Below are 62952 nucleotides of genomic sequence, written 5' to 3' on the forward strand. Positions count from 1 at the left end.
TAACGGACAGACAACTTATTTTTATATATATAGATAATATATATATATATATATATATATATATATATATATATATATATATATATATATATATTATATATATATACTAGCTGTTGGGGTGGCGCTTCGCGCCACCCCAACACCTAGTGGGTGGGGGCGCTTCGCGCCCCCCCCAAGCCCCCCCGCGCGCGTAAGTCGTTACGCGCCATAATAGTTACGCGCCATTGTAGTTGTGTCCCTATGTCCCACCTGTGAATATAGATAGATATATATATATGGTTTTAACTACGTAAAACTTGCGAATATACAACATTCTTTGCTGTCCCATTGTCTTTGCATATAAATAGATTGTCAGGTTTACGACTCTTGAACATGCAACATATAATGGTCCATGGGAAAACAATCTGTATTCAGATCTATACCTCATGATTCTAATGATTGCCCTTGAGCTTTGTTGATGGTGATTGCTAATCGACCATTCCCTGTCCCGGTGTCCCGGTCGTCATTTACATCCCCCTGTTTCCCCCGGTGTCCCCGTTGTAGTTGTGTCCCTGTGTCCCGGTCGTCATTTATATTCCCTGTGTCCCGGGTCCCCGGTCGTCATTTGTATCCCGGTGTCCCGGTCTGTATATACATTCGTTTTTTAGTTTTGTTTTTCTCCTTTATTTTTTTCCTTTTTTTTCTTTTTAGCTTATTTAGATTTTTAGATTTTTTAGTTTTTTTATTAGTTTTTAGTTTTTTTTTCTTTTTAGTTTTTTTGTCCCCGGTCGTCATTTATATCCCCCTGTTTCCCCCGGTGTCCCCGTTGTAGTTGTGTCCCTGTGTCCCGGTCGTCATTTATATTCCCTGTGTCCCGTCGTCATTTGTATCCCGGTGTACCGGAGTTGTGTCCCTGTGTCCCGGTCGTCATTTATATTCCCTGTGTCCCGGGTCCCGGTCGTCATTTGTATCCCGGTTGTCCCGGTCTGTATATACATTCGTTTTTTAGTTTTGTTTTTCTCCTTTATTTTTTTCCTTTTTTTTCTTTTTTAGCTTATTTAGATTTTTAGATTTTTTAGTTTTTTTATTAGTTTTTAGTTTTTTTTTTCTTTTTAGTTTTTTTGTCCCGGTCGTCATTTATATCCCCCTGTTTCCCCCGGGTCGTCATTTATACTCCCTGTGTCCCGGTGCTTTGTTGATTGCTAATCGAACATTCCTTTTGTCCTGGTCGCTTTCTCTTTGAGTGTCGTCATTTATTTTTTCTTTTTTAGTTCTTTTAGTTTTTACCTTTTTTAGTTTTTTTTAGTTTTTAGTTTTTTTAGTTTTTTACCTTTTTTAGTTTTTTTAGTTTTTTTTTAGTTTTTTAGCTTTTTTATTTTTTTTATTAGTTTTTTAGTTTTTTTGTAGTTTTTGCCTTTTTTTTAGTTTTTTAGTTTTTTAGCTTTTTTATTAGTTTTTAGTTTTTTTTTGTAGTTTTTGCCTTTTTTTAGTTTTTTTAGTTTTTTAGCTTTTTTATTTTTTTATTAGTTTTTAGTTTTTTTTGTAGTTTTTGCCTTTTTTTTCTCTTTGAGTGTCGTCATTTATTAGTTGTTCCTTTTTTTTTTAGTTTTTTATTGGTTTTTACCTTTATTTTAGCTTATTTTTCAGTTTTTTTCCTTTTTTTAGTTTTTTTTATTTTTTATTTTTTTTAGTTTTTTACCTTTTTTTAGTTTTTTTAGTTTTTTAGCTTTTTTACTTTTTTTATTAGTTTTTAGTTTTTTTTTGTAGTTTTTGCCTTTTTTTAGTTTTTTCAGTTTTTTTTTTAGTTTTTATTGGTTTTTACCTTTATAGTTTTTTTAGTTTTTTAGCTTTTTTATTTTTTTTATTAGTTTTTTAGTTTTTTTTGTAGTTTTTGCCTTTTTTTAGTTTTTTCAGTTTTGACGTCACCTGATCCAGTTTTTTCAGGTGACGTCACCTGACACATCCATCCATCCATCCATCCATCCATCCATCCACAGACAACTTATTTTTATATATATAGATATATATATACTAGCTGTTGGGGTGGCGCTTCGCGCCACCCCAACACCTAGTTGGTGGGGGCGCTTCGCGCCCCCCCCAAGCCCCCCCGCGCGCGTAAGTCGTTACGCGCCATAATAGTTACGCGCCATTGTAGTTGTGTCCCTATGTCCCACCTGTGAATATAGATATATATATATATATGGTTTTAACTACGTAAAACTTGCGAATATACAACATTCTTTGCTGTCCCATTGTCTTTGCATATAAATAGATTGTCAGGTTATCCCCCTGTTTCCCCCGGTGTCCCCGTTGTAGTTGTGTCCCTGTGTCCCGGTCGTCATTTATATTCCCTGTGTCCCGGGTCCCGGTCATCATTTGTATCCCGGTGTCCCGGTCTGTATATACATTCGTTTTTAGTTTTGTTTTTCTCCTTTATTTTTTTCCTTTTTTTTCTTTTTTAGCTTATTTAGATTTTTAGATTTTTTAGTTTTTTTTATTAGTTTTTAGTTTTTATTTCTTTTTAGTTTTTTTGTCCCGGTCGTCATTTATATCCCCCTGTTTCCCCCGGTGTCCCCGTTGTAGTTGTGTCCCTGTGTCCCGGTCGTTATTTATATTCCCTGTGTCCCGGTCGTCATTTGTATCCCGGTGTACCGGTCTGTATATACATTCGTTTTTAGTTTTGTTTTTCTCCTTTATTTTTTTCCTTTTTTTTTCTTTTTTAGTTTATTTAGATTTTTAGATTTTTTAGTTTTTTTATTAGTTTTTAGTTTTTTTTCTTTTTAGTTTTTTTGTAGTTTTTACCTTCTTTTTAGTTTTGTTAATTTTTTTTTTTACTTGTGTCCTGGTCGTCATTTATACTCCCTGTGTCCCGGTGCTTTGTTGATTGCTAATCGAACATTCCTTTTGTCCTGGTCGCTTTCTCTTTGAGTGTCGTCATTTATTTTTTTTCTTTTTTAGTTCTTTTAGTTTTTACCTTTTTTAGTTTTTTTTTAGTTTTTAGTTTTTTTAGTTTTTTACCTTTTTTTTAGTTTTTTTAGTTTTTTAGCTTTTTTATTTTTTTTATTAGTTTTTAGTTTTTTTGTAGTTTTTGCCTTTTTTTTAGTTTTTTTAGTTTTTTAGCTTTTTTATTAGTTTTTAGTTTTTTTGTAGTTTTTGCCTTTTTTTAGTTTTTTTAGTTTTTTAGCTTTTTTATTTTTTTTATTAGTTTTTAGTTTTTTTTGTAGTTTTTGCCTTTTTTTAGTTTTTTCAGTTTTGACGTCACCTGATCAGTTTTTTCAGGTGACGTCACCTGATCCACGATCCACAGATCCACAGACAACTTATTTTTATATATATAGATAGTTTTTTTTTTTTTTACTTATGTCCTGGTCGTCATTTATACTCCCTGTGTCCCGGTGCTTTGTTGATTGCTAATCGAACATTCCTTTTGTCCTGGTCGCTTTCTCTTTGAGTGTCGTCATTTATTAGTTTTTTCCTTTTTTTTTTTAGTTTTTTATTGGTTTTTACCTTTATTTTAGCTTATTTTCAGTTTTTTTTCTTTTTTTTAGTTTTTTTTATTTTTTATTTTTTTTAGTTTTTTACCTTTTTTTAGTTTTTTAGTTTTTTTAGTTTTTTAGCTTTTTTACTTTTTTTATTAGTTTTTAGTTTTTTTTTGTAGTTTTTGCCTTTTTTAGTTTTTTCAGTTTTTTTTTTAGTTTTTTATTGGTTTTTACCTTTATAGTTTTTTAGTTTTTTAGCTTTTTTATTTTTTTTATTAGTTTTAGTTTTTTTTGTAGTTTTTGCCTTTTTTAGTTTTTTCAGTTTTGACGTCACCTAATCCAGTTTTTTCAGGTGACGTCACCTGACACATCCATCATCCATCCACAGACAGACAACTTATTTTTATATATATAGATATATATATATATATATATATATATATATATATATATATATATATATATATATATATATATATATATATATATATATATATATATGTATACTAGCTGTTGGGGTGGCGCTTCGTGCCACCCCAACACCTAGTTGGTGGGGGCGCTTTGCCCCCCCCCCCAAGCCCCCCCCCGCGCGTAAGTTGTTACGTGCCATATTAGTTACGCGCCATTGTAGTTGCGTCCCTATGTCCCACCTGTGAATATAGATACTACGTAAAACTTGCGAATATACAACATTCTTTTGCTGTCCCATTGTCTGTGCATATAAATAGATTGTCAGGTTTACCGACTCTTGAACATGCAACATATAATGGTCAATGGGAAACCAATCCGTATTCAGATCTATACCTCATGATTCTAATGATTGCCCTTGAGCTTTGTTGATGGTGATTGCTAATCGACCATTCCCTGAGTCGCCATCGTCATTTATATATCCCCCTGTGCACCCCTGCGTCCCCTTTGTAGTTATGTCCCTGTGTCCCGGTCGTCATTTATATTCCCTGTGTCCCAGTCGTCATTTGTGTCCCGGTGTCCAGTCTCTGATTTCTCTTTGAGTGTCCGGGCGTCATTTATATTCCTTGTGTCCCGGTGTCCCGGTCGTCATTATATCCCCCTGTGCCCCCCGGCGTCCCCGTTGTAGTTGTGTCATTTATATTCCCTGTGTCCCGGTCGTCATCCCGGTATACATTCGTTTTTGAATTGGTATATGATGAAATAAAGTTTTAATTTTTTCCCTTTTTTTTCCTTTTAGTTTTTTTTTTATTGGTTTGACCTTTTTTTTAGGTTTTTTAGTTTTTTTCTTTTTTCTTTTTAGTTTTTTTTTGAAGTTTTTATCTTTTTAGTTTTTTTATTTTTATTTATATTTTTTTAGTTTTCTTTTTCTCCTTTATTTTTAAGTTTTTTTCCTTTTTTTTAGTTTTTTTTTTCTTTTTAGTTCTTTTAGTTTTTACCTTTTTTAGTTTTTTTTAGTTTTTTAGATGAAATTTTTTTTAGTTTTATTCCTTTTTTTCTTTTCAGTTTTTTATTGGTTTTTACCTTTTTTTTAGCTTTTTTAGTTTTTTTTCGTTTTTTTCTTTTTACTTTTTTTTAGTTTTTATCTTTTTTATTTTTTTTTATTTTATTCTTAATTTTTTTTATTAGTTTTTAGTTTTGTAGTTTTTGCCTTTTTTAGTTTTTTCAGTTTTTTTTTTTTAGTTTTTAGATTTTTACCTTTTTTAGCCTAACCAGGATTTGAACCTGGGACCTTCATTCTCCGTTCTGACACCCTCTCTCACCGAGTGACTACTCCAGCATGTTCATTTTGGTGTTTTAAATGGTATATTATTAACCAAATTAATGTGTTTTACAATATACTAAGCATCGTCATAACAAAAATGACGACAACTAATTTCATGACGTCAGTCAACACAGAAATTGAGTTCTGAAATTAAGTCATGAAATTAGTTGCCGTCATTTTTGCTTTGACGGTGACGTCATTCAAGTTATATAAGACATATGTTCACGTAGAAATCTATTAATGTTTAAGTTTACAATGACTGATGAAGATGCTCAAAGAGTCTATGCCAAAAAACTTGCTGCTGATAGAGAAAGTCAGAAAAGAAAGCGTGCCGAGGAACTATCAGCAGCAAGTTTTTTGGCATAGACTCTTTGAGCATCTTCATCAGTCATTGTAAACTTAAACATTAATAGATTTCTACGTGAACATATGTCTTATATAACTTGAATGACGTCACCGTCAAAGCAAAAATGACGACAACTAATTTCATGACGTCAGCCGACACAGAAACATGACGTCACCTGATCCACAGATCCACAGACAGACAACTTATTTTTATATATATAGATAGATAAATATATATATATATATATATATATATATATATATATATATATATATATATATATATATATATATATATATATATATCCCGCCTGTGCCCCCGGCGTCCCTGTTGTAGTTGTGTCCCTGTGTCCCGGTCGTCATTTATATTCCCTGTGTCCCGGTCGTGATTTGTGTCCGGGTGTCCCAGTCTGTAATTTCTCTTTGAGGTTCCCGGTCGTCACTTATATTCCCTCTGTCTCGGTCTAATGACGTTACCGTCAAAGCAAAAATGACGACAACTAATTTCATGACGTCAGCCGACACAGAAACATGACGTCACCTGATCCACAGATGCAAAGATCCACAGACAGACAGACAACTTATTTTTATATATATAGAAGATATATATATATATATATATATATATATATATATATATATATATATATATATATATATATATATATATAAATAAGTTGTCTGTGAAATAAGTTGTCTGTGTGTCGACTGACGTCATGTTTGTCGACTGACGAAATTACAGACCGGGACATCGGGACACAAATGACGACCGGGACACTGGGACATAGGGAATATAAATGACGACCGGGACACTCAAAGAGGAAGCGACCGGGACAGAAGGAATGTTCGATTAGCAATCACAATCAACAAAGCACCGGGACACAAACGACGACCTGGACACAGGGAACATAAATGACGACCAGGACACTCAAAGAGAAATTACAGACCGGGACACCGGAACACAAATGACGACCGGGACGGAAATGACGACCGGGACACCGGGAATTTAAATGACGACCGTGACACTCAAAGAGAAATTACAGACTGGGACACCGGGACACGAATGACGACCGGGACACAGAGAAACAACTACAACGGGGACGCCGGGGGCACAAGGGGATATATAAATGACGACGGGGACACAGGGAATGTTTGATTAGCAATCACCATCAACAAAGCTCAAGGGCAATTATTAGAATAATGAGGTATAGATCTGAATACAGATTGTTTTTCCCATGGACAATTATATGTTGCATGTTCAAGAGTCGGTAAACCTGACAATTTATTTATATGCACAGACAATGGGACAGCCAAGAATGTTGTATATTCGCAAGTTTTACGTAGTTAAATATATATATATATATATATATATATATATATATATATATATATATATATATTATATATATATATATATATATATATATATATATATATATATATATATTCACCGGTGGGACACAGGGACACAACTAGAATGGCGCGTAACTAATATGGCGCGTAACGACTTACGCGCGCGGGGGGGGGGGGGGGGCTTTGGGGGTTTGGCGAAGCGCCCCCACCAACTAGGTGTTGACAGGTTAGACAAATTCGCTTTTTTTTTCATTGAAGTCAGCTACATATCTACCAAAAATTAAGTTTGAATGATCAACAGTTTTGTATTGAACATCCAAACTTCACTTTGCGATGAAGCCTATGTGAAAGCTTGTGTGATAGATGTATTGCTTCCGAAAAGGACCTGTCAAGATAAGTTTATAGAAAAGTTTGAAGTAAAACCATTTTGATAGTATTAGGACTACAGTCTAGCTTTAGAATTTGTATCATAGCTAGAAATTTACTGCTGTATGTAAAGAAATAATTGGATTTCCAGAGTTCGTATTCTGTCTAATCCGATCTCCACTTCAAGAAAATTTCTTACAAATTAAGATTTTATCATTGCTCATTATTGGTATAATAACTGGCTATACCAAAATGCTACCTGATAAATCAAGTCAATATTTTTGTGTGTTGTTCAATGAATTTGTGGGTACTAAAAAATGTTGAATTTTAAGCTTATGTTTTTAAGATAATTTCAATTATATCTTGAAAATTACTGCCGTTACAAATGGTATAAGACTATGAAAAGCTTTACAGATTAGTTTATTGTTGTCAGGCTCTAGCTCACTTTTGACCAGTGTTGCGATGGGTGGTACAATTGTACCAGATTCAGTACTTTTTTCTCTGACCTGTACATCTGTACAACTTTTTTTTAAAGTCAGAAAATCAGTACATTTACGTCGAACTGGTACAAATTCAGTACATTTTCTCCAAAACTAAAAAAAAGAACGATTTTTACTTGTAAACGGAACCTTTACCATTCATTGCTATGGCAAATACTCTCGCGACTTGTCTGTCTGCTTTTATTTAGAGGTTAACTCTATGGTAAATTTGGAGTCGTTACGGAAAACGGAAAGTTGCCGCGGATTTTCAAAAACTAAAAATGCTATCATCTTAACTCTAGTTGTGAGGTAAGCCTGCTGAAGTCTTCTTCAGATTTGCCATGTCAGCAACGCTAAGTATGTAGTGTAGTGGCTTATTCAGATGATTGTTATGTACGGTATTTGTGCAACAAGTCCTTCTTGCAACCCACATTGCTACAGGATCGATCTCTAACTTAGTGATCTAACAAAATGCACATTCAAACCTACAAGTTCAGACTGTTCAAAATATCTATCAGTTATAGTATGAATGACAATAGGTTTTATGTGAGCCATACCTGTATGCGATTAGCCCCCATGTTTCTTAAGCTGATCACTTGTGGAAAAGCAGATAGAAGAGGCTTAGAGTAGGAGTGACTAGGAGCGTAGTGAAGAGCATATCGGCTAGACATATGCCATGGTGAAATCTACCTTCATGAACCTTTCATGTTCAGCATACTTGGGTAGAGGTATACTTATTTGAATGTTTGTTGACTTTGAACTTTGCCATTTTCATGCACTTGCTGTGACTAAAGTTAACTATCAATTAGCCAAAGTAGGCAATTAGGGGCCTCTGAAAATAGTCTACCTGAATAGGTATTTTGGATCTTCATTCTACCATTTAGCCCAAAACTGCACTGTTTATATTTAAGTATGGTAACTGTTTAAATAAGCATACCTCTACTGTACCATTGCTAGTTTTGGAATAAAAAAAGCAGGAACCTTCATTGTATTTTTTTTTAACCTGTAGGCTACTCTACCAAAATCAGGATAATTACTGACATGGGTAGTACCTGAAAAAGTCAGTGACAAGTATCTCACAGCCTGAAATTCTGTGGAGGATAAGCGTTCCTTTATATCTATCATGGCCATGGGTAATTTTGTAGTAGCTTACCAGATGGTTACTCTTCTTAAAGAGATGACAGGCGCACACATCTTTGTCACCGTGTTTATTGGAATATCAGTACATATTTCGATCACCCATGCATTATTTACTGCTATCACATAACACAGTTTTTCAGGGAAATCTCTTTAGGAAATCCGTACTTCTGTGTTGTGTGATTGTAGAAGGGAATCTCTGGTTTTTTGTCAGCATCTGTTTACCTGATCAAGGGTAAATCTAACAAAAAAATCCCAAAGTAAAATTACTATCTAGCCTAGTATGCTTGTCATTCTTACCGTGAAAAAAGCTAGTTTTAATCCTCTTTTTTGATTTACCATACGTAGTAGAGAGTAGCTAGTAGATACATGGAATTATATGCTATATATCGTTTTTAAGGACAAAATGAAGCAATCAAAACTTCAACAGTTTTTCAAAAAGCCAGGACCTCCAGATGAGACAGATAAGAGACAAGAAAATCCAAACAAACCCACTGAAGAATTACACGAGGTGACAGAAGTACAAACTGGAATAAACCCTGATAGCCGAGCAAACTTGGGCAGTGACAAGAACAGCAAAAACTGTGACCAGGATATGATATCACTAGGTGAAGAAAGTGGCAGCAGTACTGAATCTGAAGAGTCTGACTCTGATGACGAATGTGTTGATGAGAGAATGAATGTCAAGGCAAAGCCAAAAAAGAAAAAGACACATTACAAGCACAAATTTAACAGTGACTGGCTTTCTGACAAAGACCTGCAGAAATGGATTCAGAAGGATGAGAAGGACAGTACGAGATTTATGTGCCTGGTTTGCAACAAAAGTTACATTGGAGGAAAAACCCATGCTCTTCGACATTCCAAATATAAATTCCATGTAAAGAACTTTGAGGCAAAGCAGCATACAACTGATCTAGCAAACTTGTGCTCCAGTAACGTTGAATTTAAGAAAAGTGTGATGTTGCAGAAGAGTGTTGAGAATGCAGAGCTGAAGCTCAGCGGCTTTATTGCTGAACACAACCTGCCATTTAGGGTTATGGAACATCTGCCAGGGCTCCTAAAAAATGTGTTCCCTGATTCTGTGATCGCAGGTAAGATTACGTGCGGCCGTGACAAAACACGGAATATCATTGTGAAAAAGTTGGCACCTGATGCAGACCAGGCTCTCTCAGAGAAATTGCAGAAATGCAAGTTTTCAATCTTGTTGGATGAATCGACAGACAAATCTGTTGTTAAATCTATGGCTGTTGTTGCTCGCTTCTGGTGTCCTCAGTTAAAACGTGTTTGCGATCGCTTATTAGGACTTGTCGAGGTGCCATCAGCAACAGCTCAGATAATGAAGGGAGAAGTAGATAAGCTACTCAGCGTCAGAAATATCCCAAAAGAGAACTGCATAGGTTTCGGATGGGATAATGCCTCTGTGAACATGGGGGAGGTAACGGGGCTGAAGGCTCTTGTGAAAACTGACAATCCGTATGTTATTGTTGTAGGCTGTGTGTGCCTTAGCCTTGCACTATGCGCGTCTAACGCCTCCGAAGAGATCCCACTAGAATTTGATGAGTTTGTCCGTGATGTATATAACTATATACAGCATTCACCAAAGCGTATTGCAGCATATGCAGAGTTTCAGGGGATAACAGATACGAAAAACCATAGACTGCTGAAAGTCTGTGACGTCCGTTGGCTGTCTCTCGAGTCCGTAGTTATGCGAATTTTAGAACAGTGGAGAGCTCTGAAAGTGTACTTTTACGAGGAATTCAAGGCCATCAAGTCGGCCTCTGCTGAAAAGGTCCTGAAAATGATGGAAAATGTGTACACGAAACTGTACTTGCAGTTCCTGGGCTTCATTTTGCCGCAAGTCAACAAGCTGAACATATTGTTTCAAGCTGAGGGGGCTGGGCTGCACTGCCTTTGCAACGAGGTCTCTACGGTATTTGGGACTATCCTAAGGAACTTCCTACGTCCGGAAGTAGTTGAAAACAAGCCGTTAGGGACCTATGATCCGTCCAACCGAGAGTATTTCTTGCCTCTCGAACGAATCTATGTGGGAGCAAACGTGGAAGCTGAGGTTATCGAGAAAAATATTCCTGCCCCAACAGTGCATGCGTTCAAACTAGTGTGTCTGAAGTTTTATGTGAAGTTGGCAAAGGAGTTTTATGTCCGCTTTTACTGCAACTCAACCTTTAAGGTTCTGCAGAAAATGAAAGTGATCGACCCGGTTGTGGCTGCCTCTGGCCGAGAGGATTTAGTACCAGTACTAGTCATGTTTCCTAACTTTGTCAACCGACAATCTCTAGAAGAATTGATCTCTCAGTGGCGATCAATCCCTGCTGAATCAAAGCATTTGCCACCCCAATACTTGAAAAGTCCAGAGGTGTTCTGGGGGAAACTGAACGAGCTTAAAAATGGTCTTGGCTCTTCAAAGTATGCAGAGCTTTGTACATTCATGTTTTCTGTCATGTCCCTTCCACACTCATCGGCCTGTTTCGAACGTATTTTCAGTGCAGTGTCGGTGGTTAAAACGAAGTCTCGAAACCGCCTTGCAGTTGACACCATTTACTCCTTGATTCGGACAAGGGAGCATATTCGCGACCATGGTACTTGTGTCTCCTGGAACCCTCAGGAAAAAAAGAAAGGGTCTGAAGAACAGGCAATTGTTGAAGTAGAAGATGATCAACAGGAGGAAATTGAGTCTCTGCTAAGAGATATTGAAGACGTGATGATCTCGTGATAATTCCTAAGAAGTTTTAGTTTTTAAAAGAAGTGAATATCTTGTTTTTCTGTTCATTCCTACTTTTGTATCCGATGATCTAACATAAAGAAAGATAAATAACGCCGTAAAATGGGCCGTAATTTTAATTTGAGCTCATTCCGAGCTCCACAACTCAACAACCCCTTTCTCGATTAGAGCCAGGCCCATAGACATAACATATGTCCTCTATGGACAAAGCATATTTGGAGTTTTTGTTTTGGTTATCTGCGGTTTCTTCCGCTTCACTCTGCTTAAAATTGCTATCCTTTTGGTTATCACTTAGGTTAGGCTACTGCCGCTTTCCGTAAGCGTTGTTCAAATTGGTTAAGTAAGACGAATAAGGGATTTTCGGAAGAGACATCTCTGGGTCCGTGGTTCGTGGATCCAGTGGAATTTCTTCGCGACTCAACCGCTTTTCCTTTGTGGCAGATATTGCGTGACTTTCCAGCTCTGAGTTACCTTCATTTGGCAGAACTAATTTACCTCAATAGGCACATTTTGGCTCTTTGGCTACTGAGCACGCTCTAGAGCCAAGCTCTATTCCAGAAAACACGAAGGTGCGGAAAAATAAGGTTAGAAAAGAAAATGGGAGCCATCGGGAAGAGAGAGAAAAATAAGCGAAAAGAACGATATTGTATAGGTACATTTTTTCCCGGGAAGTACATTTTTAGACCTATGTCTAGTACAATTCAAAAAATCAATATCGCAACACTGCTTTTGACTCCCAAATCAAAACTACTGTTCTTTATGCTTGGGTTTTGTGTTTTCAGTAAAGCACAATCCTAGAAACATAAACAAACAGAATTACTTGTTTTATTTGTACTGGTTCTATATATATTATATATATATATATATATATATATATATATATATATATATATATATATATATATATATATATATATATATATATACATATATATATATATATATATATATATATATATATATATCCAGATTATGTCCAGATAGAGTCCAGATTTGAATTTAAGATTGGAAGAGAAAAGAATATTATGATGATATTAGTATAGGCAGCAGGAATTAAATTGTGCTTCCCAAAAATGCTATTTCGCTGGGAATGTAAATCGTTCAAGGTTTTTCAATATTTTTTTTGTTTTTTTCAAAAAGATGGAATATAGTAAAATCGGGGGACAAATTTTATAATATGATTTTCCACATGAAACAGATGGATTGAGGTTACTACCTTTAAAGGGAGGTCTGGAATGTAGTACCCTATCATAAATCTTGTAAATCTCACTCCACGTCAATGGCTTAGAATCCTTGTCGTACGAATTATTAATTCGGCAGCGACTATCCTTCCAAACATCAAATAAATCCTGAAAAAAGAAAATTTCTTACAAAGAAGCAAAAAAACATTCTAGCTCTACTGCTACTACTACTAATTATAATAATAACAATGCATACGGCAACTGGTTTTGTATTAAATCAGGTGTTAAGGAGGGTTGTGTTCTATCCCCCTTTATATGGATCATTTTGATGGACTTCGTCTTAAGGAGCACAGGAAAAGTAATTGGAGATCATGGAATCAAATTGGGAGGAAGGACGCTCCTGGACTTAGATTATGCTGATGATTTAAGCATATTAGATGAAAGTGTGAGCAAAATGAATGGATTTTTAGAGGTTTTACGAGTTCAGGGTGCTAAAATAGGCTTGAAAATTAATGTTAAGAAGACTAAGTCACTAAGGCTAGGAATAAGTGAGGATGAACAGGTGACATTAGGTAACGAAAAGATTGATCATGTTGGGAGCTTCAGTTACCTTGGAAGTATTATTGTTAAAATGGTGGGAGCAGTGAAGATGTTAAAAGTAGAATGGCTAAGGCTCATGGTGTTTTTTCACAGTTAAAAAAAGTTTGGAAGAATAGAAAGATAAGTCTACAAGCCAAGATTAGATTATTGGAAGCTACAGTGATGACAGTGGTCAAATATGGCTCTGAAGTATGGGCACTCCGAAGAGCAGATAAAAATTTACTAGATGTTTTCCAGAGAAATTGCCTAAGGATTGTTCTGGGTACCCGGCTGACAGACCGTATTTCAAACAGTAGGCTGTACGAAAAATGTAGTTCAATCCCGGTTTCTGGGTCTATAATCAAAGAAAGGTTTAGATGGCTAGGCCACGGTCAACGGATGAAGGATGAAAGATTACCTAAGATTGTCCTTTTTTCCAACCGTCTGGGGCTACACGGAAAGCAGGTCGTCCTTGTCTGGGTTGGGAGGATGTCATAAATAAAGATTTAAGGGAAATGGGAACTTCCTGGCAGGGTGTAAAGAGGGAGGCTTTAAATAGATTAGTTTGGAGGAGGAGCGTGCGTAGCTGTGTTGGCCTCACGTGGATTGGTGCTGCAGTGAGTTAGTAGTAGTAGTAGTAGTAGTAGTAGTAGTAATAGTAGTAGTAGTAGTAGTAGTAGTAGTAGTAGTAGTAGTAGTAGTAGTAGTAGTAGTAGTAGTAGTACGGTATATATTGCCCTGGGTGACCTATCGTGCATGCTTCTGATGCACTGCTCTGTACCAAGATTTGTAACCTTGCTTGAATTAGGGGTTCCTATGAATCTCCTAACAAAGAAGTGCATGTACAATTTTATTTTAAAATATTTTCATAAGCTTATCAATGAAGTCAGAAATTGATTTTAATAAAACCAAATAAAAATTTAACAACGAATATTGTTAATTATGAAGAAGTTTGAAAATAATGGGTGAAGGATATTATATTTTGAAACTGACCATCAAACTAAGTGCTGATGGAATTAATGTAGAGATACGAGATTTTGCAATACCCGATTCTTCATTTTGATAAGGACTTGCAGTCAGAGCAAAAAGTATAAATAAGTAGGTTTTCGCGATACGGCAGTCGTGAACTTAGAATTACTTTAATCTCGAGTGGATTTTTGATCGTTTTGGTATAGCAAGTGCTACTTGATTTCCTCATATATTTTATGTGCTAGACCTATTCTTTTGACCTATCCTCTTACCTAACCTTTCGAGTCAATTCCTATACCGTTGTCTGCTTTGAAGTTAATAAAAGTAATTATGTTTATACTTTGACCCTCTAAAACATTATCTAAGCTTTTCATGTCTACCAGAAGGACGCCCATAAAATTTGTCAGGCTGACCCTAAGAAAACGCTACCCTAGTTTCAATCAACCTTAGGACCATACCCCATACCATCCAAGGGAGAGTTTAACAATCATTATACTACCACAATAAAATTTACTTTACTACATCTGGTGGCTTGCGGAAAAAATATATTGTATATATATATATATATATATATATATATATATATATATATATATATATATATATATATATATATATATATATATATATACATATATATATATATATATATATATATACATATATATATATATATATAAATATATAAATATATATATATATATATATATATATATATATATATATATATATATATATATATATATATATATGTATATATACCTATATATATACATATCTATCTATATATATAAAAATAAGTTGTCTGTCTGTGTGTCTGTCTGTGGATCAGGTGACGTCATGTTTCTGTGTTGACTGACGTCATGAAATTAGTTGTCGTCATTTTTGCTTTGACGGTGACGTCATTCAAGATATTTAAGACATATGTTCACGTAGAAATCTATTAATGTTTAAGTTTACAATGACTGATGAACTTACCATGGCAAAAGCCGATGAAGATGCTCAAAGAGTCTATGCCAAAAAACTTGCTGCTGATAGAGAAAGTCAGAAAAGAAAGCGTGCCGAGGAATCAAAAGAACAGCAAGGAAACAGGCTTGAGGCTCATAGAGAAAGAAAGAACAGAAAGCGTGCCGAGGAATCAAAAGAACAGCAAGGAAACAGGCTTGAGGCTGATAGAGAAAGAAAGAACAGAAAGCGTGCCGAGGAATCAAAAGAACAGCAAGGACACAGGCTTGAGGCTGATAGAGAAAAAAAGAACAGAAAGCGTGCCGAGGAACTACCAGAGCAACGCGGAAGCAGACTTGCTGCTAAAAGAGAAAGTGAAAAAAGAAGGCGTGCCGAGGAATTACAAGAACAGCAAGAAATCAGGCTTGCTGCTGATAGAGAAAGTAAGAAAAGAAAGCGTGCCGAGGAATCACAAGAACAGCAAGAAATCAGGCTTGCTGCTGATAGAGAAAGTAAGAAAAGAATGCGTGCCGAGGAATCAGAGCAACCTGAAAGTTATCGCCTGGCATTCAGGTACAACCCAGTCGATGATTATAGCTTGAGTAGATGTGTTCAAATCGGGACAATGTCTATTCACGTAGAAATCTATTAATGTTTAAGTTTACAGTGACTGATGAACTTACCATGGCAAAAGCCGATGAAGATGCTCAAAGAGTCTATGTCAAAAAACTTGCTGCTGATAGAGAAAGTCAGAAAAGAAAGCGTGCCGAGGAATCAAAAGAACAGCAAGGAAACAGGCTTGAGGCTGATAGAGAAAGAAAGAACAGAAAGCGTGCCGAGGAATCAAAAGAACAGCAAGGAAACAGGCTTGAGGCTGATAGAGAAAAAAAGAACAGAAAGCGTGCCGAGGAACTACCAGAGCAACGCGGAAGCAGACTTGCTGATAAAAGAGAAAGTGAAAAAAGAAGGCGTGCCGAGGAATTACAAGAACAGCAAGAAATCAGGCTTGCTGCTGATAGAGAAAGTAAGAAAAGAAAGCGTGCCGAGGAATCACATGAACAGCAAGAAATCAGGCTTGCTGCTGATAGAGAAAGTAAGAAAAGAAAGCGTGCCGAGGAATCAGAGCAACCTGAAAGTTATCGCCTGGCATTCAGGTACAACCCAGTTGATGATTATAGCTTGAGTAGATGTGTTCAAATCGGGACAATGTCTAAAATTTGTCCCTATTGCAAGGCCTTGAAATTCAATGGTGAAACAATGGGAATGTGTTGCGCCTCAGGAAAAGTTAAACTTCCTCTATTGGCTGCACCACCAGAGCCATTGAAGACGAATGAATGCTTGCCTGAAAAATTCTAATTTATGGGCACACGTAAAAATATTAAAATTAACTGCAAATATGCGTGTCCGATTGCAAAACGATGACTCTGGTCAAACATTTTCAGATCAATTGCTGACAATTGGAAACGGAAAGCTCCCAGTAGACTCAATTTCAGGACGTATACAACTACCTGCTGATTTCTGTAATTTAGTGACGTCCAAAAATGAATTGATTGAAAAAGTATTTCCGAATATTCTAAAAAATTATAAAAATAATAAATGGCTAAGTGAAAGAGCGATTATCGCACCCAAAAATATAGACGTCCACGAAATCAACAATATTGTTTTGACCAAGATTCGAGACCAGGCAGTCCTTTACAAGTCAGTCGACACAGTTTTGGAACCAAATGAAGCGGTTAATTATCCATCTGAATTTTAAGCCATGAGGCGAGAGGAAGGCCTAAATCCTCCATTATGGACTTACTCCACCCCTTTTGATGACTAATCCAATGGTGTTAGTTCCTTAATGTTTTGAATTACCAAGCATCATTGACATCCACCTCCTCCTCCTGAAAGCGATAGTATAGCAAATAGTGACAGGTCAAGAACACATAGAAATAGCTAAAGACCCCATACACAACAGCAGATCACCAAGCAATATTTTCACAGATTCAATTACTCTTATCGTGGCAAACCGAATTGCTATAAGGCAGATTGATGGCAAATACAATACGAAGGCCCAGTATCCAATACAAAACACCAGTTCTGGGCACAAGGCGACCCGAATTCAATAAGGCAGGGAACAAATAATGCTCAACCACCATTAAAAAATATTCCTGAAATTATACCAAAAAATCAGACGGTAAAGAGCACACTAGGTCAAAATAGTAACAGTGAAGAAAACTAGGGAAAACCCCCGAATATTTTGGACAAATAACAGTGGGGATTTAAATGAAGAAACCAGCCTGTGAGGGAGATCAGAGCTGTACCTTTTCTAAGATCCCTATATAGTTAAGAATAACTAGAATGACGAATAACGAATTATTGATTTTACATTGTTTTAAAATTTGGTGGTTTCAAAATTTACCGTGTTTACTTGATACACGTGCTTCAAAATCCTTAATTAGAGAGGAAGTTTTTGAGAGGTTTAATCCTAGTGCACAAAACCAAGTTAGCAAATTCAAGAATACCTTGACCTCTGTAACAGGTCACAAACATGCAATTTGGGGGGAATGTTTTTTAAAATTTCGCATTGGGAATAATGAAATAATAGTAACAGGAATAATATATAAGCAGCAACCATTCCTTTGTGTTCTAAGATTGGACGCTATAACAAAATAGGGAATCATGTGGGAGCCACTAAACAATAATATTAACATAACAAAGTCAAACGAAACTGATTGACGAGTTTTCGTAACAGTGGATAATAATAGTGACAACCCGGACAATAATTCAAGAATAAACGAGAAACAACAATAAAAGGAGAAGCGATGTCTCAGTGTTAGCGACGTCAGATAAAAAGGAGGGTAATAACAAAATAATCAATACCGTAATAGAAGGATAAACCCTAGAGGAGCATCCCTCAATTTTCGTTGAAAACGAAATCATAGAAATTGAGAAAGATATCGCATATTTGAAATTATCAAATCTAAGCAGCGATATGGTACAGCTAAATAAAGCCAAATTAGTAACACCAGAAATAAAGCCAAGTTAGGAACGTCAGAAAACATTTCTAATACAGATACAAAATGACTAAGCAGTCAAGAATTAAGCATAAATTTAAGAGCCAAGAGCAACACTTGTTGCGAAAGCAACACTTTGGTTTTGTTTGTTCGCTATCGATCAGTAATAACATGATCAATGGCTATTCCTCAGCGTAGAAAAAACAACAGCAAAATAGTAGCGAAAGAAGGGACTAAATTGACTTTGCAGACAGTTGAACTTTATCCTTTTCAATCGTAGACATTGTGACGGATGAAAACTCGGAACAGTATCTTATATAATCTAGTTGGTATTATAAAGCTATCCCTAACTTTTTCAGGATCAAAATATCATAGATGACATTTTATTAATTACTAGCTGTTGGGGTGGTGATTCGCGCCACCCCAACACCTAGTTGGTGGGGCGCTTCGCGCCCCCCAAGCCCCCCGCGGGCGTAAGTCGTCACGCGCCATATTAGTTACGCGCCATTGTAGTTGTGTTTCTGTGTCCCACCTGTGAATATAGATAGATTTATATATGTGTTTCAAACAACGTAAAAATTGCGAATATACAAAATTCTTGGCTTTCCCACAACTGGGAGCTTTCCGTTTCCAATTGCCAGCAATTGATCTGAAAATGTTTGACCAGAGTCATCGTTACACAGACAGACAGCTTATTTTTATATATATACTAGCTGTTGGGGTGGCGCTTCGCGCCACCCCAACACCTAGTTGGTGGGGCGCTTCGCGCCCCCCAAGCCCCCCCGCGCGCGTAAGTCGTTACGCGCCATATTAGTTACGCGCCATTTTAGTTGTGTCCCTGTGTCCCACCTGTGAATATAGATAGATTTATATATGTGTTTCAAACTACGTAAAAATTGCGAATATACAATATTTTTGGCTTTCCCACTACTGGGAGCTTTCCGTTTCCAATTGCCAGCAATTGATCTGAAAATGTTCGACCAGAGTCATCGTTTTGCAATCGGACACGCATATTTGTAGTTAATTTTAATATTTTTACGTGTGCCCATAAATTAGAATTTTTCAGGCAAGCATTCATTTCGTCTGCAGGAGTTAAACTACGTAAAAATTGCGAATATACAACATTCTTGGCTTTCCCATTGTCTGTGCATATACAAAGCCGTATGTACTAATAATGACGTCATATGCAAACGCTCTTTTTAAAAACAAACAAACATGCATACACACAACTCGTTTTTATATAGATAGATAGATAGATAGATACAATACAAATTAACTGCGTAAAACTTGCGAATATACAACATTTTTCGCTGTCCAATTGTCGCTGCATATAAATAGATTGTCAGGTTTACCGACCCTCGAACATGCAACGCACAACTGTCCATGGGAAAAACAATCAGTATTAAGATCTATACCACATTTTTCTAATGATTGACCTTGAGCTTTGTTAATGGTGATTGCAAATGCTAAACGAATTGGGAATTGCAATCTTTTAAATTGAAAAGGCAGATCCGTTGGAATCATGGGAATGCGAGGAATAAGAACAGCCTCACCCTCAAAAGGCCCTGTCAAGATTGTGGCCTCTATTAGGTTTTCCATTGTTTTTTTTACGGCAAGTCGCGTGCCATTGCAAAGCTTTGGTGGGTTGATATTTCTTAAAAGTATTATTGGTACCCCTATTTTTAGTTGTAGCACGTGTGGTGGAAACCCTGAAAGATCTATGGAATTTAAAAATTCAGATGGATAATTAACCGCTTCATTTGGTTCCAGAACTGTGTCGACTGACTTGTAAAGGACTGCCTGGTCTCGAATCTTGGTCAAAACAATATTGTTGATTTCGTGGACGTCTATATTTTTGGGTGCGAGAATCGCTCTTTCACTTAGCCATTTATTATTTTTATAATTTTTTAGAATATTCGGAAATACTTTTTCAATCAATTCATTTTTGGACGTCACTAAATTACAGAAATCAGCAGGTAGTTGTATACGTCCTGAAATTGAGTCTATCGTATCATAAATGTCTTTTGGTTCCGACGTTAACTTGGAAATGTTATTTTGTACATACGACAATAGATCATTCGTACTGTAACTTTTTTCACGATCCAATTCTACACATGTCGAAACAGCAGCGATACGGTTGGGTGAAGGCATTCCCAAATCCTGAAGAGGTTTGATTGCCATACGTACGCACAAATCTTCTATAATAACTAAAGTGTATTTATTAATTTCTGATGTAAAATCAAAAGTCATATCTTACGTCTCTAACTGTTTTCGATGGAGTATATCTTCGGACATTTTTGACTTATATTTTTCCCATAACTCTGTAGGAGCTGATGGAGAGCAAGTTGTTAAAATGATGCCAAACAATGCACGAATTTGACTTGGGGTTGACGTTTCGCACTAATGGGGAATATGGAACAACCCACTGGTTATCTACTTCGATGGTGGTACCGTTGCCATTGTAGGTTTTTCAGTCATTTTACAATTAGAAATTTCTCTTTCAACGGTCTTCTTACAATTAAAAATTTGTCTTTGAACGATATTCTTAAATACCTGTGTCCTGGTCGTCATTTATATTCCCTGTGTCCCGGTCGTCATTTGTGTCCCGGTATCCCAGTCTGTAATTTCTCTTTGAGTGTCCCGGTCGTTATTTATATTCCCTCTGTCCCGGTCGTCATTTGTGTCCCGGTCTGTAATTTCTCTTTGAGTGTTTTTTCTTTTTAGTATTTTTTAGTTTTTTACATTTTTTCTTTTTTCAGTTTTCTTTTTCTTCTTTATTTTTCAGCTTCACTATGAAATACATATCGCCGAACCTTTGTTTTTTTAACTAAAATCTGGTAGGCATTGTTGACCTTATCCAAGTCAAAATCCCAAACCCAATCATCATCGCTATCATTTTCAGTTTTGATATGTTTTGACTCTCGCTGTCCAGGTGGATCTTCATCTAACTGCGCGGTTTTGCGTTCTTTAGCCTCAAGCCTGTTTCCTTGCTATTCTTTTGATTCCTCGGCACGCTTTCTTTTCTGACTTTCTCTATCAGCAGCAAGTTTTTTGGCATAGACTCTTTGAGCATCTTCATCGGCTTTTGCCATTGTAAGTTCATCAGTCATTTTAAACTTAAACATTAATAGATTTCTACGTGAACAAATATGTCTTAAATATCTTTAATGACGTCACCGTCATAGCAAAAATGACGACAACTAACTTCATGACGTCAGCCGACACAGAAACATGACGTCACCTGATCCACAGACAGACACACAGACAGACAACTTATTTTTATATATATATATATATATATATATATATATATATATATATATATATATATATATATATATATATATATATATATATATATATATATATATATATATATATATTTTCTTTTTAGTTTTTTTGTAGTTTTTACCTTTTTTAGTTTTTTTCTTCTTTTGTATTAATGCTAAAGCCAAGGTTCAAACCTGGAGCCTCTCGGACCTAGAACCTGAAACATAACGCTTTACCAACTCAGCTACTTCGGCTTGAATACATTCGTTTTGAGCAGCTTCCTCGGGTGTTGCCATTGTAGGTTCTTCGGTCATTTTACAATTAGAAATTTCTCTTTCAACGGTCTTCTTACAATTAAAAATTTGTCTTTGAACGATATTCTTAAATACCTGTGTCCTGGTCGTCATTTATATTCCCTGTGTCCCGGTCGTCATTTGTGTCCCGGTATCCCAGTCTGTAATTTCTCTTTGAGCGTCCCAGTCGTTATCTATATTCCCTCTTTCCCGGTTGTCGTTTGTGTCCCGGTCTGTAATTTCTCTTTGAGTGTTTTTTCTTTTTAGTATTTTTTAGTTTTTTACATTTTTTCTTTTTCCAGTTTTCTTTTTCTTCTTTATTTTTCAGCGTGTCCTGGTCGTCATTTATATTCCCTGTGTCCCGGTCGTCATGTTTTTTACATTTTTTCTTTTTTCAGTTTTCTTTTTCTTCTTTATTTTTCAGCTTCACTATGAAATACATATCGCCGAACCTTCGTTTTTTAACTAAAATCTGGTAGGCATTGATGACCTTATCCAAGTCAAAATCCCAAACCCAATCATCATCGCTATCATTTTCAGTTTTGATATGTTTTGACTCTCGCTGTCCAGGTGGATCTTCATCTAACTGCGCGGTTTTGCGTTCTTTAGCCTCAAGCCTGTTTCCTTGCTGTTCTTTTATTCCTCGGCACGCTTTTTTTTCTGACTTTCTCTATCAGCAGCAAGTTTTTTGGCATAGACTCTTTGAGCATCTTCTTCGGCATTTGCCATTGTAAGTTCATCAGTCATTTTAAACTTAAAAATTAATAGATTTCTACGTGAACATATATGTCTTAAATATCTTTAATGACGTCACCGTCGTAGCAAAAATGACGACAACTAACTTCGTGACGTCAGTCGACACAGAAACATGACGTCACCTGATCCACAGACAGACAACTTATTTTTATATATATAGATTACGAAACTACCTCATTGTTTTACATTCTCGTTTGTGCTTGATTCTTCACTATTGGTTAAGTGATGAAGTTGTCAGCCTATCGAAATTTTTAAAACGGTATTTTCGAACAAGAATGCAATCAGCTATCACATGATCAAAGGCTATTCCTCAGCGTTGAAAAATAACAACTACAAAATAATATCGAACGAAGGAACTAAATTGACTATGCAGCCAGTTGAACTTTATCCTTTTCAACCGTAGACATCGTGATGGATGAAAACTTGGAACAATATTTTATATAATCTAGCTGGTATTTTAAAGCTATCCGTAACTTTTCAGGATTAAAATACCATAGGTGACACTAATTATTGCGAAACTACCTCATTGTTATGGGTTATCGTTTTTACCCCTTGTGTAAACACTTAATTCTGTCAGATTTAAAAAGATCGGATACAATGTGCACCAATTTATACAAATTTCTAGCCCAGAGTGAACAGATTCTCTTCACTTCCCCTTGAAAGTCCCTCTCCCGTGATAGACATCAGGTTCACCGGAAACAAATAAATGTAGTCCAACAGCCGATATTGCTTACATTTATTACACTGGATTATTACACTGGAACCAAATTGGTTTAACCATCAAATACACTGGAAACAAATCATAGGTACACCAACTAGCAAAAGTAGCAAACCACTCATTGTTGAAGATGATTATGAACAAACAGCCATTTCTAGCCCAAAGTTAATCGATTCTTGTTTATAAGTCCTTCTCCCGTGATAGGCATCAAGTTCACCGGAAACAAGTAAATGGGTACACAAACTAGCATAATTGCAAGCCTCTTTTCGCTAAAGTTGATGGTAGCCTAACAGCCAATTATTACTTACAAGTCCCCTACATGTCTCACCACTGGAACCGAATTGGTTTTACCATCAAATACACTGGAAACAAATAATAGATACACCAACTAGCAAAAGTTGCTAGCCCCTCATTGCCTAAGGTGATTATTACCTAACAGCCCAATATTGTCTACAAATCATCTATATGTTTCACAATTTGTATCGGCCTGGATTTCGTTTCAGTGTGTACCTCACTACTAAAGTTGTCAACCCCTTGAAACGTTCAAACTGGTATACCTCATGAAGGAATTTTTGTCCCGAAAAATAGATGTCATATACTTTGATCAACTCATCAAAAGCTATCGTTTGCCGTCAAAAAAAAAAATCTATCTGACTTAGTTTAAAAGTTGATTTTTTTTGCCGTAGGTCAACTTTTTAACGTCACCACTTAGAAAGGAGGCCGGGTAAATGCCGTATATATTTAAAGCTTATGGATTTTACACTTTCCGTTAAAACCGCAAAGGTTAGACCCTTACCAGTTTCCAGGAATAAGCTGAGATTGGACTCATAGGAAAAAAAAGCAAAAGAAAACAAAAACAAAAAAGACAGGACCAAAATCAAAGTGTTGCTCTCGCAACACAATTGCGAAATGACAAAAACGGATTTTTTTAAAACAGCTTAATTTAGAAAATTTACTAGAGAGTATAAGGATTCAAGTCAGAAATATTTGTGGAACAAAGCGTCACCACTTAGAAAGGAGCAAAGGATGAGCTCCAATTTCTTTAGCAATGAGAGAACTTTCAAAGTTTGTTAGGCACATCTAATACCATTTCTCTATCGTAATCCCAAGTCCGAAAAACCAAATGATAAACTCAGCTGAAATAACAAACAGGAATGGATAGAAACAATAGATGGCAGCACTTTCGAACCCGTGGGAAAATGCCTCATTTTGGGTTCTGTAAATTTTTCTATTTATCACTGTAAGAAGATATTTTGGCTGTGGGGCCGGGTAACTGCCACATATATTTAACACTTATAGATTTTAGCTCATCTTAAATCTGAAAGTGGTGCCTGCCTGCTTGCCTGCTAGAACGGAGGTTTCCACTCGAAAGCAGAAACATACTTTGATGAAACGAAAGCTTGCCTACACAACTTCAGATACTCCTCTCTGACATAGGCTATATAACTCACTTCACTTCGCACACAATAGACTATGGCTCGTGGACTAGCTAAAACCATCCTTTTTGGCCCTAGGCAAGAGTTCTGTGGAGCTTTCCAAAATGTAATGTCATATTCATCAATACGGCCTGAGATTCACACTTTTCGTTAAAACCGCAAAGGTTAGACCCTTATCAATTTCCAGTAATAAGCTGAGATCGAACACATTGGAAAAAAAGAAAAAACAAAACAAAAAAAAAAACACAGGACAAAACCAAAGTGTCGCTCTCGCAACACAATTTCGGAATGACAACAACTGATTTTTTACAACAGCTTAATTTAGAAAATTTACTAGAGAAAATAAAAATTTAAGTTGGAAATATTTGTGGAACTATGCATGAACTTTCACAAGATATAAAGCTGATTACGGCTTAACACGCCTGATTGCTCACAAAATAGTGGATCCTTTCAATTCATTCATGTAAGCTTTCTTTATTAAAATTGAAAAAGCCAGCACCATAGTGTTAGTAAATCGACTATTTCTAGAACACAGAATTTCCCTCAAAACTCTACTCTGCGATTATGGTCCATATTTTAGAGCTACAATATTAGACGAGATAACTGAGTATTTGGGAATAAAACATTGGTGTTTCTCTGCTTACATGGCATCCACCAGCGGAAAAATCGAGCATAAACTCCGAGAACTAGCATATATACTCGACACACACGCAAGATGGGGCCTGACAACTGGTACGACCATTTACCTTTTGTAATAAACTAAATAAAAAAAAGTTTTTTTTTTAAACTGAAAGTAAGGAGCGTTATTAAAACTTAAAACAAATATAACTTATTGAAAGGGACTGAAAGGATTTGTATGAAAGGGACTGACTCTTACTCTCAACTCCACTTTTTAGGAGGAAGGGTGATTCCTCCTATTTTCCAAAATAAGGCAAATTGTTTTTCCCTGTGCTTCTCCCTATTTTCTAAGATAAGGCAAATTTTCTCACGCTCGTAGCTTTTGATGGGTAAAATTAAACTTTTGATGGGTAAAAGTAAATTGGGTAAAATTTATGGCAATCTGTCATCCTTCATCCGCAGAACGTGGTTAGCCATCTCAACCTTTCTTTCATTGTAGCCCTAGAAAGTGGGATTGAACCACACCTTTCGCACAGCCTACTGTTTGAAATACGGTCAGTCAGCCGGGTTCCCAGAACAATTCGTAGATAATTTCTCAGGAAAATATCAAGTAAATTTTCGTCCACTTTTCGGAGTGCCCATGCTTCAAAGCTGAATTTTACCGCTGTTATCACTGTTGCTTCCAACATTCTAATCTTGATTTGCAGACTTATCTTCCTATTCTTCCAAACCTTTTTAACTGTGAAAAAACACCCCGAGCCTTAGCTATTCTACTTTTAACATCTTCACTCCTCCCACTGTCTTCACTAATAATACTACCAAGGTAAGTGAAGCTGCCCACCTGAACAATCTTTTTGTTACCCAACGTCACCTTTTCATCCTCACATATTCCTGGCCTTAGTGACTTGATCTTCTTAACATTAATTTTCAAACCTATTCTGGCAACCTCAACTCGCAAAACCTCTAAAAAATTCATTTATTTTGTTCAAGTTTTCATCTAATATACTTAAATCACCAGGATAATTTAAGTCCAGAAGACTCTTTTCTCCCCATTTGATTCCGTGGTCTCCAATTGCCTTTCCTGCGCTCCATAAGACGAATTCCATCTAAATGATCTATATAGAAGGGAATAGAGCACGACCCTGCTTAGCTCCTGATTTAAAACAACACCAGTTGCCAACCTCATTTCTACCTTAACCATAGAAGTGTTATTCTCTTGCATAGCAAAAATAAATTTAATGTATTTTTCTGTTATAATATATAAGAATAAGACCTTTGCTAAAGCTCTTCTATCAACAAAATCAAACGCTTGCTCATAATCAATAAAACTGGTGAGCAAAGGTGTTTGACAACGAAGGGACTTCTCAATTAATAACCTAAGAGCGAAAACTTGGTCAACACATCCTCTTCCTTTTCTAAAACTGTACTGTTCTTATCTTAGAACGTTGTCTACAGCTTCTTTCAGTCTAAAATATGTTTTGTTACTAGGTAATTTGCAACCTACAGAGACCAGACTAATGCCTCGATAACTAAGACGCTCAATCTTGTCAATTTCCTTACACAGCGGAAAATTTAAGTTTTCCTAAAATCATTAGATGCTTCCCCTTTTTCATAAATCATATTCATAATCCAGTAGCTTATTTCTAGCCTCAGAGCCACCAGATCTAAGAAACTCATTTATCACACTATGGCCATCTAATCATTTTAGTACTGTCGCTAATTCTTCATCACAAAAAAAAAAAAAAAAAATCTTCCTTCCTATCCAAGGTATCACAAACATTTTCATTTTCATCTGTATCTTTTCCTGTAGCTTAATCTGGTTTTACCATGCTCTCAAAATGTTCCCCCCATCTTTCTTAAACTCTCTCCTTATCGGTAATTGTGGCCCCATTCCTATCTTTTAACTGAGACTAGTCTGGAATGAATACTAATTAAAATTAAACTCGATGAAACTTGTATTTTTGAAATGAGCATTAACATGCGATTCTTTTGATGCAGCTACTGTTACAAAAAATTCCGTTTTTTAGAGTTTCGGTTACTATTGAGCCAGGTCGCTCCTTACTACACGTCGTTACAACAAACTGTTTGATACAGTATATTCACAACTTTTAGGTAAAAACACGTGTTTCCTTACAATATTCTAGAGATCCAAGAATTTGTATGAATTCAATAGAAAATCATACAGTACATTACGTCTTAAAAAGGGAATTATCATACGCTGGAAAAGAGCTATGAATCAAGTTATGCAGAATCTGGAAAATCCAAAGGTAACCCAGAAAGAAACATGCGACGAGAAAAACAGAAATAGGACACAATATACAGTCAAAAACCTTGTTTATGTACAAAAACCAATCTAGAGGAAATGAAAAAGTGAAAACCGAAACTACTACTACTAATAACTCACTGCAGCACCATGCCGCCTGAGGCCGACACAGCCACGCACGCTCCTCCTCCAACCTAATCTATTTAAAGCCTCCCTCTTTACACCCTCCCAGGAAGTTCCCATTTCCTTTAAATCTTTATTTATAACATTCTCTCAATCCAGACAAGGATGACCTGCTTTCATTGTAGCCCCAGATGGTTGGCCAAAAAGGACAATCTTCGTTAATCTGTCATCCTTCATCCGTAGAACGTGGCCTAGCCATCTCAATCTTTCTTTCATTATAGTCCCAGAAAGCGGGATTGAACCACACTTTTCGTACAATCTACTGTTTGAAATACGGTCAGTCAGCTGGGTAACCAAACGGGACGAAGAATACCGAAAAACAGAATGAAGAAATAGTACATCACAACCGAATAAAGGATTTTCTTAAAACCATAGAAATCTGAACGTCTTTCCTCAGAGGAAGAAGAAACAGAAAAAATTGCAACCATATACATAAGAAAACCTTGTCAATTTTTTTACCTCTTTAACCACTAAAACGGTTGGGAAGAATTGAAAGAATTTTTAGCCCGCTCTTGGCTAAAACCTGTCCATGCACAACGAGAGAAAACAATGAAGCTAAAGTTTCTATTTGACAGTAATGATAAAATTGACGTAGAAGAAAAACTCCTATGATAACCTAACTAAACAGATTCACTTGCCTAAAATGTGAACAAAAAACTTACTTATTATGAAGAACATGGTAATGTATAGGAGGACAGACCAAAAGAAGCAGAATAGATTTTTCCGAATATCATACATCAGTCACCAGCGGTGAAACAAACAGTTCTTTTACAAAAACAGACAGGTCTCAAAGAAAATGGGTCTGAGAGATGAACTGTGGAAAAAGGTTAAAAATCCGAAAACTCAGCCACAAGTCGCAAATGCAGAAATTAATACGTCAGCAAGTAAAAAGAATAAAAAGGTCTGATGACGCTACGAAACCGATATCAAATACAGAACCGACTTGTTCCAACTAAATTCAAAACCACAGAAAGACTTGTCAACATTATAGGGAAGAAAAAAAAAATATCTAATTATGAAAAGCCACAGCGAACTGAGATAGGAAAAGCATGTGATGCTCCAAACCGTTTAATAATCGATTAAATTAATAGAGTAGAAAAGGATTTAATTTTTGAATAAAACTGACAAAAGTATTAATAATCTTACAACTTTCTTCATTTTCAGATCGTGTATAAATATGTCCTTGGTAAGAATCGTATAGTGTAAAGCTAACAGCCCCTCAGAGATGAATGGAATTTGTTTCCGAATCAGACAAAGTCTGATCTAAGTGACTTTGCATATTTAGTAATTAATATTTTCCTCGTAACTTTTGACGAGTTGGGAAAAAAAACCTAACAAATTTTAATAAATTGTCTTAAAAAACTTAAAATAACTTAAAAATACTTATAAACACTTATAATAACTTTTCATAATAACTTACGCTAAACTTAATGGATTTTCAAACAGTTCGTGGTAACGAACTTTAGTAAGGAGCGACCCGGCTCAACAGTAATCAAAACTCCAAAAAATGGAATTTTGAACCAATAGCTACATTAAAAGAATTGCAATTTAATGCTGATTTTAAATATATAAGTTTCATCAAATTTAGCCCTACCTATCAAAAGTTAGGAGCCTGAGAAAATTTACCTCATTTTAGAAATAGGGGAAGCAACCCCTAAAAGCTATAGAACCTTAACGAATATCACACCATTAGATTCAGTGTATCAGAGAACCCTATTGTAGGGTTCTCCCTACTTTTCTTTTCTTTTTTTTCCCAGGAGTGATCTTATCGACCCAGTGGCCCTAGAATCTTGCGAGAGGGCTCATTCTAACGGAAATGACAAGTTCTAGTGCCCTTTTTAAGTTACCAAGAAATTGGAGGGCATCTAGGCCCCCTCCCACGCTAATTATTCTCCCAACGTCACCGGATCAAAATTCTGAGATAGCCATTTTATTCAGTGTAATTGGAAAATCTTATAACTATGTCTTTGGGGACGACTTGCTCCCCCACAGTCCCCGTGGGAGGGGCTACAAGCTACAAACTTTCACCAGTGCTTACACATAGCAATGGTTATTTGGAAGTGTACAGACGTTTTCAGGGGAATTTTTTGTTTTTTCGAAAGGGGAACGTTCCATGGAGGAATTGATCAAGGGGGAAGAAAATTTCCATGATGGGAGCGCAAGATTTTTTAGCATTATTTAAAAAAACGATGAAAAAATAAATATGAAAAAGTTTTTTCAACTGAAAGTAAGAAGCAGAATTAGAACCACTTAAAACGAATAGAAATTATTGCGCATATGACGGGCTCACCTCCTCCTAATACCTCACTCATTACGCTAAAGTATTTTTAGTAATTTCAACTATTTATTCTACACATTTTGTGATTCGGGGGTCATTCTTTAGAAATTGGGACTAAACTTAAGCTTTAGCCTCATATCCGTAATAAAAACATGAGAATACAGAAGTTCGTTATGTAAGCTAATTTATAAGTTACACATACCTTTTACTAATAAAAACATTCGTGAAAAACTAAAAGTTCTAGTTGCCATTCTAAGTAACCAAAAAACTTAAGGGCAACTAGGCCTTCTCTTCCGCTCTTTTTTTTCTCAAAATCATTCGATCAAAACTATGAGAAAGCCATTTAGCCAAAAAAAAAAAAAATACAAATTTCTTTTTAGTTATTCCTCTGCAAGAAGCCAAAATCAAAACATGCGTTGATTCAAAAACGTTCAGAAATTAAATAAAAAAGTTTTTTACTGTAAGTAGAGTTAAGAGAAAGAGTCAAACTTTAACGTAAAGAGCGGGGCGTTGATGAAGAAGCAGTCCCTTTCACATACGAATTAATTTCTGTTCGTTTTAAGTTTTAATATTTCTTCATAATTTTCGTTGAAAAAACTTGTTTTTTTGTTTAATACATATTTCGAATCAGCATCAGAAGACAATTCGATATCTGCATGGATATCCAGATTGCATATCTCCTACTAAGCCTTAACGTAATGAGAGGCTATAGTTGACTATAGTTTACAGTAAAAAAAAAAAACAAAAAAAAAACAAAAAAAAAAACACGAAGGACCGTAGACTGCTAAAATAAGGTCATTGAAATCTAGCAATTTATGTTTGAACTCAATCACTACTGGTGTCTTAGTGTTCAGTAGATACTATAAATCTATTGATCTATGAACTTACTGGGTAGCACCTTCAGTTGGATATGCTACTACTAGTAAATCATTTTCAACCTTTTACTTACTACTGGCTTAGTACCATCGTCATTCTATATTGGCATAGTTACGCCTATTCCTAAGAGCGGGAGGAAATACTTGTCATCTTGTAGTTCCTGGAGGCCAATTACTAGGGGTTCTATGATTGGGAAAGTGTTTGAGTTGTGTTTGAGGGATCTTCTTGAAATTCTTGACACTGGTTCTAATCAAGTTGGTTTCAAGAGAGGTTTGGGATCTGACCACGCCCATGCATCTTTCAGCAAAGTTATTGAAGAAGCGAGAATTTCTGGTCAACCGTTATACGTCCACTTGATTGATATCAAAGGGGCCTTTGATAACATTTCTCATGCATCTGCTCTGCTCACTTTAATCCATGCTGGATTGCCCCTAGCTGTCATACGAGTCCTTCGCTCTTGGTATTTTGATATAAAGACCCGTATCTGTCCGAGTTCGTCTTCATCTCAATCCAAATTAATTCAAGTGGGTAGAGGAATTAGACAAGGAGGAATTATTTCTCTTTATATATTCAATTCTTGTTTAGCTACTGCCCTTAATTCTCTTTCTTGCTCTATTGTTTCATTATCTCGAAATCTGTCTTACATTGCATATGCTGATGACATTATCCTTCTAAGCCCGTCCAAGTCTAGTCTTGTTTCTAATTTTAATATTTTAATTAATTGTTTAAAAGGTTTGGGCCTTTCTATCAGTTTGAAGAATGTCAATTTTTTGTTATAAATTGTTTAGAGGATAATGTCAGGGCGACTCTCGATTGCGGCAATGCTGTTATTTTTCAGTCGTCGCCAATAGTCACTTATTTCGGATTACCTTATGCTGCTTCGAAAAGAGATTTTAAACCATTTCTGGATCAGTATGTTCAGATGAAACTACGCAAGGCATTTGGTCTTTTAATTCGTTTTCGGTGTCTTTACCGTCGGAACGTCCTTGGTCGTATGTATAGCGCTGTTGCTCTGCCTCACGTATTGTTCCCGTCCCTCCTCTTCCGAAATTTCAGACCTTCTGATCTTTCGCCCATTAAAGTTTCTTATTTTAAATTTTGTAAATTTTTACTTGGTTTCCCCCTTTCTTTTAGTAACACTGAGATTGTTTTAAAGCTTAATGTGAAGGATCCTCTAGTCTGTATAAAGAAAAAATATAAAACATTCGAAGATAAGGCGAAAATTAACCTTTTAGGCCACAATTTATTTCCGTTTTTTTAGTAACAGTTCCGGCTCTTCATGATTTATGGGCTAAACTATTTAGCAAATGTTTTTGTATCCTTTTTTTAAGTATTTGATTAATATTTGATAGGTTTTGATTGTAAGTTTTATCATTTGTTTTTTTTCTTTATACTATATTGTAGCGTACTCCTCATTTTTTTAGGGAAATAAAAAAATAAATAAATAAATAAATTGCAGCACCAAGTCACCTGAAGCCAACACAACTGCGCATGCTCCTCCTCAGACTTAATCTATTCAAGCCCTCCGTCTTTACACCATCCCAGGAACTTACCATTTCCATTAAATCTTTATTTAAGACATCCTCCAACCCCAGCCGAGGACGACCTGCTTTCCGTGTAGCTCCAGACGGTTGGCCCAAAAAAACAATCTTTGGCAATCTGTCATCCTTCCTCCGCAGAACGTGGCCTAGCCATCTCAACCTTTCTTTCATTGTAGCCCTAGAAAGTGGGATTCGACCACACCTTTCGCACAGCCCACTGTTTGAAATACGGTCAGTCAGTATAATAATAATACTACCAAGGTAATGAAGCTGCCCACCTGATCAATCTTTTTGTTACCCAACATCACCTTTTCATCCTCACATATTCCTGGCCTTAGTGACTTGATCTTCTTAACATTAATTTTCAAACCTATTCTAGCACCCTCAACTCGCAAAACCTCTAAAAAATTCATTTATTTTGTTCAAGTTTTCATCTAATATGCTTAAATCACCAGGATAATTTAAGTGCAGAAAACTCTTTTCTCCCCTTTGATTCCGTGGTCTCCAATTGCCTTTCCTGCACTCCATAAGATGAATTCCATCTAAATGATCTATATAGAAGGGAATAGAACACGACCCTGCTTAGCTCCTAATTTAAAACAACACCAGTTGCCAACCTCATTTCCTACCTTAACCACAGAAGTGTTATTCTCTTGCATAGCAAAAATCACTTCAATGTATTTTTCTGTTATAATATATAAGAATAAGACCTTTGCTAAAGCTCTTCTATCAACACAATCAAACGCTTACTCATAATCAATAAAACTGGTAGCAAAGGTGTTTGACAACGAAGGGACTTCTCAATTAATAACCTAAGAGCGAAAACTTGGTCAACACATCCTCTTCCTTTTCTAAAACCGCACTGCTCTTAACTTAAAACTTTGTCTACAGCTTCTTTCAGTCTAAGATATGTTATGTTACTAGGTAATTTGCAACCTGCAGAGACCAGATGAATGCCTCGATAACTAAGACACTCAATGTTGTCAATTTCCTTACATAGCTGAAAATTTAAGTTTTCCTAAAATCATTAGATGCTTCCCCTTTTTCATAAATCTTATTCATAATCCAGTAGCTTATTTCTAGCTTTAGAGCCACCAGATCTAAGAAACTCATTTATCACACTATGACCATCTAACCATTTTAGTGCTGTCGCTAATTCTTTATAACAAAAAAAAAAAAAAAAAAAAAAAATCTTCCTTCCCATCCAAGGTATCATAAACATTTTCATTTTTATCTATATCTTTTCCTGTAGCTTAATCTGGGTTCACCATGCTTTCAAAATGTTCCCCCCATCTTCCTTGAACTCTCTCCTTATCGGTAATTGTGGCCCCATTCTTATCTTTTAACTAGTCTGAATGAATACTCCTCTGAATGAGGAGTATCTTTCAGTTTAAGAGTTTCAGATAAGTTTTCAGATAAGATTTCAGATAAAGTTCAGTTTCAGATAAGAACTAATTCTTATCTTTTAAATAGTCTGAATGAATACTCCTCCGAATCTAGTCTCTGAATGAGACTAGTCTTGAATGAATACTCCATCGCAATTTATTAACATGCCAGTATAACATTTTACTATTATTCCGTCTAGATGCATCTTCCAGACCTTAGTAATGTTATATGTGGCCTCTACTTTACATCTCCTTAGTTCATATTTTAATGCTTTTTCCAATTTCTTTACATTCTTTTTGTTTTCATATGATCTTAGATAATTCATGTACAAACCCCATCTACTTTCCATTTAGGTAATAAATAAAAAAAACAAGTTTTTTAAATGAAAGTAAGGAGCGACATTAAAAATTAGAACGAACAGAAATTACTCCGTATATGAAAAGGGCTTTTCCTCATCAACGCCCCGCTCTTTACGCTAAAGTTTTACTCTTTCTCTTCACTCTACATTTTAAAACACTAAAAAATGTTCCACCAGCATATCCTCCTCTTCTCAACCCCTGCCTCCAACCAAAACATCCTCCTGAAAACGCCTGTGCACTTTCCAACAACCATTACTATATGGAAGCACTGGTCAAAGTTTTGATCTTGTAACCCCTCCCACGGGGACTGCGGGGAGTAAGTCGTCTCCAAAGACATAGTTTTAAGGTTTCTCGACTACGCTGAATAAATGGCTATATCAGAATTTTGATCTGTTGACCTTGAGAAAATAATTAGCGTGGGAGGGGGCCTAGGCGCCCTCCAATTTTTTGGTCACTTAAAAAGGGCACTAGAACTTTTCATTTCCGTTAGAATGAGCCCTCTCGCAACATTTTAGGACAACTGGGTCGATACGATCATCCATGGGAAAAAAAAAAAAACAGACAAACCAATAAACACTCATCCGTGATCTGCCTTCTGGCAAAAAATACAAAATTCCACATTTTGTAGATAGGAGCTTGAACCCATTTGTTGAATTGGCAGAGGAGTATATACGTCAATGGAAGGAAGATCTGACACAATTTGGACGAAAAGCTTCACTATAAAAAAGCACAACTGACAAAACCATAACAAATTATTTCCAAAACGAATGGACGGTCAAATTCAGGACAATTTATAAACTGATATTCGTATTATTCCAATATTTTTTTTTTTCGTCAAAATCTTTGATGAAAAGTTGTGCCCGGAAAAGGCTAAAGAACTTAATTTTAGTTCTCTTTTTAAATAAAAAATAAAGTAGATGCTATTTTTGTAACAATAATTGAGTTGGAGCAAAATACAAACGCAAACGTTTAAAATAACAATTTTAATATTAGATTCAGCTAGGAGCACTTAAACAAGTATCTAAAGCATGTTTTCAGTTCCAACCTAAAAGTGTCGGTTTCATACGCATACTACTGCTGTCGCAAATACTACTTCTATTGCGTCTACTACTAAGCCAAAGGTTATGACGTAAATTTCAGGTAATATTGAGGGGAAAGTGAAACAAAATTCAAACACACGACACGGAAACAAGTTGTCAAAAGGGTGTATCAGCAGTATCATAGTGATGGCAAAGAACATCAAATTGAAAATCATAGGACTTGATGAGAGGGATGTTCCAATTACCTTTACCATTACTGCTTCTACTTCTGTTACTGCTACTACTGTCCTATTATTACTAAAATTAAGGCTAAGGGTGTGAACGTGAAAATTACCGGAAATATTGAGGAGGAAGCTAAGATTAGAAAAACAGTAATATATGTTTTGGATTAATAGTTTAATGAAGTCATGTTTTTTTTCCCGAAAGTCTTAATAATTTGAATTTATTAAAGTTAAAAAAGACAAAGTTGAAAATATGCTCTGTGTTCTGTATTGTGCAAATAATGTTCTGGTCAAAAGAAGGGATGGTTGGCATTAGTCCTACCCCTTTTTATGAGAATTTCTGCTAATTATGAGTTTGACTTGGTTATTTATTGTAATTTGTGCTCGTTTTGGGTTTGATTCATTCATTTATGAATCCACCACTGTTTCCTAAGAAAAAGAAATAACAATGGATATAAACTTTTTACTATTTTGAAGGGTTATATCCACATCGAATCTATGCATAAAATGACCCGTACAGAGCCCTCAGGATATTTAAACATATAGCCTTATCAAGTATATCATTCTGAATTGAAGACTGACAGGATTACTACAGAATCTCATAACTCATAAGCGCCAACGTCCACGTTAGTACTAAAAATCATTGATGCTCCGAGCTAAAGTTTGGGAACCGCAACTACCCAGGCAGCTACGAGTCAGATAGGCTTTCCACAGTTAGTTAGATACAATGTTAAAGAGCTCAAAATTTGATGCACATAGGAGATGGACACATTAATTCATAAGGGACTAATTGACAAAGTAACGGTAGGTAAAAGTAGAAGAGCGGCTAGGAATAATATCAAAAACTCTTTAAGCTTGGTAAAATAAATAAGGGTTTTATATAAGAAGTTAATGACTGATAGTACGGGAATAGATAGATAGGAAAGCAATCAGATTTGAATTAAGGAGCTGTAAAATGAAGGCTACAGACATCATTACTGGAAGACGCAGCCATACAGTAGAACGTTAAAACGTTTTTTTGTCATGTTTTAGATGTTTTTTTTTTATTTGGTATTTTTTTGTTATGTATTTGGTATTGTATTTGGTATTGTATTCCATATATTATAAAATTTCCATCTTTGAACTTCAATTAATAATAATCTACATCATTTATATGCGCAACTAGGTGCTGTAATCTTAAATAAACTAAAGGGTGATTATCACCTATATTTGTAGAATTCAGATGAAAATAGTGCATCAGTAAAAACTAAGCTTTCTAGAATTTTTTTAGAGAAGGCAAGTGTTATACTAAACAATGTAAGTATTTGAAAGACTAGGAAAACCTTATAAAAAATCCTTTTCTTTGCGTCAGTTTTTGGTTTCAGTAGCATTTGTTTTTCAGAATTTTACAAGTATACGGAAATAAAGAAATACCCCATTTAGTTTATTTGAGTGTAGGTAGCATAAACTGCGAATCAACAATTTTTACGTTTGAACTTTATTTTATAAATGCATGTCATAAGTTAATGTCAGCATCAAGAAATATGGTGAATTGTAACGTGGTGTACTAAAACATCTTCAAACTTCGTTTTATCTTTATTAATCACATTAAAAGAAGCTTATTTTTTTTAACTGGAACTAAGGAGTGACATTAAAACTAAAAACAAATGGAGATTATTCTGTATATGAAATGGGTTTTCTCCTTCCAACGCCCAACTCATTACGCTAAAGTTTGGCTCTTTGTCATAACTCTACTTTTTAAAACAATAAAAAAAACTTTAGCGTGAAGAGCGAGGCTTTGCAGAGCGGATAGAACAATTTCTGTACGTTTTAAGTTTTAATGTCGCTTCTTACTTGTAGTTAAAAAAATACTTTTTATTTAATTTCTGAACGTTTTTGAATTAATACATTGTCAATTAATACATGCTTATAGCATATGAATAATTAAAAAAATGTTGCATACTATTATATTTTTTTTGCTAAATGGCTTTTTCATAGTACCCACCGGACGATTTTGACACAAACAAGGGTTGGGGAGAAGGCCTAGTTGCCCTCCAAATGTTGATTACTTATAAACACAACTAGATTTTTTATTTTTTTTGTGTGAACGTTTTTGTAAGTAATAAATATACGCATTTTACGTTTAACTTACGGAACGAGCTTTTTTTATCAAGTAAATCTGCGAGAAGGTAGCAGATTTGCCCAAGCTGGTAAGCCTATTAGTTTAATAGTTTGTGGTACACACTTTTGCTTTTAGACAATCATGTTGCAGAAAAGTAAGGCAAAAGAAAACAAAGCAACAAAAAAAAATAAAGGTGAAATGTTTTACCCATGCTTGTACTGGATTTTCGTTACTGTTCAGGCTCCCCATGAAATTGGATCCACCTGAAAGACAGCAACTGGACGATTTTGATACAAACAAGGGTGGGGGAGAAGGCCTAGTTGCCCCAATGTTGATTACTTATAAACACAACTAGATTTTTTATTTTTTTTTTTTGTGTGTGAACGTTTTTGTTAGTAATAAACATACGCATTTTACGTTTAACTTACGTAACGAGCTTTTTTATCAAGTAAATCTGTGAGAAGGTAGCAGATTTGCCCAAGCTGGTAAGTCTATTAGTTTAATAGTTTGTGGTACACACTTTTGCTTTTAGACAATCATGTTGCAGAAAAGTAAGGCAAAAGAAAACAAAGCAAAAAAAAAAATAAAGGTGAAATGTTTTACCCTTGCTTGTACTGGATTTTCGTTACTATTCAGGCTCCCCATGAAATTGGATCCACCTGAAAGACAGCAACCGGTTGAATCTGGTTTAACGAGGTCCATAACCTCATTTTCGTGCTTTGCTCCATTTCCAATGTAGACTGCCCAATGACTAAAACATCCTCTATTAAATTCAAGCAGGTCTCCTATGACAATCAAGGGTTTATTTAATAAGAAACACTTGAATGTAAAAAAAAAATATTCTGAATATTCTAGCAAAATTATAAAAATAAACATATATATATATATATATATATATATATATATATATATATATATATATATATATATATATATATATATATATATATATATATATATATATATATATATATATATATATATATATATGTATATATATATATATATATATATATATATATATATATATATAATTATAAATATAAAAATTATAAATATAAATTATAAATAAATCATATAAATTATAAATATATAAATCTATATATATAAAAATAAGTTGTCTGTGTGTGGATCTGTGGATCAGGTGACGTCATGTTTGTCCGCATATGACGTCTGAATTATTTCACACTAATACAAAATAAGAAAAAAAACTAAAAAAGGTAAAAACTACAAAAAAAAACTAAAAAGAAAAAAAAAACTAAAAAAACTAAAAAAAAGGTAAAAAACTAAAAACTAAAAAAAACTGAAAAAACTAAAAAAAGGCAAAAACTACAAAAAAAAACTAAAAACTAATAAAAAAACTAAAAAATCTAAAAAACTAAAAAAATTAAAAAAACTAAAAAAAGGTAAAAAACTAAAAAAAAAACTAAAAACTAAAAAAGAAAAAAACTAAAAAAAGGAAAAGACTGAAAAATAAAAGAGAAAAAGAAAACTAAAAAAATATGAATAAAAATACAAAAAAATAAAAAAGATAAAAACTACAAAAAAACTAAAAAGAAAAAACGAAAAAAAACTAAAAAAGCTAAAAAAATAAAAGAAGCAAAAATCTAAAGAAGGTAAAAACTACAAAAAAAAAAGAAAACAAAATAAAAAAATCTAAAAAAGCTTAAAAACTAAAAAAAAACTAAAAACAGATAAAAACTAAAAAAAGGAAAAAACCATAAAATAAACTAAAAACTAATAAAAAAAAAATAAAAAAAGCTAAAAAACTAAAAAAACTAAAAAAAACTAAAAAAGGTAAAAACTAAAAGAACTAAAAAAGAAAAAAAACTAAAAAAGGAAAAAACTGAAAAATAAAGGAGAAAAAGAAAACTAAAAAAATATAAATAAAAATAAAAAAACTAAAAGATAAAAACTTCAAAAAAAACTAAAAAGAAAAAAGAAAAAAACTAAAAAACCTAAAAAAAGGTCAAAACCAATAAAAAAAAACTAAAAACAAAAAAAGGGAAAAAATTAAAAATTTATTTCATCATAAGTTTTCAACTGACAAAATTACAGACCGGGACATCGGGACACAAATGACGACCGGGACACCGGCACATAGGGAATATGAATGACGACACTCAAAGAGAAAGCGACCTGGACAAAAGGAATATTCGATTAGCAATCAACAAAGCACCGGGACACAAATGACGACCGGGACACAGGGAGTATAAATGACGACCAGGATATAAGTAAAAAAAACTAAAAAAAACTAAAAAAAAGGTAAAAACTACAAAAAAACTAAAAAGAAAAAAAAATAAAAACTAATAAAAAAACTAAAAAATCTAAAAATCTAAATAAACTAAAAAAGAAAAAAAAGAAAAAAGGAAAAAAAATAAAGGAGAAAAACAAAACTAAAAAACGAATGTATATACAGACCGGGACACCGGGATACAAATGACGACCGGGACACAGGGAATATAAATGACGACCGGGACACAGGGACACAACTACAACGGGGACGCCGGGGGGCACAGGGGGATATAAATGACGACCGAGACACCGGGACACATGGAATATAAATGACGCCCGGGACACTCAAAGAGAAATCACAGACTGGGACACCGGGACACAAATGACGACCGGGACACAGGGACAAAACTACAAAGGGGGTGCCGGGGGGCACAAGGGGATATATAAATGACGATGGCGACACAGGGAATGGTAGATTAGCAATCACCATCAACAAAGCTCAAGGGCAATCATTAGAATCATGAGGTATAGATCTGAATACGGATTGTTTTCCCATGGACCATTATATGTTGCATTTTCAAGAGTCGGTAAACAATCTATTTATATGCACAGACAATGGGACAGCAAAGAATGTTGTATATTCGCAAGTTTTACGTAGTTAAAAACATATATATATATATATATATATATATATATATATATATATATATATATATATATATATATATATATATATATATATATATATATATATATATATATATATATATATATATATATATATATATATATATATCTATATTCACAAGTGGGACATAGGGACACAACTACAATGGTGCGTAACTAATATGGCGCGTAACGACTTACGCGCGCGGGGGGGCTTTGGGGGGCGCGAAGCGCCCCAACCAACTAGGTGTTGGGGTGGCGCGAAGCGCCACCCCAACAGCTAGTATTATATAAAAATAAATAGTACATCTAACAAATAGTGTAGGCAATTACGGAAAAAAAATGTCCTTCATTACGAATGACACAGCAACAATATTTTTTCCCTTTAGCATGAATTTACCATACACTTGATTTACGATGCCTTGGTAATTTGACACGTTTAAGCAGTGTCTGGTCAGCTTCTTTAGCAAAAATGTCACAAGACCAATGGCTCTTTTTGACTATCAATTGAACTCTTCCTTACCATGGGTTTACCCATCAATATAATGTCTAAAAACGATAAAGAGGGAGTATTTTGGGTCTTTAACACGGGTAAAGGCTCTGAGCTCTGGTGCAAAGAGTTCTTCAACAAAATGTTAAAGCCATCAATTAGTATCGATTTTGATTAATATTGACAATAAAAGCTATAATACACTCAGTATAGGTTTTGAAATTGTCAAGAGTTTTTTAATGAATACAAAAAGATGATGGGATGTGATTTGAGACAAGATGGAAAATATTTTTTTGGGGGTGGATAATTTAAAATGGTTTCTTTGAAAAGACGATGGACGTTTTCACCATGTGTAATATAATTGTGATGATCTACGCTTTCTACAGTATTTAATCTCGAAACTACCCATACATACACAAAGATAGGATTTCAACGGCTATTGTCAAGACTGGCTTATGCTCGGTGTCAAAAATATTTACATATCTACCAAAAAGCTTTAATGGTATTATTTTTTTACAGGCAACATAGCAGTTTTATTAGTCAAAATTATTACTCTTACTTTATACATATCAAACAGTTCGTGATAACGAACTGTAGTAAGGAGCGACCCGGCTCAATAGTAATCAAAACTTTAAAAAATAGAATTTTTATACCAATGGCTACATCAAAAGAATCGCATTTTAAATCTGATCCTAAAAATATATTTTTCATCAAGTTTAGTTATACCCATCAAAAGTTACGAGCCTGAGAAAATTTGCGTTATTTTATAAAATAGGGGGGGAATATCCCCTAAAAGTCATTGAATCTTAACAGAAATCACACCAACAGATTCAGCGTATCAGAGAACCCTATTGTAGAAGTTTCAAGCTACTATCTAAAAAATGCGGAATTTTTTATTTTTGCCAGAAAGCAGATCACAGATGCGTGTTTATTTGTTTTTTTCCCAGGGGTGATCGTATCGACCCAGTGGTCCTAGACTGTTGCGGGAGGGCTTATTATAACAGAAATGAAAAGTTCTAGTGCCCTCTTTAAGTGACCAAAAAAATTGGAAGGCACCTAGGTCCCCTCCCACGCTAATTATTTTCCCAAAGTCAACAGATAAAAATTCTGAGACAGCCATTTTATTCTATATAGTTGAAAAACCTTGTAAATATGTATTTGGGAATGACTTACTTCCCCACAGTCCCCGTAGGAGGGGCTACAAGTTACAAACTTTGACCAGTGCTTGCATATATTAATGGGTATTGGGAAGTGTACAGACGTTTTCAGGGGGATTTTCGGCTGGGGGAGGGGTCGAGAAGAGGGGGATATGTAAGGGGAACCTTCCATCGAGGAATTTGTCATTGGGGACGAAAATTTCCATGAAGGGAGCACAGGATTTTCCAGCATTATTTAAAAAAAAACAATGAAAAAATAAATGTGGAAAATTTTTTTCAACTGGAAGTAAGGAGCAGCAATAAAAATTTAAACGGACGGAAATTATTACGCATATGAGGGGCTCACCTCCTTCTAATACCTTGTTCTTTACCTTAAAATATTTTTAGTAATTTCAACTATTTATTCTACGACTTCTGTGATTCAGAATCATTCTTAATGAATTGGGACAAAATTTTAGCTTTAGTGTAAAGAGCGAGGTACTGATGAGGGGGTGAACCCCCTCATATATGTAATAAAAATATGAGAATACAAAAGTTCGTTACGTAAGCTAATATGTAAGTTACGTATATATTTTACTAATAAAAACATTCGTATAAAATTTAAAGTTCTAGTTGCCTTTTTAAGTAACTGAAAAACCGAAGGGCAACTACGCTTCCTCTCCCACTCCTTTTACTCAAAATTATTCGATCAAAACTATGAGAAAGCCATTTAGCCAAAAAATAAACATGCAAATTTAGTTTCAACTATTCCTCTGCGGAGAGCCAGAATCAAAACATGCAATGATTCAAAAACGTTCAGAAATTAAATAAAAAAAAGTTTTTTAAACTGAAAGTAAGGAGCAACATTAAAACTTAAAACGAACAGAAATTACTTCGTAGATGAAAATGGCTGCTTCCTCATCAACGCCCCGCTCTTTACGCTAAAGTTTGACTCTTTCTCTCACCTCTACTTTTCAAAGTAGTAAAAAATTTTAGGGCAAAGATCGGACGTTGATGAAGAAGCAGCCCCTTTCATATACGAAGTAATTTCTGTTCGTTTTAAGTTTTATGCCGCTCCTTACTTTCAGTTAGAAAATCTGTTTTTTTATTTAATATAAAGACGGCATTTCAACTGCTATTGTCAAGACTGGCCAATGCTCGGTGTCGAAAGTATTTACATATCTACCGAAAAGTTTTATTGGTATTATTTTTTTACAGGCGAGATAGCAGTTTTTTCTTAGTCAAAATTAAGAAGTCTCGAATTAAGAAGATGCACGAAATGATTTTTCTGAAATCGGACGAAGTACAACGAACCCGTGCTTAGCAAAGTTTATGAGAGTTTTTTGGCTAGTTGGTTAAGGATCCAGGTAATTGAGCTTATTGATCCTAGGCGGTTTAGAAACATGCTGAAAACGTCTGCTGCCCATTATCTGGTAAGTATGTTGCATACAATTCTCAAAAATCTGGATGAGCCTGAGCGCTGGTTTAATCTGATAGCAATCGACTTAAAGAAAACTTTTGACCTAATTTGTCATAGTGCACGGATAAAGAAGCTCCTCTCTAAGTTCAATGTCCACCCTTTTTTTAACGCGAATTATACCTAATTTCTTAGCAAATTTAACACAGTCTACTAAATACAAATAAACATTTTATGATAAAAACTCTAAATTTTGTGGAGTGTTTCAGTGGACAGTAATAGGTCCGCTCCTTTTTTCAATCGGGGCATAAGCATACCAGACCGCTGGAAATATTTTGATGATTTGTCTATTGGAGAACAAAAATGCTATAAAAATATTAATATTATAAAAAATGCTATATGCTACAAAAACATTCAAAGCAGTACAGCAGCCATCATGGCTGACAAAGATGATGCTGGTGAAGACAGGATGGCTGTTAACGTTCAGAAATCTGTTGTGCTGACAGAGAGCTAATGCAGGTATTAGCTCCATGAAGCAGCTGTCTTGACACAGATTTCGTTCAGAACACCTCTTGCGAGTTTATACCTCTTTTATATGGTCTTGCCTTGAATATTGTTCCCCCGTTTGGCATTACTACCTAACTCAGGAACAATTGTACGTTATTGAGATAATTCAATTTCAGGCATTGCTGGTAATTTCAAAAGCGCCCAGAGTCCCATACTGTTCCCTCCTTGAACAGCTTGTCCTAGATTCCCTTGCTAACCGTCGACAAAAACTGTCGCTGGCTTTTGCTAATGGATTGTTGAACAGTTCATACTGCCCCTTGATTTCAAACCACATTGAGAAAGACAAGAAAGAGTAGTGGCAGAAGCTGTAACTCGTATACAGCCAATCAAAGTGTCTAAAAAGAGATCAAACATCTCCCTCAAGCAACATTCTCCCAATCTCCCTCAAGCAATATTAATGTGCTGCCAAGAGGTTTTGAATTCACTCACATATCTCTCAATGATTGATCCAGAGCCTCGAGCGATTTTTTGTGTGCCATTGTGCACTCGTCCCAAATAATAAATTTTGCATTGCTGCAATGCTTTACCCATCCCACATGATTTGGAAATATTGCACGTGGGAGTTTCTGTAGAACGAAAATTCAGAGGCAATTCCAAAGCGGAATGAGTAGTTCTTCCACCAGGCAGCAACGTTGCAGCTATTCAGGACGGCTCAATTACAAACGCTATGTCATTTTTGATCGAATCGATGCCAGAATCAATTTTATCACAGATGTTTTACCAGCACATTTTTCAAAATGTTTTCCGGTACAAATATACAAAAATGTACAAATGTTTTCCTGGTGCATCCAAAAAGAAGATTTCTCCAACGTTGTTATCGACACAATGCATTATCTTATCATAAATGTCGTTTTGCTCAGACGTTAACTTAGAAATGTTATTTTGTATATACGACAATAGATCATTCGTGCTGTAATTTTGTTCACGATCCAATTCTACACATGTTGAAACAGCAGCGTTACGATTGGGTGAAGGCATTCCCAAACCCTGAAGGGGTTTGTTTGCCATCAATACGCACAAATCTTCAATAATAACTAAAGTGTGGTTATAAATTTCTGATGTAACATCAAAAGTCATATCTGACGTCTCTAGCCGTTTTCGATGGAGTATATCCTCGGCCATTTTCGATTTATATTTTTTCCATAACTATATTGGAGTTGAGGGAGAGCAAGTTGTTAATATGATTTCAAACAATGCATGAATTTGACTTGGAGTTGACGTTTCGCACGCGTCATTGATGCAGTTATCCCAGTGTTGGTCATTCTCCAATAAATTCAGAGCTTGGCATGCACTACGGTAAGTGTCATGTATAATACCGTTTTTCATCATCGGGAGAAATTTTGCAACATGCATTCAATTCAGAATTTCTATCACTGATGAAGTACATTTGTAAAAATTTATGATTCTTGCTTGAGAATGGTAGAAGGGACCCTGCTCTATGATAAATTTTTCCTTTCACTTTGAAAGTAGGCAGAAATTGATCTTGATTTTCGATTTGGGCACCAAACGACGTCATTTGGAAACATGAGTGATATTTTCTGATGTTTGACAAAAAAAAACGCTTAAATTCTGACGTAGTTACAGTAAGCAAAGTCTTCAATGGCTCCTGTGGTGCAGCTAGTTGAAGAAGTTTGACTTTTCCTCAGGCGCAACACATTCCCATTGTTTCACCATTAAATTTCAAGGCCTTGCCATAGGGAAGAATTTTAGACATAGTTCCGATTTGAACACATCTACTCACGCTATAATCATCGACTGGGCTCTACCTGAATGCGAGGCGAAAAATTTCAGGTTGTTCTTGTAATTCCTCGGCACGCTTTCTTTTGGTGATTTTTCTTTGAGACGCAAGTCTGTTTTCACGCTGTTGTTGTGATTCCTCGGCACACTTTCTTTTCATACTTTCTCTATTAGCCTGTAATTTCTCGGCACGCTTTCTTTTCATACTTTCTCCATTAGCCGCAAGCCTGTTTTCACGTTCTTGTTGTGATTCCTCGACACACTTTCTTTTCAAACTTTCTCTATTAGCCGCAAGCCTTTTGGCATAGACTCTTTGAGCAGCTTCCTCAGCTGTTGCCATTGTAGGTTCTTCTGTCATGTTAAAATATATATTAAAATTTCTCTTTGAAAGGCCTTCTTATATACTTATAATGGCGTCATAACAAACATGACGTGAGTCGACAAACAACTTCATGATGGCATAATGCTCAATCCTTATAATGACGTCAGTCGACAAATATGCATGACGTCAGTCAACACACAACACACAAACAACTTATTTTTATGTATATAGATGAGGGGGTTCGCCCCCTCGTCAATACCTCGCTCTTTACATTAAAGCTTAAATTTTGTCCCAATTTCTTAAGAATGATCCCCTGAATCACAAAGGCCGGAGGACAAATAGTTGAAATTACTAACAGTACTTTAGCGTAAAGTGCAAGGTATTACAAGGAGATGAACCCCTTACATTCGTAGTAATTTCTGTTCGTTCTAAGTTTTAATGCTGCTCCTTACTTTCAGTTGAAAGAAAAACTATTCATGTTTATTTTTTCATTTTTAAATAATACTAGAAAATACTTCGCCCTTTTCATTGAAACTCTCTTCCCCCATGAGAAATTCCTCCATGGAAAGATCCTCTCACGTAACCCCCTGGAATCCCCTCAAGCCATAAAATCTCCCTGAAAACGTCAGTACACTTCCCAATAAAGGTTTGTAACTTGCTTTACCTTCCACTAGGACTATAGGGAGTAAGACGTCTCCAAAGACACAGTTTAATAGTATTTTTCGACTATGGTGAATAAAATGGCTATCTCAGAATTTTGATCCAGTGAATTTGGGTGGAAATGAGCATTGGAGGGGCTTAGGTTCACTTTAATTTTCCGGTTACTTAAAAGAAGCAGTAGAACTTTTAATTCCCCTTAGAATGAGCCCTCTTGCAACATTCTAGGACCACTGATTCGATACGATGATCCCCGGGGAAAAAAAACAACAAACACGCATCCGTGACCGGTCTTCTGGCAAAAAATATGAATATCCGCATTTTTGTAAATATGAGCTAGAAACTTCTACAGTAGGATTCTCTAATACGCTAAATGCGAGGGTGTGATTAAAAAAAAAAAATTATGACTTTTAGACGGTGTTTCCCCCATTTTCTAAAATAAAGCAAATTTTCTCAGGTTCGTAGCTTTTGGTGGATATTAAACTTGATGAAACATATATATTTAAAATAAACATTAAAATGCAATTCTTTTGATGTACCTATTGGTATTAAAATTCCATTTTTTAGAGTTTTTGTTAAATTGAGGCGGGTTGCTCCTTATTAAAGTTCCTTACCACCAACTGTTTGATGTCATGCACAGCATAAACAACATTGTTGAGTTTCCAACGCATCAATTATTTATGCTATCTTTATAAGTGAGCAATAATTGGGAATTTTCTCTCGAAAAGGGCTTCATATTTTTTCGGAAGAATTGGTATCTTAGGATTTTCTCGCATACAAAAAAAAAAAACGATCTAGATAAGTCAGAAGTCTGAGAAAATTTGTTAACAACCTTGATTTTGGTTCATGGGATATATTTGTATCAAAAACGATTTACAAACACCAAAAGTTTGAGAAAACTCATGGACAGCCTTAGCTTTCGTTGTCGAAATGAAGTCATGTACTATCTTAGTGCATTATATAAACTTTTCTTATGACATTATATAAGCATTTTCTGATATGATGTTAAGCATTGCATAAATAAGATTGTTGAGTTTTCAACGCTTAGATTATTTGTTCAACATATTTTGGAAGGCCCAAAAAAAATGAAAAAGTGCAGTTGTAGTATAAATTCTTTGGAACGCACACCTGAACTACCAAACGTTATAAGATGTGCAAATCGACCGTCAATTATGATAGCACTAATACGGGCAGCTAAAGCAAAAACCGTCGCTAAATTATATGAAGTAATAAAAATCCAAAAACATGTCAGAAGTGAAAATGAAGTTCAAAGATATGGGTGGTTAATGCAAGTACAAATGCTCGTGATGAGAAAAATTAACTTACCAAAACAGAGCATTTTAGTAAATTTTTTCGTTGGATTTTCTTCTTTTTTGCACCACTCAGAAACAAGGCCTACGTTGAGAATTGGACTGCAAGAAAAAATCTCAATGAAAACATCATATCTATTCTTTCAAAAGTATTTTTCGGAGGAGCTTTTTAGTAGCTCACTTTACCTTCACTTTATCTTCAAGTTCTTCAAACGCAAGCAGGCAATGCTGTATCTAGGGAAGGAGATTGAGCTTACCCAGAATGTTTGTCTAACTTGTCAAAACGTAACAACATGACTAAAACCAAATTTAATGCGTTGTTTTAAAGTTTTTTACCCCACCCCACATAAAAAAAAAATATAGTTATGGTCTTAGAAGTATGAGTGCAATAACTGACTTCGAAGCTTGTTGCTGGATGTTGAGACCAAGGCTTCATATTTCTATCCTAATTGCCTTTATATTATTTCTATTTCCCAAACTTTTATCATATTGTAATCTAATCATACTGTAATCATATATCTAATCATATCTAATCACTTCTATCATACTGTGATTCAATCAAAACCCAAATTAGTCATGGCTTTACCTCTTTCTCAAATTTGTCGAAATCATAACTATATTATAGGCGGCTCCTCCTCTTAAGTTTAGCTTTCATAACCTGTCAAGTGACTACTAGATGTTTATCTTTATACATCCAAGAGCTGGGATTATTCTAGGGCTCTTTCATAAATTTCTCATCTGAATCAATACCATATTAATTATATTAGCAGGTATTGATTGTCACAAAACTCATGCAGAGATGGTCGATCGTTTTTTTCAATCACTATTTATAGTATGTAAGCTTAGTCATGGGAAGGTTCACAGCATTCGAAAATCACAGCATTCACAACATGGCGAATCAGTGATATTGCCAATGGTTTCAATTGATGAAAAAAGTGGATGGGAAAGGGCAAATGAATTTTTTCTAAGCCTTGGAGAAAGGGATGCTAAGTTATTTTTATTATACTTAAATAGAAATAACACTAAAAGCCCCTGGATATTCCCAAAGTGGTGTAGAAATGCTTAAAAAGTCAAAAATAGATTAATTAGCCTTTGTTATAGGTACAGCGATGGAGAGGTTGATTAAAAGAAGGCTTGAATTTGTGATGGGTTAGAAGAAGACTCTGTGGACAGCTTTGAATGGTAGAAGCAAGAAGCACTCAATGGTTTTCAAAATGGCTAAGTCTTAGTATCAAGTTTTGTTTTTTAGATATTATGGATGTTTTTGACAATGTATTTCACTGAAAATAATCAATGAACTCGCATCAGAAAACAATGCTAAACATGCAGCTTCCTTCGACAATTATTTAAAGATGCAAGGATGAACGTAAAAATTACACACACTATCAGATACTACAGCATTTCCTAAAAGAACTATTCTCAATGTTTGAGTATGCACCACAACATGTACAACATAACTCAAAGTGATAAAGTTACCTAATTAGAGCTCCCTCTTTTAGTATAACACAGGAAAAGATGAGCCATAATAACAATGCGCAAGCTGCTTTGAAATAGCTTGTCAAGTCTTCCCCTCGTCCCTTAAACTACCATAAGATGACACACAAGGAAGATTTAGGTCCCCAGTTGTACCAGGCAAAAGCAACAATTCTTCTTCTTCTTCTTCTTCTTCCCACTCTGAAGCAGCCTGTCTGACGCCAGCATAAATTCTCAAGACCAATGTGGCTTTGAAATAGGAGCTGATCAAGACTGGGACAATTCTGGATGGAGGTTAAACTGGTGTTTCACATCATAACCTTGGAAGAAAACCTTCAAGATTTTATACAGGAGGCTCAATAGCTCCTTATCTTGCTGAACATAGAACTAAAGTTAATTTAGTATTATATGTCTTTCCTAGTAGCATAAACCAGGATGAAGGGGCATCAATGTATGAAAATGTTAAGGAGAGCGTAAGGAATTTTTTATAAAGATGCACATTGAGTGCTTAACACAAGGGAGGAGAGGGCAATGTTTCATTAAAATACTAAAAGAATTTGTTTCAATATCTAGTAAACAAGAAGCTCAAACTCCTTAATTATCAGCTATAGAGGCAACTGGATATTAACTTTGAAAAATGTTCACAGTTAACTTTGATTCAGAAAACATTTAGGATTGATTTAAGTTTGGTTTTAATGATGAAACAATCAATCATTAAAGAGACCTTTGAACAATCACAAGTCAGTGAAGGTAAAACTTGATTTATGTTGTGTTTTGATTTTGGATTAACATACTTCAGTCTCAAGGCATCAACGGCACAAAAAATGAAAATTGGTGGATAGGAGACTCGCATACTCATATAAAATAAATAAATATAAATAAATATTTATTGTTAAATAAATATAATTAAATAAATATATAATATTTATTAAATAAATATATTTAATAACATATTTATATAAATTTATAGGAAATAAATTTATTCTCTTTTAACCTCGTCACACAGTTTTACAATGGATTCCACGTTTATTACTGATCAAACAGCTCGTGGTAACGACCTGTAGTAAGGAGCGATCCGGCGCAATAGTAAATTAAACTTTAAAATATGGGTTTTGATACTAATAGACGCATCAATAGAACCGAATATTTTTGCTGATTTAAAATATACAAGTTTCACCAAATTTAGTCTTACTTATCAAAAGTTACGAGTCTGAGAAAATTAGCCTTATTTTGGAAAATAGGAGGAATCACCCCTTTTTAAAAGTCATAGAATCTCAACGAAAATCGCACCATCATATTCACAATATCAGAAAACCCTACTGTAGAATTTTCAAGCTCCTATCTATAAAAATATGGAATTTTCCATTTTTTGCCAGAGGATCGATCAAGGGTGTGTGTTTATTTATTTTTTTTTTTTTTCTTTTTTTTCTTTTCCCTAGGGGTGATCGTATTGACCCAGTTGTCCTAGAATATTGCGAGGGGGCTTATTATAATGGGAATTAAAAGCTCTAGTGTTCTTTTTAAGTGACCAAAAACATCGGAGGGCATCTAGACCCCCTCCCACCCTCATTTTTCCCAAAGTCAACGAGCCGAAATTCTGAGATAGCTATTTTGTTCAGCATAATCGAAAACTTATTAACTTTGTCTTACTCCCTCACAGTCCTGGGGAAGGGGCTACAAGTTAAAAAATTTTACCAGTGTTTAATTATGTTTATTTTACCAGTGTTACCAGTGTTTATGCCTAGCAATTATTTATGAGACGTTTTCAGAGGATTGTTTTCTTGGATTGAGTGGGGTTGAGGGGAGGAGATTACATCGAAGGATTAATCCATGAAGGAATCTGTCTTGTAAGGAGAGAATTTCCTTGAAGGGGGCGCAGGATTTTCTAATATTATTTTAAAACAAAACAATGAAAAGATTAATATTAAAAAGTTTTCTCAGCTAAAAGTAAGAAGGAGCATCAAGACAAAAGGAGCAAAAATTATTAATCATTTGAGGGGTTCACCTCCTCCCAAATACCAGCTCTTTACACTAAAGTATTTTCAGTAATTTCAACTATTTCTTCTACGGCCATTGTGATTCACGGGTCATTCTTAAAGAATTGGGACAAAACGTAAGTTTCAGTGTAAAGATTAAGTTACTAAAGAGGGGGAAACCCCCTCATATGCATAATAAGAACATACGAATTTAGAAGTTCGTTACGAAAGTTAATTCAAAAGTTGTGTATGTTTTTTTAATAAAAACGTTCGTAAGAAATTAAAAGTCTTAATTGTCTCTTTAAGCAACCAAAAAATTGAAGGGCAAGTAAGTCTCATTCCCCACTTCTTTTTTCTTAAAATCATCTGATCAAGACAAAAAAAAAAAAAAAACATTTAGAAAAAAAAACAAAGCAAATTTCCTCCTAAGTATCCATGTGCGGAGAGCCGATTCAAAACATGCATTAATTCAAAAACATTCAGAAACTAAATAAGAAAACAAGTTTTTTTAACTGAAAGTAAGGAGCGACATTAAAACTTAAAACTAACAGAAATTAAATTACTCCGTATGAATAGGGTTGTTCCCTCCTCAACACTCCGCTCTTTACGCTGAAGTTTTTCACTGTTTTAAAAAGTAGATTTGAGAGAAAGAGTCAAACTTTAGCGTAAAGAGTAGAGTGTTGAGGAAGGAACAGCCCCTTTCATATACAGAGTAATTTCTGTTCGTTTTAAGCTTTAATGTCTCTCCTTACTTTCAGTTGATTTGTAATTTTTTACTTAATAGTCATAAAAAACGGTGTTTCGTGACATTTTCTCTCATTTAATCATAATTAAATTATAGTTGATAAATCACCATATTTAACTAAATAGGGAATAGCCCATGTAGAAGTGTATTTTGAAAATTATGAAAACTGAGAACAAATCTTCATGTTGTTGAAGACGAGAACTGACTTAAAATTCAATCAATTCAAGTAACCAGCATATTTGGGGTGTGGTAACCTTGTACCAAGCCAATTTACTATAATATGCTAAGAAAATCCTACCTTACTTCTTTTTTTCTGATATAAGGATGGGTTTAACAAAGAGCCCCTCATTCAACATATGATAAACGAGCTTGCTCAAAAATTCATTTGTGCCCCATTGAATGCAACACGTTTTAAGTCAATCAAACTTCAGTCACTAGTAGGCTAATATTGGAAAATGTTAATAGAGGCAAGCTAACAAACTCACTTCGAGTGCAGGGATTTGCACTGCACTCTTCCCAAGAAAAGCACTAGAAAACCACGAACCACCTTCTTTCCGTCAAGGCGGTTTGCCGAAAAGACAAATTTGAGTCATTTATTATCCTTCATCCGCAGAACGTACCCTAGCCATCTCCACCTTTCTCTCATTATAGCTTTAGAAAGCAACATTAAATATGATTTTTAATCAGCCAGAACAATTCGTATGCCATTTTTCTGGAGAACATCAAGCAAATCTTAATCTGCTTTTCGGAGCGCCCATGCTTTAGAGCCATGCTTGACAGCTGTCATCACTGTAGCTTCCAATATTCTAATGTTGGTTTACACTCTTATTTTTATATCCTTCCAAATTTTTTTAATTGTTAAAAACACTGTGAGCCTTGGTTATATTACCTTTAACATCTTCATTGCTCCCACCTTCTATATCAAAAATAATACCAAGGTAAGTGAAGCTGTCCGCCTGGTGAATCATTTCGTTGCCCAACGTCACCTTTTCATCTTCACTTACTCCTAGCCTCAGTGACTTCGATTTCTTAAAACTTATTTTCAAATCTATTCTAGCACTCAGAACTGAAAAAACCTCTGAAAGTTCGTTAATTTTGCTCAAACTGTCATCTAGGATGCTTAAATCATCAGAATAATCTAATTCTATGAGAGGTTTTCCTCATCAATTGATTCTTTGGTCTCTCAGTGGCTCTCCTGTACTTTTTCATACAAAATGATCCATATAAAGGACGATAAAACACAACACAGCTCAACTCCTAATTTAATACGAAACCAGCTGCTGACCTCATTTCCTACATAAGCCGCAGCAGTGTCATTCTTGTACATAGCATTAAATACTTTAATGTATTTGTCTGGTATATCATACAAGGATGCAACCTTTGCTAAAGCTCTTCTATCAACAGAAAGGAACGCCGACTCATAATATATAAAACTGAGGACCAAAGGGGTTTGATAACTCAGGCACTTCTCATTTATTAACCTAAGAGTGAAAATTTGGTCAAAATTCGGTCGAAAATTGGTGTATTTTTTTTCTAAGACCATAACGTTCCTCTCTTGAAACTTTTTCTGTATCATATTTCAGTTAAAAAGTATCATTTTACTATTAAATTGCTACCTACAGAGACCAGACTAATGCGAGGATAATTACCACAGTCATCCTTATCATCTTTCTTATACAGTAGTTAAGTGTTTTTTCTAGTCGTTAAATCCCTCTTTTCGAATAAAATCTTTATCATAGGCAGCACAATAGCACTTTGTAATTAAAGTCCAATGTATCAATTATATATTTTATCCTTTTTTTAAACACGGACACTTCATATAGAAAGAGTTGTCGAAGAAATATTAAAAAAGCTTAATTGAAAATAGAGAGGGCTAGTATCCTTTTTAATAGTCAAAAGTGATTAGACGGCATCTAATTCCTCCTCCCCAAGCCCACCATTTCCCAAAATACATCTGGAAATTATATTTTTGAGGATGCCATATTAGTTACGCGCCATTGTAGTTGTGTCCCTATGTCCCACCTGTGAATATAGATATATATATATATATATATATATATATATATATATATATATATATATATATATATATATATATATATATATATATATATATATATATATATATATATATATATATATATATATATATATATATATATATATATATATATATATATGTTTTTAACTACGTAAAACTTGCGAATATACAACATTCTTTGCTGTCCCATTGTCTGTGCATATAAATAGATTGTCAGGTTTACCGACTCTTGAACATGCAACATATAATGGTCCATTGGAAAACAATCCGTATTCAGATCTATACCTCATGATTCTAATGATTGCCCTTGAGCTTTGTTGATGTTGATTGCTAATCGACCATTCCCTGAGTCGCCATCGTCATTTATATATCCCCCTGTGCACCCCGGCGTCCCCTTTGTAGTTATGTCCCTGTGTCCCGGTCGTCATTTATATTCCCTGTGTCCCGGTCGTCATTTGTGTCCCGGTGTTCCAGTCTGTGATTTCTCTTTGAGTGTCCCGGGCGTCATTTATATTCCTTGTGTCCCGGTGTCCCGGTCGTCATTTATATCCCCCTGTGCCCCCCGGCGTCCCCATTGTAGTTGTGTCCCTGTGTCCCGGTCGTCATTTATATTCCCTGTGTCCCGGTCGTCATTTGTATCCCGGTGTCCCGGTCTGTATATACATTCGTTTTTTAGTTTTGTTTTTCTCCTTTATTTTTTTCCTTTTTTCTTTTTTTTCTTTTTTAGTTTATTTAGATTTTTAGATTTTTTAGTTTTTTTATTAGTTTTTAGTTTTTTTGTAGTTTTTACCATTTTTTTAGTTTTTTTAGTTTTTTTTTTTTTACTTATGTCCTGGTCGTCATTTATACTCCCTGTGTTTCGGTCGTCATTTGTGTCTCGGTGCTTTGTTGATTGCTAATTTATATTATATTTATATTTATATTTTTTATATTTATTAATATTTTTTTAGTTTTCTTTTTCTCTTATTTTTCAGTTTTTCCTTTTTTTTAGTTTTTTCTTTTTTAGTTTTTAGTTTTTTTTTGTTTTTTACCTTTTTTTAGTTTTTTTAGTTTTTTTAGTTTTTTGGCTTTTTTAGTTTTTTTATTAGTTTTTAGTTTTTTTTTAGTTTTTGCCTTTTTTTAGTTTTTTCAGTTTTTTTTAGTTTTTAGTTTTTTACCTTTTTATATTTTTTTCAGTTTTTTTTTAGTTATTAGATTTTTACCTTTTTTTAGTTTTTTTAGTTTTTTAGCTTTTTAGTTTTTTTTTCTTTTTAGTTTTTTTTGTAGTTTTTACCTTTTTTAGTTTTTTTCTTCTTTTGTATTAGTGTGAAATAATTCAGACGTCATATGCAGACAAACATGACGTCACCTGATCCACAGATCCACAGATCCACAGATCCACAGACAACTTATTTTTATATATATAGATATATATATATATATATATATATATATATATATATATATACTAGCTGTTGGGGTGGCGCTTCGCGCCACCCCAACACCTAGTTGGTGGGGGCGCTTCGCGCCCCCCCCAAGCCCCCCCGCGCGCGTAAGTCGTTACGCGCCATAATAGTTACGCGCCATTGTAGTTGTGTCCCTATGTCCCACCTGTGAATATAGATATATATATATATATATATGGTTTTAACTACGTAAAACTTGCGAATATACAACATTCTTTGCTGTCCCATTGTCTTTGCATATAAAAAGATTGTCAGGTTATCCCCCTGTTTCCCCCGGTGTCCCCGTTGTAGTTGTGTCCCTGTGTCCCGGTCGTCATTTATATTCCCTGTGTCCCGGGTCCCGGTCATCATTTGTATCCCGGTGTCCCGGTCTGTATATACATTCGTTTTTTAGTTTTGTTTTTCTCCTTTATTTTTTTCCTTTTTTTTTCTTTTTTAGCTTATTTAGATTTTTAGATTTTTTAGTTTTTTTTATTAGTTTTTAGTTTTTATTTCTTTTTAGTTTTTTTGTCCCGGTCGTCATTTATATCCCCCTGTTTCCCCCGGTGTCCCCGTTGTAGTTGTGTCCCTGTGTCCCGGTCGTTATTTATATTCCCTGTGTCCCGGTCGTCATTTGTATCCCGGTGTACCGGTCTGTATATACATTCGTTTTTTAGTTTTGTTTTTCTCCTTTATTTTTTTCCTTTTTTTTTCTTTTTTAGTTTATTTAGATTTTTAGATTTTTTAGTTTTTTTATTAGTTTTTAGTTTTTTTTTCTTTTTAGTTTTTTTGTAGTTTTTACCTTCTTTTTAGTTTTGTTAATTTTTTTTTTTACTTGTGTCCTGGTCGTCATTTATACTCCCTGTGTCCCCGGTGCTTTGTTGATTGCTAATCGAACATTCCTTTTGTCCTGGTCGCTTTCTCTTTGAGTGTCGTCATTTATTTTTTTCTTTTTTAGTTCTTTTAGTTTTTACCTTTTTTAGTTTTTTTTTAGTTTTTAGTTTTTTTAGTTTTTTACCTTTTTTTAGTTTTTTTAGTTTTTTAGCTTTTTTATTTTTTTTATTAGTTTTTAGTTTTTTTGTAGTTTTTGCCTTTTTTTTAGTTTTTTGTCCTGGTCGCTTTCTCTTTGAGTGTCGTCATTTATTAGTTTTTTTCCTTTTTTTTTTAGTTTTTTATTGGTTTTTACCTTTATTTTAGCTTATTTTTCAGTTTTTTCCTTTTTTTTAGTTTTTTTTTATTTTTTATTTTTTTTAGTGTTTTACCTTTTTTAGTTTTTTTAGTTTTTTTAGTTTTTTAGCTTTTTTACTTTTTTTATTAGTTTTTAGTTTTTTTTTGTAGTTTTTGCCTTTTTTTAGTTTTTTCAGTTTTTTTTTTAGTTTTTTATTGGTTTTTACCTTTATAGTTTTTTAGTTTATTAGCTTTTTTATTTTTTTTATTAGTTTTTAGTTTTTTTTGTAGTTTTTGCCTTTTTTTAGTTTTTTCAGTTTTGACGTCACCTAATCCAGTTTTTTCAGGTGACGTCACCTGACACATCCATCCACACATCCATCCACACATCCACAGACAGACAACTTATTTTTATATATATAGATATATATATATATATATATATATATATATATATATATATATATATATATATACTAGCTGTTGGGGTGGCGCTTCGCGCCACCCCAACACCTAGTTGGTGGGGGCGCTTCGCGCCCCCCCCAAGCCCCCCCGCGCGCGTAAGTCGTTACGCGCCATAATAGTTACGCGCCATTGTAGTTGTGTCCCTATGTCCCACCTGTGAATATAGATATATATATATATATATGGTTTTAACTACGTAAAACTTGCGAATATACAACATTCTTTGCTGTCCCATTGTCTTTGCATATAAATAGATTGTCAGGTTATCCCCCTGTTTCCCCCGGTGTCCCCGTTGTAGTTGTGTCCCTGTGTCCCGGTCGTCATTTATATTCCCTGTGTCCCGGGTCCCGGTCATCATTTGTATCCCGGTGTCCCGGTCTGTATATACATTCGTTTTTTAGTTTTGTTTTTCTCCTTTATTTTTTTCCTTTTTTTTTCTTTTTTAGCTTATTTAGATTTTTAGATTTTTTAGTTTTTTTTATTAGTTTTTAGTTTTTATTTCTTTTTAGTTTTTTTGTCCCGGTCGTCATTTATATCCCCCTGTTTCCCCCGGTGTCCCCGTTGTAGTTGTGTCCCTGTGTCCCGGTCGTTATTTATATTCCCTGTGTCCCGGTCGTCATTTGTATCCCGGTGTATCGGTCTGTATATACATTCGTTTTTTAGTTTTGTTTTTCTCCTTTATTTTTTTCCTTTTTTTTTCTTTTTTAGTTTATTTAGATTTTTAGATTTTTTAGTTTTTTTATTAGTTTTTAGTTTTTTTTTCTTTTTAGTTTTTTTGTAGTTTTTACCTTCTTTTTAGTTTTGTTAATTTTTTTTTTTACTTGTGTCCTGGTCGTCATTTATACTCCCTGTGTCCCGGTGCTTTGTTGATTGCTAATCGAACATTCCTTTTGTCCTGGTCGCTTTCTCTTTGAGTGTCGTCATTTATTTTTTTCTTTTTTAGTTCTTTTAGTTTTTACCTTTTTTAGTTTTTTTTTAGTTTTTAGTTTTTTTAGTTTTTTACCTTTTTTTAGTTTTTTTAGTTTTTTAGCTTTTTTATTTTTTTTATTAGTTTTTAGTTTTTTTGTAGTTTTTTGCCTTTTTTTTTAGTTTTTTGTCCTGGTCGCTTTCTCTTTGAGTGTCGTCATTTATTAGTTTTTTCCTTTTTTTTTTAGTTTTTTATTGGTTTTTACCTTTATTTTAGCTTATTTTTCAGTTTTTTCCTTTTTTTTAGTTTTTTTTTATTTTTTATTTTTTTTAGTTTTTTACCTTTTTTTAGTTTTTTTAGTTTTTTTAGTTTTTTAGCTTTTTTACTTTTTTTATTAGTTTTTAGTTTTTTTTTGTAGTTTTTTGCCTTTTTTTAGTTTTTTCAGTTTTTTTTTTAGTTTTTTATTGGTTTTTACCTTTATAGTTTTTTTAGTTTTTAGCTTTTTTATTTTTTTTATTAGTTTTTAGTTTTTTTTGTAGTTTTTGCCTTTTTTTAGTTTTTTCAGTTTTGACGTCACCTAATCCAGTTTTTTCAGGTGACGTCACCTGACACATCCATCCACACATCCATCCATCCATCCATCCACAGACAACTTATTTTTATATATATAGATATATATATATATATATATATATATATATATGTTTTTAACTACGTAAAACTTGCGAATATACAACATTCTTCGCTATCCCATTGTCTGTGCATACAAATAGATTGTCAGGTTTACCGACTCTTGAACATACAACATATAATTGTCCATGGGAAAAACAATCCGTATTCAGATCTATACCTCATTATTCTAATGATTGCCCTTGAGCTTCGTTGATGGTGATTGCTAATCGAACATTCCCCTGTATCCCGGTCGTCATTTATATATCCCCCCTGTGCTCCCCGGCGTCCCCGTTGTAGTTGTGTCCCGGTCGTCATTTATATTCCCTGTGTCCCAGTCGTTATTTGTGTCTCGGTGTCCCAGTCTGTAATTTCTCTTTGAGTGTCCCGGTCGTCATTTATATTCCCTGTGTCCCGGTGTCCTGGTCGTCATTTGTGTCAGGTATCCCGGCCTGTAATTTCGTCAGTCGACAAATATGACGTCAGTCGACTAACAACTTCATGACGTATATATATATATATATATATATATATATATATATATATATATATATATATATATATATATAGATATATATATATATTCTATATATATAAAAATAAGTTGTCTGTCTGTCTGTGGATCTGTGGATCAGGTGACGTCATGTTTCGGCTGACGTCATGAAATTAGTTGCCGTCATTTTTGCTTTGAAGGTGACGTCATTCAAGTTATATAAGACATATGTTCGCGTAGAAATCTATTAATGTTTAAGTTTACAATGACTGATGAAGATGCTCAAAGTCTATGGGCACACGTAAAAACATTAAAATTAACTACAAATATGCGTGTCCGATTGCAAAACGATGACTCTGGTCAAACATTTTCAGATCAATTGCTGGCAATGGGAAACGGAAAGCTCCCAGTAGACTCAATTTCAGGACGTATACAACTACCTGCTGATTTCTGTAATTTAGTGACGTCCAAAAATAAATTGACTGAAAAAGTATTTCCGAATATTCTAAAAAATTATAAAAATAATAAATGGCTAAGTGAAAGAGCGATTCTCGCACCCAAAAATATAGACGTCCACGAAATCAACAATATTGTTTTGACCAAGATTCAAGACCAGGCAGTCCTTTACAAGTCAGTCGACACAGTTTTGGAACCAAATGAAGCGGTTAATTATCCATCTGAATTTTTAAATTCCATAGATCTTTCAGGGTTTCCACCACACGTGCTACAACTAAAAATAGGCGTACCAATAATACTTTTAAGAAATATAAACCCACCAAAGCTTTGCAATGGCACTCGACTTGCCCTAAAAAAAACAATGGAAAACCTAATAGAGGCCACAATCCTGACAGGGCCTTTTGAGGGTGAGGCTGTTCTTATTCCTCGCATTCCCATGATTCCAACGGATCTGCCTTTTCAATTTAAAAGATTGCAATTCCCAATTCGATTAGCATTTGCAATCACCATTAACAAAGCTCAAGGTCAATCATTAAAAAAATGTGGTATTGATCTTAATACTGATTGTTTTTCCCATGGACAATTGTACGTTGCATGTTCGAGGGTCGGTAAACCTGACAATCTATTTATATGCAGCGAGAATTGGACAGCGAAGAATGTTGTATATTCGCAAGTTTTACGCAGTTAATTTGTATTTCGGAACCAAATGAAGCGGTTAATTATCCATCTGAATTTTTAAATTCCATAGATCCTTCAGGGTTTCCACCACACGTGCTACAACTAAAAATAGGCGTACCAATAATACTTTTAAGAAATATCAACCCACCAAAGGTTTGCAATGGCACGCGACTTGCCGTAAAAAAAAAACAATGGAAAACCTAATAGAGGCCACAATCTTGACAGGGCCTTATGAGGGTGAGGCTGTTCTTATTCCTCGCATTCCCATGATTCCAACGGATCTGCTTTTTCAATTTAAAAGATTGCAACACAGACAATGGGACAGCGAAGACTGTTGTATATTCACAAGTTTTACGTAGTTAATTTGTATTGTATCTATCTATCTATCTATCTATATAAAAACGAGTTGTGTGTATGCATGTTTGTTTGTTTGTAAAAAGAGCGTTTGCATATGACGTCATTATTAGTACATACGGCTTTGTATATGGACAGACAATGGGAAAGCCAAGAATGTTGTATATTCGCAATTTTTACGTAGTTTGAAACACATATATAAATCTATCTATATTCACAGGTGGGACACAGGGACACAACTACAATGGCGCGTAACTAATATGGCGCGTAACGACTTACGCGCGCGGGGGGGCTTGGGGGGGGGGCGCGAAGCGCCCCACCAACTAGGTGTTGGGGTGGCGCGAAGCGCCACCCCAACAGCTAGTATATATATATATATATATATATATATATATATATATATATATATATATATATATACTAGCTGTTGGGGTGGCGCTTCGCGCCACCCCAACACCTAGTTGGTGGGGGCGCTTCGCGCCCCCCCCAAGCCCCCCCGCGCGCGTAAGTCGTTACGCGCCATAATAGTTACGCGCCATTGTAGTTGTGTCCCTATGTCCCACCTGTGAATATAGATAGATATATATATATGGTTTTAACTACGTAAAACTTGCGAATATACAACATTCTTTGCTGTCCCATTGTCTTTGCATATAAATAGATTGTCAGGTTTACCGACTCTTGAACATGCAACATATAATGGTCCATGGGAAAACAATCTGTATTCAGATCTATACCTCATGATTCTAATGATTGCCCTTGAGCTTTGTTGATGGTGATTGCTAATCGACCATTCCCTGTCCCGGTGTCCCGGTCGTCATTTACATCCCCCTGTTTCCCCCGGTGTCCCCGTTGTAGTTGTGTCCCTGTGTCCCGGTCGTCATTTATATTCCCTGTGTCCCGGGTCCCGGTCGTCATTTGTATCCCGGTGTCCCGGTCTGTATATACATTCGTTTTTTAGTTTTGTTTTTCTCCTTTATTTTTTTCCTTTTTTTTCTTTTTTAGCTTATTTAGATTTTTAGATTTTTTAGTTTTTTTTATTAGTTTTTAGTTTTTTTTTCTTTTTAGTTTTTTTGTCCCGGTCGTCATTTATATCCCCCTGTTTCCCCCGGTGTCCCCGTTGTAGTTGTGTCCCTGTGTCCCGGTCGTCATTTATATTCCCCTGTGTCCCGGTCGTCATTTGTATCCCGGTGTACCGGTCTGTATATACATTCGTTTTTTAGTTTTGTTTTTCTCCTTTATTTTTTTCCTTTTTTTTCTTTTTTAGTTTATTTAGATTTTTAGATTTTTTAGTTTTTTTATTAGTTTTTAGTTTTTTTTTCTTTTTAGTTTTTTTGTAGTTTTTACCTTCTTTTTAGTTTTGTTAATTTTTTTTTTTACTTGTGTCCTGGTCGTCATTTATACTCCCTGTGTCCCGGTGCTTTGTTGATTGCTAATCGAACATTCCTTTTGTCCTGGTCGCTTTCTCTTTGAGTGTCGTCATTTATTTTTTTCTTTTTTAGTTCTTTTAGTTTTTACCTTTTTTAGTTTTTTTTAGTTTTTAGTTTTTTTAGTTTTTTACCTTTTTTTAGTTTTTTTAGTTTTTTTAGTTTTTTAGCTTTTTTATTTTTTTTATTAGTTTTTAGTTTTTTTGTAGTTTTTGCCTTTTTTTTAGTTTTTTTAGTTTTTTAGCTTTTTTATTAGTTTTTAGTTTTTTTTGTAGTTTTTGCCTTTTTTTAGTTTTTTTAGTTTTTTAGCTTTTTTATTTTTTTTATTAGTTTTTAGTTTTTTTTGTAGTTTTTGCCTTTTTTTAGTTTTTTCAGTTTTGACGTCACCTGATCCAGTTTTTTCAGGTGACGTCACCTGATCCACGATCCACAGATCCACAGACAACTTATTTTTATATATATAGATAGTTTTTTTTTTTTTTACTTATGTCCTGGTCGTCATTTATACTCCCTGTGTC

The 62952-nt window shown here is 34.7% G+C and overlaps 1 protein-coding gene across 1 annotated transcript; it reads right to left on the reverse strand.

Annotated features, from left to right (window-relative positions):
- Window positions 1–12653: 12653 nt before the first annotated feature.
- LOC136042684 (phospholipase A and acyltransferase 3-like) lies at window positions 12654–48257 on the reverse strand. The gene is made up of 3 exons (XM_065727643.1): window positions 48176–48257; window positions 38226–38407; window positions 12654–12959 (listed from the first exon to the last, which is right to left on the reverse strand). Exons 1-3 carry the CDS (start codon window positions 48186–48188, stop codon window positions 12687–12689), a joined length of 468 nt encoding a protein of 155 aa, XP_065583715.1. The 5' UTR covers window positions 48189–48257; the 3' UTR covers window positions 12654–12686.
- Window positions 48258–62952: the final 14695 nt, after the last annotated feature.

This window comes from Artemia franciscana, unplaced genomic scaffold, assembly GCF_032884065.1.
Source record: "Artemia franciscana unplaced genomic scaffold, ASM3288406v1 Scaffold_1756, whole genome shotgun sequence".
Lineage (NCBI taxonomy): Eukaryota > Metazoa > Arthropoda > Branchiopoda > Anostraca > Artemiidae > Artemia > Artemia franciscana.

Excerpts from the sequence above, each read along its gene's own strand:
- LOC136042684 (XM_065727643.1), bottom strand. Across the intron at positions 12,960-38,225 it reads AAAATCCAGTACAAGCAAGG|GATTTATTTGATGTTTGGAA; the intron begins GTAAAACATTTC and ends TTCTTTTTTCAG.